Below are 72,089 nucleotides of genomic sequence, written 5' to 3'. Positions count from 1 at the left end.
GCAACTAAATACGATTTTTAAGGGCAAAAATAATACTAAATTCCCAAAATTTAATTATTGAATGTGAGTCAAGATTCGACTCATCATAACTTCCACGCGGTTTGGAAGCGGGCAGCGCCTGGCGATACGTGTCCCCCGCCAGGCGATTTTACTGCAGTAGTATTGGTGTGATTGTGTGATATATATAACTATGTAATATTTATATGTATGTGTAATATGTTAGCTCACCCTATCTGCTTGTGTTTGGCGATGATCGTGTACGTGGTACACGGGAGCAGATGTTATTGCAGATGGATCTGGTGAGGCCTAGAGACGGAGCGGGGCTAGTTTTGGGAGAAGATTTTATGAGAACTTTTATAAAGTTTTTTTTATGCTTTCAAATAAATTGTAATTATAAATATTCTGGACTTTTGGATAATTACAATCTTATTTATACTTATGAATTTTGGTTTATTAAGAAAGTAATAAGAGTTTATTTTAATATTCCCGCGTTTTGGGAATATCAGTTATAATAAATGAAGTTTTATTATTTACTTCTTTATTTTATTTTTTAAATTCATAATATCCGGTCGGGATGTTACAACTTGCACATTATCCATTGAATATTTTGAAGATGATGGCCCAAAGCAGCAATAATTTGTTCAGAAAATCTAATGGATTTTGAATCCTCTGTAATAAGCATTCTCAGGAGAGAGCCACTTATCACCGAAAGAAGACTTTTTTTTCGGCTGTGGTATAAAATCAGTATTAGAATAAAAGTTTATAAATGAGCTTGGGAAGCACCAGAAAAGTAGATTGAAAAAATCTCAACACAAGAAAACTTAAATAAAATGTGTCAACTTACTATCTGATCAATTATTAATTTTTCTATCATATGTAGAACAAGAGAATTGCCACCCATCTGTGTAATGTTTGACAAAAAATTGTTGTCATTGACTTTAAAGTTTGGCAAAGTGGCAAACTCATTTTCCTAAACTCTCCATCACGTTCACCTATCTATCTACTTTCCCTTCAATTTTCTTTCCTTTTTAAAGGATTTATCACACTTTCAGCACTTGCATTTCATCATTTCCTTCATCGTTCAAAGTCATAGATTCAATTTCGCCCACATCACACTCTTCATATTCAATTTCTTTACCTTTATTCATTACACCAACCAAAACCTCCAAAACACACAACACGCACAGAGCAAAGGGGCACCCATATAAAACATACAGCTTGAACCTTCACCATCCACACCCATCACAGAACCACACGAGAATCACAAAGACGTCATCATCTTCATCTTCAAACAAATATATAAGGATCATAAACAAATTCAATTTATCCAAAAACCCATTGACATCAAAACATAACACAACAAACAAATATCGCCTTTCCAAAAAAAAATATTGTCATTTCGCAAAATCAAAACATCTTTGTAACATCAATAAAGTCACTCATAACAATATATGACCAGAAAATAGCACAATTTCTGGAAAGGAAAGAAATCAATAATTCAATAGGGGGAGTTTCTCCATAAAGTCGTTAACTTTGACAATTCCCAAAAGAGACAAGGAAGGAAACATGATTTAATTGAACATAGGAAGAGAAGAACCTAGGAATTTTGTTGTGAGACAATTAGACTTGAAGGAATCAGAGAAAAAAAGGGACTTGACTTTAGCCGGAGAAGAGATATTGAGTGTCATCACATAAACCCAAGATGAGTTAAATTAGTACTGAGACACGGAGAGAGAGAGAGAGAGAGAGAGAAAAGGGACTTGACTTTAGCCGGAGAAGAGATATTGAGTGTCATCACATAAACCCAAGTTGAGTTAAATTAGTACTAAGACACAGAGAGAGAGAGAGAAAATGAGGTACCTGAACATGAAGACAATAAGGGATGTTAGTGTTGTCACTAAAATTGAAGAAGAACCAAGAGGTGCCATGTTCGGGTTCAACGATGAATCGAACCCCAATGCCTAGAGGCAAACCCTCTTCGATTAACGTACATAGCGTCCCCACCTTAGCGACCTCCATTAGGGTTTTCGATACCTCCATTAGAAATGGTTCGTTTTGCTCTCACTCTTCACTTCCACTTGGGCCGTCAACGCTGTCGCCACCGAGCATTTTGCGCCTCCATTCTTCATTCTCAACCAAACAGAGCCACTTCTCTTGGTTGCGCTTGCGGGTGCAAGTTTCACACATGGATAAGCTGCATCGAATTGCCTCATTTGAATTTGAAGCAGCATTTCTTCAAATAGATCGTAGACACTCTCAGACCACATAGATGACAGTGGCGACATCATCACCGTCTGATTCCATGTTCCTTTCCTGTCGAATGCTTCCACACAGTCAAAAGATGCATTCGTGCATCACTACTTTTACCTTAAACCCTAAATTAAATCGAAACTAATTATGTTGAATTAATTTGGTTTGGAATATTTTCTACTTTTCCCTATCTCAAATCGAAAAGGGAACTAGTCATGCTTTTGCACTCTAAAAAAAATAGGGAGGGAAGAGATAGTCTTTTGAGTTTTTTGAATATCACTAGTGCGGGAAGAGCTTTTTTAAAGTTAAATTGTTAAATTACTTTTTTAATTAAATTAATTTAAAAAATGGCAGTTAAAATCGTCACATTTCATATATAAAATATGGCGGTTCAAATTGTCACATTTCATATATAAAATATGGCGGTTCAAAAAGTGACATTTAAAATCGTCATATTTTACAAGTAAAATGTGGCAGTTCAAAAACTATTATATTATTATGTAAAAAGTGACGGTTTCAAATAATCGCCATATTAAAACCGCCACAATTTACAGGATATTTTGTAGTGAAATATGATTTATTATCACAATGTTTTGTGTTTTCGCTTCACATAAAAATAAAGTGTCATTCACATATTGGAACATATTAACTAACACCTACTTATCCCCTACTTTTACCCCTCCCAAGGGTTGTTTACCTCCCCCCAACCTAACCATTCCATCCAACCTTTGTCAACAATTAAAAACAAAAATAGAGCCAAATGATCTTCTTGTCCAAGGTCTTTTGAGGGGTTAAACTATTTTGTTGGACTACTATTAACAAGCATGAAGATTGTCGATGATTGTAGGCATTCCTTCCTCCAATTAATCCATTTTTAACAAAAACCCATCCTTTCCATCATATATAATAAGTACTTCCATTTAATTGAATCATATATTTTCTCATAATCAACCTAAACTATAATACAACTTTTTTTCTTTCTTTTAAATTTCATCTATTGTTTCATTTGCTACCACCACACTATGTAACAACCTCTACCTTATAGAAAAGAAGACTGAGATAAATTTGCAAGCTTATGCAATACCCTTTAGATACTCAAGGATAATATTTTAGATATGATCTTATGGATGCAACCTACTAAGGATATAGGCCTCTACTCATCTAAAGATTAAAGGTTATTAGATTTTGGTACAAGAGTTAGGAATGATGAATCACATCTAGTTGGCCATATACCAGAAGAATAGAAATAATAAATTGCATTTTAAATGTCTCTTTTGATTATATCCCAAAATTTCTTGATGAAGTTAAAATTAAAACCATATGGGCCTAGACTCTTACTACTTTCACATTTCTACACAACCATCTTAGTCTCCTCCTCTGAAAACTCTTTTTATGAATCTTTGATTATCTTCTGAGATTTTACTAAACTCCACATGTCCTAGGATAATATTAAATTGTTATTTCTCCTTTAATTTATCCTTGCAATATGAATTTATCCTTTCTTTCACCAATCTTAGGTCCTCACACCATCCACCACATATTTTCATTCCATTGATATAGTTCTTTGTCTTTCTCCAATTGGTTGTCAAGTGAAAGAACCTTGTATTCATATCCCTTGAAGTCAACCACTTGACTCAATATTTTTGTTTCACCATAGATTCATGTTTAAGATTTATCTTCTTAAGCCTATCAAAAAGTTGGATTCTCTCTTTTATTTGTTCATACTTTATCCCTCATTCCTCATAAGGAATCTTAATTATGCTTATCTTTTCTATCAACCACTTATTTTCCTTATTTATGTCTCCAAAAATATCATTATCTCTTTAGATCATGTTGCAGTCTCTTTAGTTTTTCTTTTAACTAAACTAGACTTGTCACGTACACATTGTAGCTTACCCATTGTTTCTTAACAAACTCTTAAACCCATTGTGATTCTTCAACGCATCCAAAGTCTTAAATGGTATTGGCCCCCAATCAATTTGGATAAATTTTATCATTAAAGCACAATGGTCTTATACCGTTTTATCCATAACATATTATTTACAATCGGGCCATGTTTGCTCCCATACCCTTGACACTAAACACCAGTTTAATATACTTTTAGCTAACCCATTGGTGTTGTACCAAGTATAATGCCTAATATCTTGGTGACATCTATAATTTCCATCCTATCAATGAAATCATTAAAGCCTTATATTTCCCTTATGCTATTACTTCCTTTGTTGTGAATCTATAACAATCATCCTCGTTTATGCATGGAGTTTGCATATAATAAGTGTCTAGTATTAGTAAAATTGTATATCATCTAGACACTTATCTTGCATAATTTCAATGTAAAAGTCACTAAAACAACTCCTTTTACCTTTAATTACAGAAAGAGACGTATAGAAGTAGTAAAAAGTGGAATTTAATGTATTTGTGTTTTTTTGCATGTAAAATTAAGAAAGTTGTGCCTACTGTGCTTGAGCGGTAGAAATGGGGTTGAGCACCACAAAGGCGGTTAAGGAAACTCTCATGAGGAGGAAAGATCTAGAATAGTCCAAGCCCAAAATGTGCAGCTTAAGCCCTAAGAAAGGCAGTTTGGAAATATCTAGAATAATACCTCTACAACTCAAGCACCAAAGCTAGAGCAGAAGTGACACATTATTTTTCTATAAAAACAACACATGTCTTTTTTATTTGTATGTTAGTTTTGGGGACTGATATAGTAGTTTAGTTCTAGGTTCTTAATCACTTATTGTAATATCCTTATAAGAGAACCGTGGGAGGAAGGAAGCAACTCCTTGCGTTTATTGTAAACATCATTACGATCACTTGACTCTTCCTAATTGGGATTAGATGTAACTTCCTTGGTTTGATATATATTATGTTCTTGTCTTACGTGTTGGTTATTTTATTTGCTTTCATTATTTTGATGACTTGATTGCTCATCATACTTCATCAACAATTACAATTATTAAGTAAATATAATTTTGATATAATTTCGTAGAATTAATTATTGTTATATATTATATTTTTTTTTAATTTTGGTTATATTTGTAATGTTATTGGTTTATAAGTTTATTAATTGCTGATAAATTTAAATTTAATGCTTTTAGGATTAAATGTTATATATATTGTCATTAAGTTTTTAATTGTTGATTGAAGCTAACATTATATAATTTAAATACTATGAGAAACATTATTTTTTGGGTACAATTAATATAATTAAATTGAAAATAAAATTTTTATGGGAATATGAAGAGATGGTGGCAAATGAGGAATTATTGTATGTCTTATCGAGATGTGTACATACTGATATTTTGAAGCATGTTGATATATATGGTTAGGACATTTGGATTTGGTGCAGACATTTCATTTAGTTTTCTTAAAGGAAAGTTGGATGATTGTGGCTATAGTTGTTCAGAAATGAAGAAGGAAAGTAGTCATCCTCACTAGAAGGGTTCGACCATCAAATGTCTACTTTGAAGCCTTTTAGCTGTACCAATTTCTACCAGAACTCCGTCATGGTCATGGAATCCTCAGAAGTTGGTTCGTTTGCATGTTTCATTTTCTTTAAGTTTTATGTGTTTCATGTATAGACCTACTTTCTGGACCAAAGTTTTAATTTTTCTGTGATCGTTTGCTTCAACCATCTCCTTTATTTTTTTTCAAAGTTTTTATTTTTATGGATCATTGTGGTTTTCTATATCACATGACTGTTTGGAGTTTGAAGAAGGTTTTTATGAACAATGAGGGAAATCATTACTCATGGGGACAAACTTTTTTAGTGATCCGAAAGGAAACGTGATCAACATAGAGTTTGAAGAAACTCGTCTTGCTCAGAGACAAATTTGTGCAGTTGAGCAAATAATGTGGTTTTATGATCTTAACGATGTTTATTACGTGTGTAGTCTTTATTGCGCAGATCAGTACTTTCGCATAAGGGTGTTCGATTTGTACTAGAATGAGGTTGAGTATCCTGGTAGAAGAAAGAATGCTCTTGCATGTAACTCTCTATCCTTAGTAAGGTTTTTCCAAACATTTAGGGTGCAGTTCATTCCAAGAACGATATGCAACTTTAGTCCATTTTTATTATAATTTGTAGTGTAGATGTATAGTTATTGTTGCTAATATTGGTTTTTTGTTGATTCTTGTGATAATTGTTGTTAACTTTGCCCGATCACTTCCAAATATTTTGTGAGCACAAAGTTTCTTTTAACGATCTGGTCAAATTATATGATCCTTTGTTACAAAAATTTGAAATATATGTGGACACAGATGAGGCTGGGAGGATGGTATTGTTTGGTTTTTGTCAGTATGTTTCATTCTATGGGTTCAATTGTCCTTGTTTTCTGCATTTAAATTATGTAGGAAACAATATCTTTCTTCACATGATCTTCTCGACCCAAGGAATTGAAATAGATTATAAGAGAGATTTAGCCAATGCTTGCAACACCCAAGTTGAAGTTGGTTTTGGTCATTGTGAGAAAATATTAAGTACTTAGGATGTTCAATCATTTTCTTTGATATGGTTTATATTTATAGTTATTAGTTTATAATTTTCGTTTACATTTATGTTGTTTTAACACATTTTGTTTGAATGTAGTATTTGTATGCGAAGTTTGTAAAAGAATGCTTGGTAAAGGGGCAAAAAACCTATGCGTAACAAATAGGCAATCACAACACTGAAACTACAAAATTCGTTGGACAAGAAAAAGTGCATTTGAGTGTTATCTCACATGCGATTGGAAGAAATTCTGTAAGGAAAATGGGTTGACTGCTAGTGGTCGTATAAGATTTATGGTAGAGAATGACAAAAAGAACGTGATCCATATTTTGAAGATTTAGCATATGGAAGTTTTTGTTGATGTTTTGGTGTCTAAAACAAATGTATGAGACCTATGAACAATTTCTTTATCTTTTGTTTTCATGATTTGCACATGTCGAATATTTTGTATGTCAACATTAATGTATTTTGGTATGTTGGCATGTATCTTTATGAAGACCTGATTATTTAGTATTAAATGGAGCACATCTACTAATTATCTTTACTAATTGTCTCTCATGATTGTTAAATTATTTTCTTTCAGTAGTTTATATTTTCATTAAGTAGATTATTTGAATTACCAAAAACTTTGAATAAATTAAAAATATATATTACCAAATTTATATTTTCATCAAGTAGATTATTTCAATAAGCAAAAACTTTGAATAAATTAAAATAATACATTACCAAATTTTGCATTATATCATACCTAGTGCAACTATAATTAAACGTTAATAAACTTATTATTAATAGCATTTCATAAATAAAATTGGTAATTTATATAACTAGATTATGTAGTATAAGTATTACAGTTCAGAAATATTATTTACTAAAAAAAATTCAATTAATTTAATAATGTTAGTTATAAAAATGAACAATTCAATGTGTACGTTTAGATTCACTATAATATTATACTATTATAAAAACCATAATAAGTTCCAAATAATAATATTAATAATAATTATTATAAAAAACTCAATTCAATAAATAATTGGAAAGGTCGTAATTTTATGCAGTTAATATAGGTTTGGATAGTCGAAATTACGATATCTTCTTAATATATGAACATGGATCACCATTTCTAAAGCTTATAACATTAATAATGTCAAAGATGTGGGAGGTGCGCTACAGATTTATGGTGATTTTTTTAGTTAAATATTCAGTATGAATTGGGCTAGTTATAGGTTTGGAAAGTCTTGTTTGACCTCACAACATTAATAACATGACAATTGTGGCAAGTTCACTACATAACTATGGTGGTGTGTTTAGTAAAAATATTTAGTATCAATTGAGCTAAATATAGGTTTAGAAAGTAATAATTTTGATAAGTAATTACTATATGAACCTACATCACGACTTATTTGACCTTATTGTGGCAGGTGTACCAAACAATTAGGTATCAATAATAACTACTAACATCAGTTGGTTAAATCTCTGCATATTATTAAATGTTGTAATGTTGTTGGTGTATGGTAGTTTGAATTTTTAATGCATTATGGCAAATAAGGATTTCTTACAATAATGTAATGGTAAGTTCAAAACATGATAAAGCAACGCATATGATCACAACAGCAAACCATTTACTTGGATCTCCATCTTTTACTACAATGCATTCTTACAAAAACTTAATACATGACACCAAAACAGCATATGAATGCACAATAATTAAGCATTCATATTTTTGTAAGTAGTCTCTTATAGGTATTTTTCCCAAAATACAGGCATAGGTGTGTTAACATACATTGCACTTATACATTGTTAAAAACTTCTTTGAAAACTACATTTGTGGTAGTAGTCAAAGGATTGTCTTGGTTTCCAACATCTTTGATTCTTATTATAAACATACTTAGATACAAATTGTGGATATGCTAAATTCCTTGCATCAGAATATTTTTTTGTTGAACTTCATCCAGGTTGTAAACATTGACTCCTTAAGTGTTGGTTTTGCCATGATTTCATCAATATCATCATCATCATCCTTGAAGTACACTGACTGTTCACCAGGCATATGACAAAATAGTTGTTCAACAACTGGATTTCTTCTGTGAATAGGAAATGAAAATATTCTCCAACATCCTTCACATGGTGAAATATATCTACAATCAATATACTGTTTGATTTCATTTGTTGCAAGTTGAGGTAATTCGTTATCATTGGCATTGGAAATGATTGTTATGCATAGCGATCCCTTGCCATTCTAAAAGATTTGGCATTAACATTGTACTTATCGAGCATCTTAATTAGTGTTTTAACAATTTCAGCATCAATATCATTATGGTTCCTACATCGAGATTGAATTTCAAATCAAAACAATTGCCTCATCATATAATATAATTTGGTACCGTAATTGTAGTTTACCTCAAAGATTGAATTCTACTGTGTATCTCGTTATCAGTATCATATATGTATAGTTGAGCAAACTTTGACTGTTTTCCAATTGGTGGCAGAAGACTACCAATTCTATGACATGATTGACCTTGTACTCTTAAATTTGGTGGTCCACGTCCATTGTTATATTTGTTGTCAATTTTTGCTCCAGGAGATTGGAATGCAAACATCATGTTGTATGTTCTAATATGTTGTTGATAACTTCGACTTTGTTTACAATCAGATTGAAAAAAAAGTTGTTGAAGCTCATCAGTGGGTCTTTTAACATTGGCAATTGAACTTTGCCATTTCCACAATACAATTGAAAGTTGGGATTAATATTTCGATGAGATTTATCAATACGTTCTTGATACCACATATGACCTTTGCAATGCTGACAAATATAAATTAGATCCCCTATATCTTCATACAACTTGCAAATGAATACCTTATTTAGTTTAATTTGTCATAGATGATTGCAAAAAAATATTACAAAAATTGCTTTTAGAAGCCTTATCTTTCTTTGTGGTTGACGGTTTCATAGTTCATATGATACTCTTCATGACTGACTGCACAATAAGTTAATGAAATACAATTCTCCACATACTGAAATAATTATATTATTTCACAAATTATATCAATATTCATTTCCTCATTACAAAATAGTTTTACCTTGTATAGGGGAATTACATGAATTTGACTTATCTGTGTCTAACTCTAGTTCATCAATATCTTCCAACTGCACTGATTGAGTTGACATATTGGAATCATTGGTTGTTGTGACCATATTAACAGTGGCTTCAAACTTCCGAAGGAGATTTTGTTGCTTTCTTCTGCTTTCAGTAATATCTCTTTGCCCTTTCACGAATGTAGGTTGTGGACCTTTCATTGCTAATTCCTTACGAGACCTTTGTTCATTCTGAAAACAACTTGTTACAGTAGCTAATGGTGTACCAATTCTTCTTTTCTTTTCAGGTTGCTTCTCTTGTATGCATGTAGCATTCATCCTCTTCTGTTGGATTATTAGTTTCCTTTTTATTCTTGCATTTGTACTGGACTTGCTATTTTGATTATCCATCCTAATAGATAAAATAGTACATAATAAAAAATTAGCACAGAACTATAACATTTGTAATAATTTGTAAACGTTATATAGAGGTATTGTAAGTATTAGAATGTTCAAAGAATTGTTGTATTATTATATTTCATGAATGTCATCTTTATTGACACAATATATTGAATTATAAATATTCATGTATTACTATAGTTGTAATCAACAACTCTATTTTGGGGCGGTTATTCATTGTTAATATTCTGATTGTATCATTATTTTCTTGCAAAGTAATGAGAATTAATCATAAACATGTGTTATAAAATTTGTTGTAGATTTTAAAGTGCATTAATAATGATCTTTAATAAAGCAAATGTCAATTATAAGGCATAAATGATTCTTGCAGTAGTCATTATATATTTTTTTTCATCTAAAGTACTTTGAATAATTAATATGCAAAACAATAGTGTAAAGATGAGAAGTAATTGTAAAGAACTTAGAACTATTGTTTATTAAAAAAACCTTAATTTAATCATTGAATACTTGATATCAATTACTAAATATTAGTTCAAAACAAATAACACTAATTTCATAATTTAATAATATTATTACTTGTAAAAAGTTGGTTAAATTATTCGGATGGTACCCACTTTAGTAAATGTGTGTCAATCTGGTACCCGTTTTTAAAAAAAGTGTCAATTGCATCCCAACTTTTGAAAAAATGCTTCAATTAGGTCCCTTTCAGACGAGTTGACTAATGCTGTTAACGACTTGCCACATGTCAATCTGTGGTTTTTCTTATTTCTTTTTAATTTTTTAATTTTTTTAATTTTTTGAAAAAAAAATGTCACGTGTTAGGTCCTTGTGTGTAATATCCCGTCAGGATATTACGAATTTTAAATAAAAAATAAAGAAATATCACGTCAACCTCATTTATTAATGCATCATTTCCCAAAACGCGGGAAATTTAAAACTTTTATTACTTCCAATAATAATCCAAAATCCATAGTTTATAAAATTGGAAATAATATAAAAGCATCTCATAAGAGTTTACAAATTATTTCAAAACCATAAAATAATAAAACTCCCAAGCTATACCTGCTTCGTCGCTAAGCTTCACCAAAACCACCTGCAACAACATCATCTGCTCACGTGTATCGCGTACGCGATCATCGCCAATCACAAGCTGATATGGTACATTGTGTGTGACACGTGGCATTGTTAGTGCCACGTGGCATTGCAATGCCACGTGTTAGTTCCCATATATGTCTTTTTTTTTTCAATTTAGTACCTACTTATGTATATCTGATTCAATTGTGTGCCAAATGTTTTAATAATTAAAATATTTTTGTAATCCATTTTTTATAAGATTAACTAATTAAGTATAAATATTTTTACAAAATTAAGTACTAATATTTATATTGTTTCTCTCAATTTTAGACCAAGTTTATTATTTGTATAAATGTTATACTAATATTTTTTATTAAAAACGACTTTTTAACATATTACTTTATTAATTAATTTTTTATTAAGTACTCATGTTTTGTTAATTATTATTTTTTTTCAAAATAGAACAATATTGTCTCTTACTAATTTTATACCAATATTTCTATTTGTATGAATGTTATACTAACTTTTTATTTATTGAAAATGACTTAATAAAATGACTTTTAGCACTAAATTTTAATATAAATATCAAATACTTAATTTTTATAAAAAATTTATACTTAATTACTTTTAATTTTGTAAAAAATGGATTTTAATTATTACAAAAAAATAGGTCAAAATTGAATCAGATACACATAAGTAGGTACTAAATTGAAACAAAAAGACATATATAGGGACTAAATCGAAATCAACACAATGACATATGATAATGACACGTGACATTGCAATGTCACGTGTCACACACATGGACCTGATACGTGGTATTTTTTTTTTCAAAAAATTTTAAAAAAAACCCACAGATTGACACGTTTGAAAGCGTTAGTCAACTCCGCTTGAAAGGAACCTAATTGAAGCACTTTTTCAAAAGGTGGGATGCAATTGACACTTTTTTAAAAGCGGGTACCAGATTGACACACCTATACCAAAGTAGGTACTATCCGAGTAATTAAACCTAAAAAATCCAAAGATCTAAATTATAATAATAACAATCACGTTATATTAACATTCTTCGAAATTGTCTTCTACAATTTTGCACACCCAAAACTATTAATGTTGTTTCAGAACATTCATAGTTATAATTTCTCAAAACAAGACCAAGAATGAAGTACCATAGAAGTCACAACATGGTTCACAGAGATAAAAAGGTTTTCACAAACATTTTAAGCTGAGCTAAAGGAATGTCCTCCAGAAGATCGAACTCCATGATACTTGATGGAATGTCTTGAACATCATCAGTGGTAGCACAAACATCCTTAGTAGGCGTCATACATAAAACTATATCAGGTTCATCATCAGCTGTGGAAGAAAGGCACATATGCAAGATCAACATCAATCATGTTAGAGATTCAAGGCATCAGTTATATTAGTATGCTAACTCAAGTAAAATTATACTTACGAATGAACTATCAATATCATCTGTTAAGTCACATGCAACATTACCAATACATTCAACAAGTTCCATTGCTTGGCCAATATATATAATTAATTTCAAACATTGTATAACATTCTATCTCACAACCAATATGGCCAAAATTTAAATACTTACTAAAGAAGTCCTAGTAGAAGTTGGTAAATCAGAGACACTACCACTCCTACATTTTCCAATAACCATTGCTTGCATAATTTATTTACTATTAAAATTAAAACACATAAACCATTATTGTTCCTATTAGTAAAGAAAAATAAATTGAAGTATACTCATTGAGGAGTTGTCAATATCAGGAACTATGTCAGATGGACCACTAACCATACATTCACCAACTTGGCTTGCCTACAAAGTGTTATGAACAAAATCAATTACTAATAAAACTATGATTCATATTTTAAGTTATGAATACAAAAAATTTCATTACTACCTCCTCTTGTGCAAGTAGAGCTTTAACGTGATCAATAATTTCCACGTTAGTAGAAACTCTCATAACTGAAGCAGGTCAGTTCTTTCCTTGGAGCTTAACCTTAAAAGCCTAAGTACATCCTAAAATAACATTTAGATCCTCTGGAAAACACTTAGGATTGTCTTCACCCTCCTAATACAAAGCAAGTACAACGAAATAAAATATTACTAAGTTGTTTACAATAATGTTTTTCTCTAACATAAGTTAAGTTGTAATTGTTGACCATTTCTACCTTGATCATTTTCTTTCTCAAATCAGCAGCAAATACACCAATTAAATTCATGCAATCTTGGTCCAAAAGCATGAAATTGGCCACATTTCCCCCATCAATAACTTAAATTTCGAGCTTGTATCTACAAAAGTCATTTAAATTAGAATTGACATTGGGACATAGGGTCAAACCTATAAATGTAACATTTACTATAAATGTAACATTTACTAACTTGATTCTTGGATAATCGTTAAAAGCATCACAACTAGGACACTTAAAAGAACTAACTTCATGAGTTCTTTTCGTACATACGTTACACACCAAATAATTTCATCCATCATTTCCTGTTAAATTTAAGTGTACGTGCAACGGTTACACAGGAAATCTCCTATATGAATGAAAGAAGTGTCAATAATACCATGAACAATTACAAATTTTACTTAAAACAAATTTACTAAGATGAGAACTACCTCTAATACAATGATAATCTCTGAAACACTTTTAACAACAATTTTATACATAAACCTATCAACATGACTAAAAAAACAAACAAACTTCTTTTCAACAACAACATCTGTAAACGTGTTCTAAAAAGGTTCAACACAAAATAACTGAAAAAAAAAACAAACTTCTTTTGAAGAACAATATCTATAAACATGTTTTGAAAAATACTATAACACGAGTAAAACATGTCAAACTAAAAAATAATGTATAAAAACAAAACCTTTCATGATCGACAACATACAAAAAGGTAAAAGGTTTAACATAATAATAACAACCTTTGGTGAAGAAGAAAAACCATGTATAAAGAAGAAAGATGCATGAAGAACAATAAATAGGAACTAAATATTTAACTTTCAATGAAAAATAACAAATAAGTATCAAGAACAACGATCAACGGAGAAGAAATTGGTAAGAAGTTACTCAAACGAACTTACGGAGAATAAGCATGAACGGAGAAGAAGGAGAAATGGAGAAGAAGGAGGAACGAAGAAGAAAAGGTTACCTGGAGAAGAAGGATTCAACTAACTTGCCTTGGAGAAGATGGATTTTCAAATCTGTCAGCAAATGTCTATCAAACCATTAAACACCCTTCGCTGCCAAAACACTACAACAACAAATTGATGAAAATACCATTTATTTAAGACACGTGTCAATGAAGTAGAATGTCTAGTTCAATAAAACATTGTCTTAGATATATAGTAGAAAACATCTGGTCTAGTGCTTATATCCAATCAAATTTCCTAATGCTTGGCATATACCAGACATGGATATGCGACTTTAGTTGGTTTAAATAGTATTGTTCTTAATGCAAGGGTTCCTCCACCTAGATAGGGACATGTTGCGTCTGACACCTTTAGGTTCTAATACTCAGACATGAGGTTAGAATTACAAGTAAACGTACTTCCAAGAACACTAAGATAAAGAACATAATTTATAGAGAATCAATGGCAGTGCAAATGAGTGAAAGAAGTTAAGTTCAATCCCAACCCCATAATCAACATCACTTATCTTTATTATTAATAAAACTTATATTTAAAACTATCAACCCTTTGTCAATATGTTATCACAAACTTGAATAGATTATAGATTACTATTTTATCAAACCAAATCCCTACGACCTTGTTGTGCTACAATTGACCTAGTGCACTTACTAGATAAATTTATAGACCCTCAACTGGGTCATAACAAGTTTTTGGCCTTGTTGCCCGAGGATTTGCGCTGATATAATTAGTAATTTGTAATTAGTTAGAGTTTGTTATATATATATATATATATATATATATATATATATATATATATATATATAATATGTGCATATTGTGTAGTTCACTAACATTTCCTTTGTAAATTTGTAGATATCTTTTAAACATTGGGTTTGTATAGTTGTAAAGTTTCATTTTTGCACTCTTGCATAGTCTTAATTTTTATATTTTGTTTTTCCCTCAAATATATATTTTCATTTTCTTTTTCGCTCTCAAACAAGAGGCAAGTTCAAAAGATACATACTCTTATCTTGTTTAGATTGTTTGTGTAATTTTTGATCTTAATTTTTAGTGAAAATTGAGATTAATCTTTTTCGAAACTTTGAACAAATTTTATCTCCCATCTTTTGAAATGTGTGAATTAAGTTTTTTTAATAAAATTTTGTTAAGTTTCTTTGATGTTTCAGATGTGTTTCTCATCTAATATTGAAGTAAAAATGTGTTAAAGTGTATAAACAATTCAAATGTTATCATGAAACACATTTAAAACGTCGAAGAAACTTAACAAAATTTAGTTAAAAGAACTAAATTTACATATTTTTAAAATTAGAAGACTAAATTGGACCAAATTTATAAAAATAAACTAATTTTAATTTTCACTCAAAGTTAACGATAAAAATATATTTAACCGTGTATTTTTATCTTTAAATGTCTTCAACACTATTTTACTTGTATACACATGTATTATGTGATTTTAATTTGATTAATTTAAAAAGATAATTTTTGAAAATAAGAATTAATATAAATATTTGATTAAATTTATCATAATGATTAATATTTTATTTAGAAATAACAATTAAAGATACAAATTAAGAGATTATTTTTATTATACATTTATTATTATATCTATAATAATATATAAGAAGATACCATTTCATATTTTAATATTTTAGTTTTATTTTTAATTATTTTAAAAGTTAATTATTTTATAAATAATTTACTTTTACTTATTATTCAGAAAAAGACTTTTTTATCTTAAATTATTATTTTAAAAATATTTTTACATATATTTTTTTAATTTTATATTAATAATTATTTTAAAAATTAATTATATATTTATTATTGATTTTAACTTAAACTTTAAAAAATATTGTGTTCGCTAATACAGTATAATAGTAATATGCGTATGAAAATATGTTTTCTAACGATGAAAAAAATTCTAAATGTTCATTGCTCATCAAACAGTATCTATCCCGCCATAAACAATCGTCATTTTTTTTGCTGATATTATAAACTTTGAATCTAAAGACAATGACGTCGCAATTGAAAGGCGAAGATCCCTTATTTCACTGATTTTACAATTGCTTCTCGCACTCCTGATTCTGCTACTACCGTATAACGTTCACTCTCGGTTAGGGTTTCTTCTCCCGCCAATTTTCCCATCCATTTCAATTCCCAAATCCTAACTAACCCTAGGGTTCACAGTTTCACAGTTTCACTCTGAACGCAACCATGCCGTCGCTCCTCTCTCCGGGGAGAATCCACTGTCTGGAGGTGGAGAATTTCAAGTCCTACAAGGGCTTCCAAATGATCGGCCCCTTCTACGACTTCACCGCCATCATCGGCCCCAACGGCGCCGGTAAGTCCAACCTCATGGACGCCATCAGCTTCGTCCTCGGCGTCCGCACCGGCCAGCTCCGCGGTGCGCAGCTCAAGGACCTCATCTATGCCTTCGACGACCGCGAGAAAGACCAGAAGGGTCGCCGAGCCTTCGTCCGCCTTGTCTACCACCTCGCCAACTCCACTGAGATTCGATTCACCCGCACCATCACTGGCGCCGGCTCCAGCGAGTACCGCATCGACGACACCCTCGTCAATTGGGACACCTACAACAACAGACTCAAGTCCCTCGGCATCCTCATCAAAGCTCGCAATTTCTTGGTCTTTCAGGTTCTGCTTCAATATTTGTCCTGCTTATGCCATTGGTTTTTATAGAAGAAACCTCTGGGTTAACTTCTCCTAGAAGTGAAGTTGCATATGAGTAAATATAACAAAGTATGGATAAGCAGTGGTTTAAAACCTTAAAACCCCCAAAAGCTAAGGTGCATATAGGATTTATTTTGACTAATTTTTTCATAAAAACTTGATACTTCTAAAAATGGAAAAAATAAGAAGAAAACATGGAATGAGTTTATCTGTAACTAAAATTATTCTGTGCACAAGTTAAACGTTTTCTTTTTGAAAGTTTATATTAGTGAACTTTTCCAATTTAACTAACTTTTAAATTATGGATAAACCCATTTCATTTTTTTTTTCTTATAAAAGCTGCCCCCAGCCCAGTAGGGATGTTCTATCGTATACTACCCAACCTGAAACATTGTTAGGGTTATATGGTTGAGCCCGTAGCCAATCTAATTAAGAACCGAAATAATTGGAGAAAGACTGGGTTAACCTGATTTGTGAACATAATATATGAATATTAATATTATGTATAATTAAATCGTAAAATTAAAGAAGCATATGCTTACATTTATATTTATATATTTTACAATATATTTCAAGATATAAAATACTAATATACTAATATAAATACAGTATCGTGTTTTACAAAATATTATCTAACAAGTGAAAGTATTGTATTACTAATGTATAATTTTTTAAAATATAATACTTTTACAGAAATATAGGACTTGGGACTAGGTTGGAGCGAGTCGAAGCACAACCAAAACCCGTCTCAAAGTTCCTTGTGTCTAATCTCATAACGGGAATCCATCCAAATTAACTTTGGGTTGTGATGGGTCAATGGACAGGGTCAGATCATAAACGCCCCTCGCTATTGGATCTAAAAGTGCAATAGTGGGATAGCGGATCATGGGATAACAGATCATGGGATAACGAATTCTGAAATTTTCTAAATATAGTTAATGTTTATATTATGTATACTATATGCACATAATTTCTAAAAATAATTAAAAAATACAAACAACTAATGGCATTTATAAATAGTCATAATAAGCAATTAAAAATAATTGGTATAGGTATCTTAAACAAAATATGCTACTAAATATCAATAGAATTGAAATCTAAGTTACTTAGATAGGAATCATCAACTGTCATCTCTTTTAAGTCATAAGAATTGTTTTGTTTTTTGAAATTGAAATCCCAAATAGCCCCTTAAAAAATGCCCCAAAGGACTTTTACGAAACAACAAATAGTGTGAGTATCCTATTTGCAGCCGGCATTAGGTCACTACAGACAATACACTAAACTCTATGCTATGGTGGTCCTAGTAGTGGCAGTTCTGCTTCCGCATTATAGCAACGATGATTAACACTTTGTAGAGAAGTTCATCAAGTATGACTTAAATTTGTTACTTATCTCAATTGACAATGCTAAGTTTTGCAGGGTGATGTTGAGTCCATTGCGTCGAAGAATCCCAAAGAGCTCACTGCACTGGTGGAGCAGATATCTGGCTCTGACGAGTGCAAGAGGGACTATGAGCTGTTTGAAGAGGAAAAAGGCGCTGCTGAAGAAAAATCAGCACTTGTTTATCAAAAGAAGAAGACTGTTGTTATGGAAAGAAAGCAGAAGAAAGAACAGAAGGAAGAAGCAGAGAAGCATCTCCGCCTCCAACAAGAACTGGTAGTGGATCTGTTTCAATGTATGTGTGTTTGTGTGTGCGCTATGTATGTGTGTAGGTTGCCTGCGGCTCCAATATGACTGTTTTAGCTTGATGTAGTACAGTCTGTTTAGTTCATTTTAGGCCTTACTATTCTGTTTTATCATACCTTTTCTGCTGCATGACTGATTAAACCAAGGTAGGATGGTACTTCTAGTAACTATAACAAGTAAAAAGTAAGAATTTCACCCTCAGTTTTCCTATTACTGCCCTTATGTCAATGCTTCTATGATGTCACTGCCTTTCTGTGTTTTCCACCTTCGTTGCTCCATCTGATCTACCTGATGGAGATAGTTGATTGAAATTGGAACTTTCTCTTGAAGATCCAAAGGCTATTGTCAATAAATTGAAGGTGCCACTTTGAGTGGCCTCTATGCCCTTTTTCTGTTTCCTCGTCTTTGGATTTGCTTAAGCTAAAGTACGGGTATTCTTTCTAATTTTTTTGGTAATTAGCTTCCTGTAACTGAATTGGTGGAAAACTGTACCACTACAGTATCTTTAATCCAAGTGTTGCTAGATATTATTTACTTTCAACTGAAGAAAAAGTATGATGAAATTCCTGGATTTTGTGCATTTTTTCTCTTGATGTCGACCAGTCTTACTGTGGCAAGCAAAGTTTTCAAGTATTTGTTTTTTTTCTCATGCAGAAATCTATGAAGAGAGAGCATTTCTTGTGGCAGTTGTTTAATATACATAATGATTATGTTAAAACAATTAAGGATCTTGAAGATGAGGAGAGAAGTCGTGAAGGTGTTGTTAAAGAGCTGGAAAATTTTGAAAATGAAGCTAGTAAAAAGAAAAAAGAGCAGGCCAAATATCTCAAAGAGATTACGCTGCGGGAAAAGAGAATTAATGAGAAAAACAGCAGACTCGATAAGAGTGTAAGTATGTTTCCTACATCTGGGGTGTGTGTACTATACTTTAAGGTTATTGTCATCATAATATTATCAATTCCAGCTATTGAAATTTTTACATTGGTTGATTCTATGCTTTACTCATTGAACTTTGTTGCTTGTGATCATATGTGTTCTGTAGAAAACTGGGTTGGATATTGCAATTTTAAGGTTTGGAATGTGGTTTTGTTAATCTGGGATTAGTGGGTGGTAAGGATGACAACTCCTGTAGACACAAAAAAGTGATAAAGAGCTAGGAGTACCTGAATCATCTAACTGTAATCCTATTGTTCGTATTTGTTATGCTCTTAATAGACTGAATATTTTGGTATTATTTATCTATTTTTCTTCTCTCCTAGCAGCAGCCTGAGCTTCTGAAGTTAAAGGAGGAAATGACCCGTATTACTTCAAAAATTAAAAAAGGGAAGAAAGAACTTGATAAAAAAAAGGTTGAACGGACGAAGCATGATGCTGATATTGCATTACTACAGAATGGCATCCAGGATCTTACAGCTAAAATGGCAGACCTTCAGGAAAAGGGACGGGATGTTGATGATGAGCTTGATTTGCAAGGCAATGATTTGGATGAGTATTTTCGAATGTGAGTGTTTTTTTGTTGTAGCTGTTAGCCAATTTTCTCTCTCTCTCTCTCTCTCTATATATATATATATATATATATATAATATATATATATATATATATATATATATATAACTTTGGTTTTTTTTCTAACAAAATACTTGCACTGTAAACTTTAATGCTAATGAGTTTTGACATGCGCTTAAAATCATGTATGCCATATCCATTGTGTACTCATGTTATTTGATTATGCTGGTCAAGAGAGATAATCTGTGTGCTAGACTGTTAGGGATACAAGGTGAAGCTATTTTGTCAATTGTGTATGCTTTTTTCTTCTTTCTGTTGAAGGAAAGTACTTTATTTCATGCGGGTTGAAATTGTGAATCAGTTGGAACATGTATTCATTGTGATTTGACTGATATCAACCAAATGTGTATGGTGTTACTTGCTTATGGTATTTTATCACCTCTCATTAGCAGCTTGGCCATGTCTTATCAATTAGAGCCTCCTGATAGCACATTCGTTCTCATGAGGAATTAAATCTATTTCATTGGACTGAATTTCATCAATTCTATCTTTTGGTAGCACATTTGTTGTCATGGAAAAAAACTTATAATATGTTAGACTTGAAAGGAATAATTTGAAAGAAAGAAGATTCTTATTTTTGTTAATTGATTTTAAACAGTACATCAACTTCTATATATAGAGAACTCAAACCCTAAAGTAATAGTTACAAGAGATCTCTAGAATCTTCTAACAACTTCTAGTAATATGTTTAATATCCTACCAACAACTTTTAATATTTCATTTAATATCCAACTAACAACAGCTTGTATTTAGCAACTATCATGCATATTAATTTTTCATTTTCTATTTTTTTGTGTTCCTGTACCTGCAGTAAAGAGGAGGCTGGGATGAAAACTGCAAAGCTTAGAGAAGAAAAGGAGCTTCTAGATAGGAAACTAAATGCTGATACCGAAGCTCAAAAGAATTTGGAAGAAAATCTTCAACAGTTAAGAAACAGGGAGTCTGAACTGAACTCACAGGAAGAACAGATGCGAGCAAGGCTTGAAAAGATTCTTGATAATTCTGCAAAAAATAAAACTGGCCTTGAGAACTTGAAAAAGGAACTACGTGCGATGCAGGACAAACATCGTGATTCCAAGTACTTTTACTGAATGCTTCTTTTTTGAAAACTGTAAAAGCTTCCTACTACATTTAAGCACATTACTGATGATATTTTTGAAATGGTGTTGCTTCTTTTGATCTGCAGGAAAAAATATGAAAATTTGAGGTTAAAAATCGGTGAAGTAGAAAATCAACTTCGTGAATTGAGGGCTGATAGATATGAAAGTGAGAGAGATGTTAGGTTGTCTCAGGCTGTTGAAACTCTGAAGCGCCTGTTTCAAGGAGTTCATGGTCGCATGACTGATCTTTGTAGGCCAACACAGAAGAAGTATAACCTTGCTGTTACTGTTGCAATGGGTAAATTTATGGATGCAGTTGTAGTTGACAAGGAGTCAACTGGGAAGGAATGCATCAAGGTCCTAATAAGTTTTCTAATATTCTGTTTGTACCATTGTACTTTTTGTTTTCAATTGCATGATTACTTAGTCTTTTTTTTGAACTCACAGACTCTATTTAATATTGATAGGTTTTTGATCTGAATACCCTTTTTTTCTCCAGTAGTGTTGATTACACTACAAACTTGAGCTCTGAAAAAAATATAAAGATAAATTTGAATTTGTTATGTACTTCAAAATTTGCATAACAGTATATGTGCTACATAAACCTTGTTGACCGATGCTTGAGCATTAAACTTGTTAGGTACCTTGAAGCTGCTGGACCTTCATTTTTGTTGCCTTTTCATCCTTGATGACTTTAATAACTTTTTTGACTTGCTGCATCTGTACTGTCATCCTGGTGGATTTTGTTATGTTTGACATGGTTCTTTGGTTGTGGCAACCAAATTGTCTAAAATTGGAAGAAAAATTGCTTCTTATTTCATAAAATTTTGCTATAATTGTTGTAAGCCATAAAATTCTGATGTTAAAATTCCAGTTTTGCCTCTTTGAACATTGAACTTCTATACTTGGTTCCGTTTACTTAGTTATATTTATTGGTATTGATTTCTTAACTTTTCAGTATTTAAAAGATCAGAGGCTTCCTCCCCAGACATTTATTCCTCTGGAATCAGTTCGGGTGAAGCCAATAATGGAAAGATTGCGCACATTAGGGGGTACAGCAAAACTGGTCTTTGATGTGATTCAATATCCTTTTTCTCTAGTGGCTACCGTGAAGAACTGGTTCTGTTTATGTTTTTCAAATTTGTAATTTGAATCTGTTCTAATGAAACTGAGCATTTCTTGAAATTTACCTTTGTTATATAGCCCGTCCTTTGCAACTTTATTGTTTTGACTAATTTGAAAAATTAGTAATTTGTGATGTTAGCCACGTTTCTTGAAAATTTCTGAATGGGAAGGCAAAGAAAGGTGATGAGTTGACGACTCATCAATCACATATCACCTTTTTATGCAGTCAAATATTTTGTCCAGCCATTTTATAATAAAATGCTTCCTGCTTTTAGGTCAACGGCATTGTATAATCCATGTAGTTGACCGTACCTAGTGGGAAAAGGTTGTTATGCTTCATGCTGCATTTGAATTGTACATTCAAAATCCTACTGGAATGTGTAATCTCCTTAGAAAACAAAATCATGCAAATGGCTGTTTCTGTTGATGGGGTAACCTTGGATGTCAGTGTGATGCATAGAGCTGCTACATCTTAACATCATCAAAGTTTGCCAGTCATTTGGTTTCTAGTTTCAAACTGTTTACATTGTCCTCACCCGTCTTGTTGTGTATTGCTCTAAGCTTTTGCTTCTGTTATCCTTTCTGTTTCCTTTAGCTCACTAAAATCAAATCCTGTCTCTAATTGGATATATAGTTTTTTTGTTTGATTTGCAAATTTTGTTCAGTTTCTTCTCATTAAAATACTATTCTATGAACTGTTGCTTTAGAGAATTCCTTTAAGGCCAGATGCCATTGTTGGATTATAAATAGGTCTATCATTCATGTTTTTCTCTTCACCTGCTCGTGAATACTCCATTATCAGGTGTTTTGTTCATACTTTTTTGTTGATCTAGTTAGTTATACCCATATAACAAGCTGAAAAGTGGTTTAAGTGTTTCAACTTAACTAGTGCAAGTTTGATCCCTCCTTGGAGAAGGCAATTCTCTTTGCTGTTGGGAACACTCTTGTTTGTGATGATCTTGAAGAGGCCAAAATTTTAAGCTGGAGTGGAGAGAGGTTTAAAGGTAAGAAGACCTTTTTTCTTTCTATCCTCTACTGGTTCTTTATGTTCTTACTGATACCGCTTTAAAACTTAAGTACATGGATGTTCTTGTTTGATCCCCATGCATTTTTTTTCCACTGGCTTTCGTTATATGTACTTTTTTGGCACAGTTTGTAACTTTTAGTTAAGTCCATGGTCTTTGTACTTTGTGTTTGTCTATTTTGTAATTTCGTTTCTTATCTAACAGACTTCTGGCTTTTTGAGAGTAATCCTTTTGTTTACATATAATGCATGTGATGTAATCCGGGTGCATTTAATACAACCATTGATTATCAGATTGGAAATTAGTGAACATTGTTCTATAATTTACTTAGTTGTAACTGTGGATGGAATTCTGCTCACAAAATCCGGCACAATGACTGGAGGCACTAGTGGTGGAATGGAAGCAAGGTCAAAACAGTGGGATGACAAGAAAATTGAAGGTTTTTATCATTTTTAAAATTTTCAAGTCAAAGCTTGTGCTCCTGCAGTAAACATGTTTTTTTTTTCAGGACTTAATAAAAAGAAAGAGCAGTATGAAGCAGAGTTGGAATCGCTAGGATCAATAAGGGATATGCACCTTAAAGAGTCTGAAGCATCTGGAAAAATTAGTGGACTTGAGAAAAAGATTCAATATGCCGAAATTGAGAAGGTACAATCAAACAAAAAAGCTGATAGTCTTTTGTTGTTGTGGTACAATCAAGCATGCAATTCTTATTTCATTTTACTTTTTGTGGTTTTATTTCTCTTTTTCTTAGTCCTAGAATGTTTGATGTGCTTGCTATATGTGTATTGACTCAGTTGAGAACACAATTTGTATGACACTTTGGATTTGTTTAGAAAAAACTTATATTTTGGCTTATCCACTAAATAACTGCTTGTAAAGCATAGACTTGTTGCAATGAGTTTCCCAGGACAGCTTATGAAATGTATATATGCTGTTTCAAGCTCATTTTCATTAGCTATTGTTAGATGTAATGGACTTAGATCCATCTCTTTATATTTTCTTTTTTATAAATGCACAACCCTGTGTTTAATACACATTGGGGATTCAATCTATGCCTCTCTTTCTCTCTTTTATTTCAACATGGTATCAGAGCTAGGTTTAGTCCTTTCCTCCTTGCTGAACCCACCATTCACAGTGCTAATTCTTTTTTCAGCATTGTTATTAGATATTTTTTTTCTTGTGTTTATTTTTTTGCCACCATCATGCTACCACTACCCAATTTGGTTTCCTTGTTGTGAGGTCGTTGTCACTGTTGCTGTCACCATTGCTGCCGCTGTTGTCACCATTACTTCAGCTGCCGCTGCTGCTTGGACTAGCGACACCATTGTTTTGCTTGTCCCAGCCAAGCGGCCATTGTGCAGCAAAAATCACGGTGATCGAAGCAAAGATGCGCCTTTACCTGCCACTCCAAGCCAAAGTCTCTTTTCTTCTTCTAATCGCTACTTTGTTATAGCTAATGTCACTTTGTTGAGTCTTCCCCATACTTAAGTCCAATCATTCTCCTATTGTGTCACCATCTGATCAAGTCACTATCCTAGTTGTTTGTGACCCTCCTATTGTGTCTAGTGTATTAACACCATTGGTTTGTTCGTCTCGGCCAGGCGGCCACTGTGCAGCAAAATTCGTGGTGATCGAAGCTCCGATGCGCCTTTACGTGCCACCCCAAGCCAATGTTGCTTTCCTTCTCATAACCTCTATTTCGTTATTGCTAATGTCACCTTCATTGAGTCTTCCCCGTACTTTAAGTCCAATCCTTCTCCTTTTGCGTCTCCATCTGATCAAGTCATTATCCCAGTTGTTTGTGACCCTCTTGCTGTGTCTAGTGTGTGTATAGATTCACACCTCCACCACCACTTTCAAGTGTATAGTCATCAACAAATTCTCCATTGTTCTCCGAATCATTCTCTTCTTTTGCTTGTTGATGCTGTTTTATATTTAAGGATTCACTAGTGACATGAAAACTGGCACCCAAATCACGTATCCAGGAAGACTTGCCTTTTTCTGAAGAGGAGGACTGCAAAACCATAGCACTAGGCTAAGAATCGGGAGTTGGCTGAGGATTTGGATTAAGTGTTGGAGGTCTTGTACGTGCCAGCAGAATACAGAATAGTCTGCTAAGTAGCAAGATCAATAAAGAACAAGGACTCAGGAGGATGGTAGGACTCATCAGATCTGAAGTGGCAAGCATTAGCTATATCACCAAACTTAAGACAAATTTGGCATTGAAAGTTGGCAAACTTGCCACAACCTCGAGTTGGACCACTACCACTGTGACCAGAACCACGAGGATTGCCTTTATGTGCACTGCGAGCATAGGAACCATGGATAAAATTGAGAGAAGGTTTTACGAGGTTTTGATTTTCTTGTTCATATCGATGTAATCGTGTGGCATGACCATGCAAAAGAGCTTCAATCTCAGCAATGGAAGGACTTGCTTTCTATAATTGAAAAATATGAGCATAATAAGAGGGAAGACCTTCTAAAATGGCATCAACATGCTCATCATGGTGAACAAGAAAGCCAACACTAGCAAGCTCATCAACGTAATTCTTGATTTTGCGTAGATACTCTTCCATAGTCAGAGACTCAATTTTAACAGCACGCATAATAGTTCTCAATTGACGTGCACAAGACTTTGTTTGAAGATTAAAATAGTCATGAATGCGGTCCCATACTTCATACAAGTGAGTGCATCCAAGAACATGAGATAGAACAGACTTAGAAAGTGTAGACTGAAGCCACACCAACAAAGTTTGATCTTGGACTTCCTAGGCTTCATATGCAGGATTAATAACGTCAATAGGATTCACCACAAATAGCTGAAGTTTATGTGACTTGATCACTGGTTCAACAAATTGCCTCTGGTGAAGATAGTTTGATTCATCTAACTTCTCGGTAACGGTTGTAGGAAAGGAGTTCGTAGCCATAGCATGCCACGAAAAAAGACGACATCACCAAAACGTCGTCATGAACAAGAGCAAACACAATCTCAAGCGAGAACGAGATCTAGATCACAAACGCGAATGGAGTGACGATCGGTGCGAACGAGAATGAGAAGAAAAATCTCTATCGTAGACGAGGACCAGTTGGAGAACACGAATCAAAGAAACAAAGAAACAAAGATCGCGAACCAGAACGAGAGTAGAAACGAGAAGTACCTACGAGCACAAACAGAATTATGGTCGTAATTGCAATGACAGGAGCGACGAACTGCAAAGAGAAGAAAGAAACGAGAGCCAGCAAAAATCAACCGCTCAAATGCACGAAGAAGACGATCGAAGAAGACCATCGGAGAAGATGATCAAAGAAGACGATTGAAGAGCAGCAGTATCAGAATCATCGAAAAAAAACACTCATGATACCATATTAGATAACAGAGAGAAACTGAACCGGAAGTATTTCGATATTATGAAAAAGTGTTTTAGCACTCTGTACAGAGAGGTATTTAGAAATACAGGAGAAAGATGATAGCTGTACTGAACACGTGTTTAGTGCTATGACAGTTGTACAAAATACGTGTTTAGTTCTAACTAATACAATTTCTATTACCATATACTGACACAAACAGTATGGGTAAGAACCTTTTTACATTGATGACATTTATTTCTTTTGTTTCATATGGAATATTTCAAGTAATTTTATTTTTATGCTTTTACCTTTGCCAGCGAAGCATTGAAGATAAACTTTCAAATCTGAGCCACGAAAAGAAGACAATCAAAGAAAGAATTGAATGTATCAGTCCAGAGCTGAAGAAGGTTGTATTCACATTTCTTGAATTTGTTTGTAGCAATATCCTTGTATATCTGACTGGTTACTAGGTGTTTATGCTATGCAGTTAAATGATGCTGTTAACAAGAACAATGCAGAAATACGCAAGCTTGAGAGGAGAATAAATGAAATTACTGATAGGATATACAGAGACTTCAGCAAGTCAGTTGGGGTAGCAAACATCCGTGAATATGAAGAAAACAGACTCAAGGCTGCTCAAAATATAGCGGAGGAGAGGCTGAACTTGAGTAGCCAACTTTCAAAATTAAAATATCAGTGTGTTCCTTTTCTTGTACTTAAATTACATCTCTCGCAGTCTGTTAACTTGAGCTACATAATTTACATGCATGAATGCGGTTATGATCTTACATACAAGTAACATGTACGCAGATTGCGAAAAGTGTTTTAAATACCAACTAGTACAGTATACAACTACAATCAAAAGGAAAAAAAGATTGATGGAAATTAAAAAGAGGAAAGAGGAAAACTGGAACTTTTGATGTTCAACCAAGTCTAGGATGCCGAATTCTACTTTTTTTTCAGTACTAATTACTATATAACTGGGAGATAGAAACACGAGTAATAGAATTATGTATTGAAGATTAGGTCTGCATAATTGATATGATGCTTAAGTCTGTAGGTGGTCAGAAAATGTCTGTCTGGTACCTATTTCATTGTCTGGATCTATTTTACATAAGTAATTTTAGATTCATAGCTCTTGGCGTTTGATCCATTGCTCAAATCATGGATTCTGCAGTATAGAAGCCATGATTAAGTTCTTGCTGCATCTAAAATAGTAATTTAGCTAAAGTTTTTCTTTATGCGATATGAATTATGGTCATTGTAACATGTAGTGTTCCCAATTACTCAAAAGTTTCTTTTACTGCATCTACTTTTATGTTCAGAAGGTTTTCAATTACCTTAGAAAATTAATAAAGAGCAAAAATCAAAAAAAGGATATTTGAAGCTTAACTTTCAGTTTTTTTTTTTTTCCATCTAGCTAGGTGCTGTTAATTTGATCTATGCTTTCATTTGTTGGTATTTTTTAAAATTATTCTATAGGTTGGAGTATGAACAAAATCGGGACATGAGTTCGCGAATTCTAGAACTGGAAGCTTCTATAAGTGCTTTAGAGAAAGATTTAAAACGTGTACAGGACAGAGAGGCTGCAGCGAAGTTAGCAGCTGAGAAGTCTACTGAAGAGGTTAATCAGTTAAAGGAAGAAGTTAAAGGTATAGTTGATAACTGTGTTTGCTGTATCATATATTTGTGGCATACAGGGGGATGTTGTTAAAATGAAAGCTTGGTTATCTGGGTAGCCCTGAGCTATTTCTATCTCAAATTGATGGGAATACAGACCCACTATTACTTTATTTTATGTTTTCTTCTTTTGGGATCTTATTCTTCCTCTGTTCTCTTTCTACTCTCGAAGAGTGGAAATCAAAGTCAGAAGAATGTGAGAAGGAAATCCAAGAGTGGAAGAAGAAAGCTTCTGCAGCCACAACAAACATATCCAAACTTAATCGGCTGATACATTCTAAGGTTAGATGTACTATAATTCTTGTCTCTTGTGTAACTTGCATGCAAAGTGAAGATAGCCAACATCTTTAGTGTATTTACAGGAGGCACAGATCGATCAGTTGAATGTGCAAAAGCAGGAAATATTAGAAAAGTGTGAACTCGAACAGATTAACCTCCCTATCATACCAGATCCCATGGATACTGATAACTCAGTACCAGGTCCACATTTTGATTTTGATCAACTAAGTAGGTCACTGAAAGATAAGAGGCACTCAGACAGGGATAAAATTGAGGTGGACTTTAAGCAAAAAATTGATGCCTTGGTATCTGAGATTGAAAGAACAGCACCAAATTTGAAGGCATTGGACCAATATGAGGCTCTTTTGGAAAAGGAAAGAGCTGTAACTGAGGAGTTTGAAGCTGTCAGGAAAGAGGAGAGGGAAAAAACACAAAGATTTAATGAGGTTAAGCAGAGAAGGTACAAGTTATTTTAGTTCCATTTTTGTCATTACTTGTATTATAATATTAATACGTAGGCAATGGTTTATAGTGTGCATGGTTCTGGTGGATGGACTAAAGGAGTCTTAAAATTACATCAGAAATGATGTCACGAAAATAATTAAATGACTAGTTGTTTGAAGAAGTTATTTTTAACAAGTGATATTATACTGATATAGTTAATTATTACTTGGTTGTACAACTTTATATAGCCACTTTTTGGTTGTACACAGTCTAGGGATTAAGAGTCTTGGGCTGTTCCTTGTTCTGTACTCTTCTCATCTTTTCACATCTATAAAATGACATCAGCTGAGGAATATACTCACTGATTTTACTCATCTTTAAATTCAAGTTGGAGTCAGAGTGGGTAAGGTCCCGCGTTGTCCTCTTTGTTATCAGTCCGTCTGCTACAACTTGCTGCTGGCTGTCACCTTTTTTCGCCACAGATGTTAGGGTTAAGTGCACCTTGAGGAGTGTAACCCACCCTAAGAAGTTGCATGACTGTAATCCCAGTCATGTATTCTCATGCTTTGTTCTTCAGCAACTTATCGTACATTGCCCTCCACCTGCCAAAATCTTGTTGGACCATCCACATTAGACTCGTCGGCAAGGTTATCAAACTTGGGAATTTATGTAAACTCATGGGAGTTTCGTAAATTTGACTCGCAAACTGTTAAGAGTTTAGTTCGTATGAGGTTGTCTTGAAAATAAAATCTTTGTATTTATGGCATTTCATCTGTCTTCTGATGAAGCTTAAGTGTGTATTTGATGCAGGTACCAATTGTTCATGGATGCTTTTAACCATATATCTGGCAATATAGATAAAATTTACAAACAACTTACAAAGAGCAATACACATCCACTGGGGGGAACAGCATATCTAAACTTGGAAAATGACGATGATCCATTTCTTCATGGCATTAAGTACACTGCTATGCCCCCAACGAAGCGTTTCCGTGATATGGAGCAACTATCTGGTGGGGAAAAGACAGTTGCAGCACTAGCATTGTTATTCTCCATCCACAGGTAGGAATTGTTTGTACAACTTGGATTAGAACAAGAATACTTGATTGATAACTACTATTTGAGTTTTAATAATAAAAATTCATCTAAGAAATACACTGACACATCAATAAAACTATTTCTTTGAGATCTGATGTTCATGTTCCATTGACATTGCTCCCTACTTTCTTGTTTCAGTTACAAGCCTTCACCATTTTTTATATTGGACGAAGTTGATGCTGCGTTGGACAACTTGAATGTTGCCAAGGTTGCTGGCTTTATTCGTTCAAAATCATGCGAAGGGGCAAGGACTAACCAGGATGCTGATGGTGGAAGTGGTTTTCAGAGTATTGTGATATCACTGAAAGACACTTTTTATGACAAAGCTGAAGCGCTAGTTGGTGTTTACAGAGATTCTGAAAGAGGGTAAATTTCTCGATATAAATATTGATTGATTTAAATATTGTCATTACGTTGATGGCGGTATGTAATGATTTTGCCATTTGCAGCTGTTCGAGAACCCTCACATTTGATCTGACCAAATACCGGGAGTCCTAATATTCTTCCATACCGGGGTATTTTTATTTGTTGTGTGAAGATGGACAAACTCATTTGTGTATCTGCTTTGGGTTCTTTTTTAAAATTATTGTAAATAGGATTTCATCACTTTCTATGTAGAATACAGTAGCTAGATGTCCTAACAATCCTTGAATTATTTTTTATTCATTAGGCTCTTTTTTGTAACTTGTCTTTAGCTTTCTTATGTATCATGTGTACAGTCCTCGTAAAACTCAAATGACCTTTAGAACTGAAGCATCATCATTAACAAAATGAAAGAAGAGGTCAAGTTTGAGAGGTAATTTTGCGAAGAAACAATTATTGAAAATTTGATTTATACTTTTGGAAGACCCTCTCTTTAAAAGAAAAGAAAACGATGTACTGAGTTTTTAGCCGCGTTGGAAATTTCGCTTTCGTCACTTCTTTAGATCTAGAGTACTATACTTTTAGAAATTTCTATTTTCCAATTTATATATTTCACTTTTTCAAGCATGATTGATTTGAAGACCCCGCACCACATTATTCTGATTAGTGTACATGTTATATATTATTCATCTTTATTGCTTTAGCAAAAAGTAACCGATTCTTTATAAAAGAGCATTCTATAAATGAACTTTTAGTCTTGTTTTAAATATAATTTTAAATTTTTAATGTATTTAGAGCTAAGTAATTTAAGGTAGATTTCAAAGAGGACTTGACTAAACAATCTCTCTTTACACAAAATTTACCTGACGGCTAGATCATGAAATTCTGTTATTCATATAATATTTTTACAATTTTCATTCGAACAACTATAATTTTTTTTTTCATAAAAATATTATACAAATACATTTTTTTATATAAATTGAACAATAAGTGGTTAGTTTGTGATATGTTTTATTTTATCTAAAGAAAGTTTCACTTGACTCATAAAAAGCTAGCCCATGATTACACTAAGGATACCCAATATTTAAAGGGCCCATGATTACACTAGATTTCATATATTTTAACACTTGGTTCGCATACCGTGAAGGTCTGAAAACATAGGAAAGTTAGACACTGGTGAGTGATGTGGCAAAGTTTGTCGCTGTTATTTTGAATTTGTTGATGGAGATTATAAGATTGTAAATACTAGAATAGAAATGGTTGTGATTACAAGGAAGTTGGTGTGGATTGATTCATGTTGCATGAAAAGAGCGTTGCATGCCAAATTGGTTTACATAACCCAAATTAAAACATCTTTGTTTGTGAAGTGATCTAAATTTGGTGGGTGAGGTAACTAACGGTTGAGAATGTTCAATTGAGAGCATGGATCCATCATCTCTCAACATTATTGAGTTGGCAGAAACAGCAGGGCTTCATGCATTTGCATGTATAATGTAAGGCCACCTTTCCTCTTGCCTCTCCACCCCCTCCCCTCCACCAAAGGTGCCAATCAAGGAGGAGGATCGGTACATGCCGGAGAAGAATATCAACGTTTTAGTCGCAGCCATGAACAGCATCGATGAATGTTGCAATGATGAAAATGGGAAAATCACTGTTGGGGTGCCCTTACTTTACCATTTCATGGAGAACAATAAGAACGAGTCATGTCTCAAGGAAGACCTCCAAGAATATCATGATTGCGAAGACGATGAGGATGACGATGACGATGATGATCTCGAAGGCTCAACTTATGGAGATGGGAACCAAAGCCCAGCTGAGCTTAAACTCAAGATAAAGAAATCGTTGCTTGAATTACGTTGCAAGGTTGAAAACGCGATTCTTGGGAACTTTTTGTTAGGGGAACCCAACAAGGACCTTGAACCAGAAGATGTAGCAGTGATGAGGGAACAGCTTAGAGAGATTTCTATCTGGGGTGTCCCTTTGTTGCCCAGCAAGGCTCATGAAGGCACCGATGTTGTTTTGAGGAAATTCTTGAAGGCCAAAGATTACAAGGTGAATGAGGCCTTTGACATGCTACAGAAGACCCTCATATGGCGACGTGAAAACAACATTGATGGGATCACCGACGAAGATTTAGGTCCTGAATCTGCAAATGCAGGATTTTTGTGCAGTAGGGATAGGGAGGGACGTCCTGTGTGTTACCAAGTTTGTGGGGTTTTCAAAGACAGACGCGTCTACAAGAAGACCTTTGGATCACACAACAGATGTGACAGGTATTTGAGGTGGAAAATTCAACTCATCGAAAAGGCCGTCAAGAAGCTAAACTTTAGAGACGGAGGGGTGGACTCCATAATTCAGGTTTTTGATTTGAAGAACACACCCATGCAAGGAACCAAGGAACTCAACTCACTCAGCAAAAAAGCTCTCATTTTGTTTCAGAATTATTATCCTGAGATCATTCACAAACATGTAAGTCCATATATTATGCAGAAGAAGTGGAGTGATTTTTGTTTGGCTCATTTTATTTTTCATTTGATTTGCAGGTCATAATATATGCTCCATTTTGGTTCTACACGTCGCAAGTGCTATTCTCAAGATTCATAAACCAGAGAAATAAAAAGAAGTTCATCTTAGCTAGGCCACAGAAGGTCACGCAGACCCTTCACAAGTGAGTGTGCCTAACAATTTCTCTTAAAATCTTATTCAACCACATTTTTTTAACATAGTGTTGTGAAGGTTCATAGCCCCAGAACATCTTCCATGTGAGTACGGTGGTCTCAGGAGGAACAACGATGAAGATTTCTCGCCTGCTGATAAGGCTACAGAGATCAAAATAAAAGGAAACACTGTTTCAAAAGTTGAATTTCCAGTGGCAGAGGTATGAAACTTTTGACACATTTGTTTGTTTGGATTTGAATGCACATGGACGTAAAAGTGTGATTAATAATGTGTGTGATTGACTGTGATTTTTAGCTTGGAGTGACAATAATGTGGGATGTAACTGTGGTGGGATGGGATGTGTGCTACAAGGAAGAGTTCATTCCAGATGATGAAGGGTCGTACACTGTGTTACTGCAAAACCAAAACGTAGAGGGTAGCAGCACTAGAAACTCCTTTTACATCAGTGAACCTGGGAAGATAGTGATAACAGTTGAAAACGGGACCTACAAGAAGAGAAAAATGTTCTATAGATCTAAAGCCAGAACCACAGTTCCCATGTTCATCTTGTTATAGCAGTAAATCGCCTCACTTGAAATGAAGACGTTGTACATTCACACTGTTGCCAACGTGATATTGCTCGCAGAATAGACCCTTTTACCCATTGCTACAGATTCAAAGCTTCTAGTTCATGGCTACTAGAATTTGATTCTTTACGCATCTACATCTTTCTATTAACACTTCCAACTCAAACCCATTATTTTTAATGGAATAGAAGTTTTTCCAGTTATAGATAGTTGCATTATTAAAGCAATTTTAATCCGGTAAATGAAAAAAAAAATGTTATATGAGCTAAATTAAGTAAATTTAGTAAAATAACACTGGTTTTATTTTTATTTTTAAATTATATTAATTATTTTTAAAATGAATTCAACCATAACCTCTATCAAGGTAAACTTATTTTAACTACGTTATAAGTAGAATGACTAAAAGTTGGTCCACTTTAATTTAGATCATTTTAGAACTATTCATACTACTAGTTGTCGATTTCAATCAAATTAAAAGACTAATTTGTCTATATATATATATATATATATATATATATATATATATATATATATTTATATTTACATTTATATGATTAGCTAATCCAAAATTTACATAATTTAAAATTGATGTATAAAGCATGAAATAGAATGAATGGTAAATTAAAAAGGATTTGTATTGTAATACGATAAAAGGATGAGAATAAAATAATTAAACACTACAATAAAATTTCTTATTAACAGTCCATTTTATTGATCAAAATTGTTAGTCACTATAGTGACCAATTTATATATCAATTTATAAAACAAAAAGTTATTGGTTACTAAAGTAGTCACTATTATGAATAAAAAATTATAATTGGTCTCTAAATTAGGTTTTAAAATTTAGTTATCAAGGTTTTAGCTCCCAAAAGAAATTGGTCACTAAATATTAGTTACCAAAGTTTTTGCTACCAAAGGAATTAGTTTCTAAATCAGTCTCTAATTAATTAGTGAACAATTTAACAATCAATTATAAATTTTTATTCATAACGGTGACTATTTTTGTAAGCAATAATTTTTTATTTTATAAATTTTTATCTAAATTGGTCACTATAATAATTAACAATTTTTTGTCACTAAAATTAGTTGGTAATAAGAAATTTGTGGTGGTGAAAAAAAGTATATTGATTCACCACTTTATTTACAATTAAATTCTTCATTAGTTATCTCATGATTATCATTTACTCAATTTTTAAACAAAATCAAATTAATCAAACAAACATCAATCAATTACTTAAGTTTCTCACATGCCTCTACGTTACACTTGTCATTTGTTTTTTTCTACATCTTGAATTAAGTAAACAAAATATTGTTATAATTGAGCAAGTTAACAAGAATTTCAATTAAAGGACAAGATTAAATTGTCAACAAGAGTTCAAAAATAATCCCAAGATAAAAAATTATAGTTCAAGAAAAACAAACGATATAAGCACACCTTCTTATTGAAAATGAAGGAAAAACTTGAATTACACAGAACCTCATAAATTCACTATGAAATCACAAGGGAATCAATCCAAAAAGGTTTAATCTTTCATGTGGAAGACAAAAAGAAATATAAAAGGGAAAATAAAAAAAAAAACATAATTTGGAGTGTAGAGTGTGATATGTTGTTTAACGATGTGTCTTTGAATGGAAATGACCTCTCTTTATGTAGCCCTTTGAATATAATCTATGTGGCTCTAAATAATTAACATTTGATTCTACACAATTTGCATTATCAAACATATATTCATCTTTTTTTTCATAAGACGTGTTATATGAAAATTTTGATATAATCTTCAAAATGTTCTTGCTTCTTTTATGCTCAAGGAAACAAATCAAACAATATTTGGAACTACGATTATAAACTATATATTGTTGTACAATTATAGACGTAATGTAACCTTACTTTTTTTTAGGGATGGCAAAACGGGGGCAAAATAGGTCAGTCCAACCCGTTTTGGCACGGGTCGCTCGTGGCCCCCAAAAATGGGCCAGGCCGAGCTGGCCTGCCCATGGCCCGCCAAAAATGGTTTGAGCTAGGCTGGCTCGCCATTAGCAAATGGGTTGGATATTGCAACCCGTCCCGCCTCAGGGCGGGCTGGTAGGCCGGTGAGCTAGCTTGCCACTTTTTTTTTTAATTTTTTTAATTTTTTTAATTTTTTTTTAAATTTTTTTTATATATAAATTTATTATATAATATAAAAAATTATTATTTTTTAATTATTTTTAATTTTAAACATAAAAAAATAATAATAAAAGAAACTGGTTGGTGGGCTAGGGCAGGCTAGGCGGGCTGAGCTATAGCAGGTTGGCAGGTTGGAAACTTCAACCCGACCCGCCCTTTTCTTGGTAGGCTGGTGGGCCGGTCCGACAGACCTAACCCACTTTGACATCTCTACTTTTTCTTTAAGTGCATAAGACATATGTTAGAACGTTCATGGAACATGTATGTATTCAAACATATAAGTCAGTTATTATCAAAATTTAAAATATAGAAGATCCATAATACTATCTAGTAAAAATACTAGATTAGACTATTGGTGAAACTCGTCTAACGTTATCAAGACTTAAAAACTAATTTTCACTTTAGTTGAAACTAAGCTAACCTCATTGGACCAATTTCAATTAAAATAAAAGATTTAGTCTTGATTAGAATTAAGAAAGTTAAGATTAAATGTTTAAAAAATGAATAACGTTTGATCATCATAAACTTGTCATCTAGTTAGACTTATATATGAGAATTCTAATAATAAAAATGAAACAAAAAGTTGATGATGTATATAATGACAAAAAGTTAGATGTATATAATGACAAAAATGAACTTAACCACGTTATGTTAAACAAATAAAAATTATTAAATAAGAAAAGAATTATTTGAAGAAAATTTTCTTATTAATATTTAACATATTTTTGTTCATTTTAAAATTAGTAATTTGTATTCTCATGGTTTACAATTTCGATATTTTATGCACTATAAGAAAATCCTCAATTGAAAACCAATTTTTGAAACCAAAAAAGTAATTAGTTATTATAGTGACCAATTTAGATACCAATTTACAAAATTAAAATTTATTGGTTAATAAAATAATCACTATTATAAATAAAAAATTATAATTGGTCATTAATTAATTAAAGACCAATTTAGAAATTAAATAATTTTAGTAGCCAAAACCTAGGTAGCTAATTTTTAGTTAGTAATTTTTTTGGTAGTCAAAATCATGGTAACTAATTTTAAAAATCAATTTAGTAACTAATTATAATATTTTATTTATAATAGTGATTATTTTAATAATCAATAATTTTTAATTTTGTTAATTAATATTTAAATTGATTATTATTTAGAAGTTTTTTTATAAGGGTCGCTGATCATTCTTAGTAACCACCTATAGAATTTTCATTATTTGATTGTCTTGAATAATAGGAGTATATTGATATAAAATAAGAGTTATTAAAGAAAAGTAAGAATAGCTAGACCTTTTTTTTAATGAACATAGTTATATCAAGGATAAAGATAGTTTAACTTATATTTTTTGACTCACTTTTAACAACTCTCTCATTCACATTAGATTATCTATTTTAATTCTTTTAAGAGATGTGATGTGATGATCTAATGGTGATGGTGATTGAAGTGGTGAGTTAAAAGTGAGTAAAAAAAAGTGAGTTAAAGTATCATTGTCCTTATATTAAATATTTTTGTTTTTATTTTTTTTAAGGACAATAAGTTGATATAAAGTAAAAGTTATTAGAGAAAAATAAGAATGTCTAGATCTTTTACTTCATGAATATAGTTATGTTAAATATTAAAATGTGTTTTCTGCGACCACATACAAAAGATTAAAATAATTCAAGTGAGTAACAACTTACGTAAGACGAAAGTTGCAATAAATAATGCACAACCAGAAGGGTTTCCGACGAACCTCTGAACAACACAACCGCTTAACCGTGGCACACAAGGAAGCCTTCTACGACGACGACTGCTTCGGAAACCACGAAGGACGAACCCAAAACTTCTTCTGTGAATCGCTTCCTGCGAACTGCTACCGTTTCGTGCAAACCGCTTCGCTTCACAAATTTGATTTTTGTCAAAATTTCTTTCAGTGGAAACCGCTACGCTACTGCTGGTGTTGTCTTCTTTTCACAGGCGCACGCGTCCCTTGATTCTGTACACTCCAACACTCGATCATAGTGTCACATCGGACACATTATAATAATTTAAAAATAAAAAATAAAAAGCCACATCACAATGACACGTAGGCAAGTTAAAAAGAGGATAAAATTGATGGTTAAACTATCATTTTCTATATCATTAAGCCTTTTGTGTTCAATATTTATTACATGTGAAAAGTGATTGAAATAGAAACAACCATTTAAATTAATCATTGGTACACGTGTGTAATTTTATTTACTATTTTTTAACTTTTTAATAATTTATATTGAAAATATTGGATTAGTGTTGAGACTGTTGTTGTGACGTTATTTTATTTATTTTTTTTATAATTCTGTGTTTATAGAAAGTTATATAGACACAGCATCCTGTTCTACAATTATAAAAAAATTTGTAAGCAATAATAACCTATACGGGAACAACAATGTCTCAGCAGGAGCGGATAGACTTGAGAAGTGAAGACAAAGGAAGCATACAAATTCAATTTGATTCTGTGTGCCAAGCTGGAAGCTAGGTGAGCCCACAATCTTATGAGGTGTTACAAATTTGGAAGCCATAGCCATGCAAGGTGAAGAATGTCACCAACTCAGTAACTCACCTTCACTTACGTGTCTCTCTCTCACTCTCTTCTCTGCACTATAAATCACAACCCCTGTGTTCTACATTTCACCAACCCCTTCAACACTTCCTTTACTTCAACATGGCTAAGCCCTTCACGCTTTCTGTTCTTTGTCTTTGCGTGCTGCTCTCGGCGAGTGCATGCTTTGGTAGTAGCTCCAGCACCAACAGGTTCAACAGGTGCCAACTCAACAGCCTCAACGCGCTGAAACCCGACCACCGCGTTGAGACCGACGGTGGTTTGATCGAGACCTGGAGCTCTAAACACCCTGAGCTGCAATGTGCTGGCGTCACTGTTACCAGACGCATCTTGTACCGCAATGGCCTCCAGATGCCATCTTACTCACCTTATTCCCAGATGATCATCGCTATCCAAGGTAATTAATTCACATTCATCGCTTCTGATTGTTCTTATCTATGCTTATCTCATTGCACATTATAGCTAAAGTCGTTAACTTGTTTGTGTGGGGGTTACAGGAAAGGGAGCACTTGGGCTTGCATTATCGGGATGTGCTGAGACGTATGAGGAGCCGGCGAAGGAATCTAGTTCGAGTTCGCAGAAGCCATCGGACAGCCACCAGAAGATTCGTCAGTTCAGTCAAGGTCACGTACTCTTGATTCCCCGGGGTGTTCCTTACTGGATCTTCAACACTGGCGATGAAGCTCTTGCTACTGTCACTCTTCTTGACACCTCCAGTGAAGACAACCAGCTTGATCAAAGTCCCAGAGTATGCGATCTTTAACTTCATTTTTCTTTCTTTCTTTCTTTCACAAATTGCATGAGTAAAATATGTTCCTGTATATATGTAGGAGTTTTACCTTGCCGGTAACCCGGATATAGAGCACCCAGAGGCAATGAAAGAACATCAGCAGCAGCAGATGGAGGAAGAAGGTGGCAACGTGCTCAATGGCTTCGGCAAACGCTTTTTAGCACGAGCCCTCAACATCGACGAAGACATAGCAAAGAAGCTTATCTCTCCAGACGATGAAATGAAGCAGATAGTGAAACTAGAGGAAGGCCTCAGCGTGATCAGCCCCAAGTGGCAAGGACAAGATGATGATGAAGATGAAGATGACGACGATGAAGATCAAGATGAAGATGAAGATGAGTCTCGCCCTTCACGGCGACCAAGCCATGGAAAGCGTGTACATAAAAAGGAGGAAAAAGAGGTTGAACCTTATCCTCACGGAAAACATGTCCACAAAGAGGAGGAAAAGGAGGTTGAACCTCTCCCTCCCCGGAGGCATGTACGCAAAGAAGAGGAAAAGGAAGTTGAACCACTCCCTCCACGACGATCAAGACATCACCAGCATCACCATGATGAGGACGAAGATGAAGAAGACAAGCCTCGCGCTCGCCGCACACGAGGACCAACCCCAAGCCCCAGAGGAGAAGGACACAGAGGCGTGGAAGAGGACGATGAATCAGATGAGTCAGTGCGACACAAGACCCGCCACGAGAAGAGTTGGAAAGAACACAGACCAGCAGAAGAAGATGTAGAAAGAGGAGAAGCACACGAAGAATGGGAGACAAGAGAGCGCCATGGATCAAATGGGCTTGAGGAAACAATCTGCTCCTCCAAGCTTCAACACAACATTGCTCGCCCTACAGGCGCTGACTTCTATAACCCTAAAGCCGGTCGCATCAAAAACCTCAACAGCCAAAGTTTCCCAGCTCTCAAAAAATTCGGACTTAGTGCCCAGTATGTTGTCCTCTACAAGGTACGTATATAACTGTTTGATTAAAACATATGAGTAATGTGTTGTTGGTTAGTAATGAAATTTCTCTCGTTACGCATTATATCGATGCAGAATGGAATCTACTCTCCGCATTGGAATATGGATGCAAACAGTGTGGTATACGTGATCCGAGGGCAAGGGCATGTTAGAGTGGTGAACAACGAAGGGATTGTGGTGTTCGACGATGAACTAAGGGCGGGACAGTTGCTTGTGGTGCCACAGAACTTTATGGTGGCGGAAGAAGCTGGAGATGAAGGATTTGAGTACGTTGTGTTCAAGACAAACGACAACGCCGTCACCAGCTACCTGAAGGAGACGTTCAGGGCATTCCCTGCTGAGCTTCTTTCCAATATTTACAAGCTAAAACAGAGTCAAGTCCATGACCTCAAGTTCAATGGAAACTGGGGTCCTTTGGTCAACCCTGATCCGTCTCAGGATCAATCATCTTGAGCAACAAGCATATGCATGATGGTATATGGCATCTATGGCCATTTTATGAAGTAATAATAAATTTTGCACGTCAAATTAGTAATAATAGTAATAAATAAATAAATAAAATAATGGCCTATGTACCATCCGAGCAAGGCTTTGTTAATATCTGAGTGGTTCTGTACACTGCTGAGACATTATGTATCTCTGAATCGTCTTTATTAATTTCAAGAGTTTTGTCTTTATTCTCTCGTGTTCTTTTTCTCTTTCTGGACAAGTTTCGATTGTGTTTATGTAGGAGTTTACAATCGCTAATTTAATACTCTAATCGAAAGAAATGGAGATATTTGTGTCTATGGAAAGGCTTGGGTTGAGTATAAATGGAATATAATTAAAACCTTTGCCAATGTTTTAAACATTCTGGTGTTTTATCATATATTTGAATAAAATTCATCTGCTAATTAAGGCAATAAGGCCAGCATAATTAACCAAATTATCTTTCAGTTTAATATAAACATATATAAATGTTTTAATTTTGAATGTTTTTTAATTTAATTTAGTAAATTCATGGAATGCGTGGAAGACCAACTAATTTACAACATAAGACGGTTTTTCCTTCTAATTTTCTTTTATTGTTATGGGTGGTTAAAAAAGAAAATTCATGATCATAACTTATAATAATAAAAGATTCAATTTTATTAATAAAATATATCGAGACTAACATTTATAAATAAGTAATAAATATCTATCGTTAAAATGTCTATTTATTTATTTTACCTATATAATTATTCATATTTAAAAATTAAGAAATTACAAAAAAGTAATTAATACGATAAAGTCAACTCATTCAAAATAAAATCATGGAACAAATATTTAAGATAAAATCAATTTAATAAGAAAACAATTTAAAATATTAATAATTGTAAAAATTTAGTAATTCTATAATATCTCTAATTAAATGATACATAATTAAAATTAAATCTATTATAAAATTTGATAAAAATACTTGGTAAGAGTTTGACAGCACAACCTTGTCACACCTTCCTGTGCCTTTGAAGCGTCTTCCTTCCCCAAATTGCGATCCATTCCTATGCATTTCTAATTCTCCCAATCCGCCAATATAACCAGTAATTTCCGAATCTCCCAAATCTCCAACGATTCCATATCCCTAATTTCGTTGTTGACTGTGATATCCCACCAAAGCATTGCTGTCAGTGTTTTCTTTTTGTCTCTTGAAATTAATGGGTTAAAGATGGGGTGATTTTGTGTTTCCCACATTTGGCTTTGACCTTATAGTTGGTGGTGCAGAAGCAGAGCAAACCTTAAAAAGATCCATTAGTGTTATCGTTCTAAGAATGAATTAGATACTTATCTGCTTATGGTTTAGTCTCATCCTAATAGACGCTTAGACTACTTGGAATTATTGTTTGTCGATGATCAATGGGATATGAATTGATTTTATTTAAACTACTCTTGAAATATTTTGGGTAATTTCTGGTATTAGGAGATTATAGTTGTTTTATTCAAACCGTTGTTATTTGTGTTATTTGAGTGTTAACAGAAAAATACTTCATCCTTTGTTCTTATATCGTTGATCCAGTTTCATATAGGAGTGGCAAAATGGGTCAGTTCGACCCGTTTTGCCCGTTGAAAACGGATCGGGATGAGCCAGCTCGTTAGGAGAAAAAAGGCCAGCCCGTATACCTGTGATTTGAAAAAAAAATGGCAATACATGTGATTCAAAATAGAACAGAAATGCATGCATTGAAGAGTAGTTTCACAAATAAAGCTCCTAACAAAGTAATCTGAACTAACTAATTTGACTGTCCAAGGAAATTACAAATTTTCCCTTAAAAGAAACAAAATAAAATCTAAAACAATGCTGAAATAGTGTTGCATGTATTATGTTCTGCTGCAACTCTTTTGGAACAATTGCAATCAACCTTCTCATTCAAAATTCACATTCCAGTAATCTGATTCCAACCCAACAAATCTGAACTCAATCCAACTTCTGTTAAAAAAAGGCAATTCAATAAGTGAGGATGCTTTATAATGAAAAGAAAATTCAATAAATTAGAAACAAATACCAATTGTCATTCTGTATCACTTCCAGGATCATTAGAGGCAGCACTGGAACAAGTCTCCTCTATTTTTTCTATCTTTGTCATTGTCTTCATAATCTTTAAACAAAATAAAGTAAACAAAAAATTACGATATAAAAAATTGTGTATAAGAAATAAAAAGGAACTGAAGACATCTATAATAAACAATTTACTATCACAAAAACCATGCTTCCAACTGGAAGTACAAATAATTGCCTCCACACTTGTTGACAACAAACAATTTCTATACTTATTAAGAATCCTAGAACCAATGATAAATGCTGATTCAGATGCGACAATAGTAATCAGGATGCTTAGCAAGTCCCTAGCCATCAAAGCAAGGTCTGGAAAACGTTCATTGTTACTCTTCCACCATTCAAGAACATCTATAGCTACTGAAAAATGAATATCCAATGTTGGCTCATCTAAATATGTATCAAGTTGATTCTTTCCCGTTTTAGCCACTAGTTGAAGTTTACGTTGTTGTAATTCCTAACACGATAAACAAAATAAAAGAATATTAATATGAACAATAATTATTATAAAATTAGAAGAAAGTAAATAACTTACATCAAATAGGTTTGGCTTCGTAGAAGATGAGAATAACGCATCACTCAGGGAACACTTTTGAGCATTTGAAGTTGAAGTCTTTGAAGAATATTGAGAGAATAAAATGTACAATTTGTCCTTTATCTTCTCCACCTTTTGTTCCCAACAAAGAGGGTCAACCTTTTCAAAGCCGAAACCCAATGTAACTAATTTCATCCTTGGGTCTAAAATTGCCCCAAATGCAAGAACAATACTGTATTCATCCCAATATTTGTCAAATTTCACCATCATCTTTTCAGCCATATTTCTTATAACTTCGTCTCCATCTTGCACACTCTCCATTAAAAGGCATTGAATTTTCCAAACTTGAAAAAAATACAAGTTGGATGTAGGATAACTCGAGCTAGACATCAAATTTGTAATTTCATAAAATGGGGACAAGAAAACAGTGATCTTTTATGCTCTTTTCCATGCCTCCTCAGATGGATAATACTTGTAATTCTCATCAACTAAGCGTAAATTTTCAAAAACCCGTTGGTATTTAACAGCACTTTGAAGCATAAAAAAGGTTGAGTTCCACCTTGTAGGAACATCTAGACACAATCCATTTGATGAATCAATGTTCCCTATTTGTTGAAGGCATTCTTTAAATTAATCATTCTCGCTTCAGAACCTCTAACATACTTTATGCTCTGTCTCATTTGATCAAGAGCATCACCAAGTACCTTCAACCCTTCTTGTACAATCAAATTTAAAATATGAGCAGAACAACGCACATGAAAGAACTCTCCACTACAAACCAATGAATTATTTAAAACCAACTGATTTTTAAAATTTTTCACCAATACATCATTGCCAGAAGCATTATCCAAGGTGATAGAAAATATTCGCTTTTCAATTTCCCAATTTCCCAATCATGCAAACATGCATTTATCTTCTTAGACAACTCAAATCCAGTGTGAGGTGGAGGGAAATGGAAAAAGTTAAGAATTTTGGTCCTCAACTTCCAATTTGAATCAACATAATGTGCTGTTAAACTTATATAACCTTCAGTAGTGCAAGATGTCCATAGATCAGAGGTTAAACAAATCCTACTTGTAATGTTATGCAACTCACCCTTTAACTTGATCTTTTCTCTGTCAAATATTCTCAATATGTCCTTCTTAATAGTATTCCTAGAAACAAGAGTTGCTTCAGGATTCAAATAACTTATCCAAGTCCTAAGTTCAGGGTACTCAACAAATTTGAATGGTAAACCATGCCGAATAATTAAATTAGCACACAATTCACGAGACACCATTTGGTCTATTTTTTTGGCTTTCAATTTTCCTTGCATGTCCACCATCATTTGACCCACATCATCAAATCTACATTTGGTACACTTTTCAATATGACGCTTTAAATGGGAAGTCCCATATCTTGCACCCCCAATTATATATTTTTGGTTACACCCATTACACTTTGCCCTTTCTTTTCCATCCTCACAAACCCCAATCTTAGTAAAGAATTTCCAAACATCAGAGGATGATAACTTCTTCTTTTTCTTATTAGTTTCACCAGTTTTGTTATCCTCAGTCACACTATTGGTTACAGTATTTGGTTTTTCATGGATATAGGTTTGCTAACTGAATCATCCATTATTTTTATGAGGTTCCTATCACACAAAACCCAAACTGAAAAACTGAAGATGACATATACAATATAACACAACACAACACAACAATAGTAAGCATTACAATACGCACTGCCATAATCGAAAATTGTCCAAACCAAACTGATACAGTAATGCACTAAACAAATACCAATAGCAGAAATAAAGACCAATACGCAATGCCACCAACTCTCAATATTTTCCCATCTGAGCCTAAGCACGCAGGGCCGCCACCACCCAATTCCAAGGTACCAAACATATAACAATGGCAGAATTGAGAAATCGAAAAATATATAGCAGAAACAGAGACCAATCAGATTCAGCACAAACAATAATTCAATGTAATTGGCAGTAGCAGAAGAACACAACAATTAGGGCAGGAAGGGGAGTAGAAAATTCAAAATCACCATGGCAGTAGCAGAACCAGAAATTAGGGCACAAAGTGGAATCAAAAATTGAAAATCGGGAACGAACTTGCGTCGCCGTCAATCGTGATGATCGTTGCTCGCGTTGGTCGTTGTTCCACCGTCGGAGATTAGATGCGAAGTGGGAGAGATTGTTGTTCGCGTTGATCGTTGCTCGCGTCGGAGATTAGATGCGAAGTGGGTCACTGTATACTGTCGCCGTCTTCCTCCATGGCTCACGCCGTCGTCGTCGCCAGACTCCTGTGCGTAGTGGTCCAGTGGTGCGAGGTGGACCGGTGGTGCGTGCGTGGTGGTGTGCGTCTGGCTGAAGGAGAAAATGATTTGGGGCAAAAGAAAAGAAACTCTACGAAAGAAAATAAAACTTTTATCTCAAGGGCCAACCTTTCATCACACACGGGTCAGCCTTTCATCACACACAAGCCAGCCTTTCATTAATTTTTTTTCATACACGCGTTACGGGCCAGCCTGCGGCTAGCCCGTCATGCAGCCTGACCTATTGACGGGCCAAATTGGCCAGGTTAGAACGGGCCACGAGTTAAAAATTCTGACCCAACCCGTTCCTTTAATAACGGGCTGACGGGCTGGCCCGTTGGGCTCAGCCCGTATTGCCACCCCTAGTTTCATATAGATGCTTGGGAAGTTAGCATTATTTGTTGATAAGCCAACTTTTAATGGTTGCTTCCTTTTTCCCAATTTTTGGTTTGTATGGTGGAAGCTGCAAAATGCTTCAAAACTGTCTTGGTGGTATCTTTTCAGATTTCAACAAATCATAATGTCATATTAGAAGAATTTTGTTGTGGAATAGCTCACAAATTCACAATTCACAAAGAATAGTCTACCACACATATAACTTAAATAGAGCACAAACCAAGTGCTGGAAACAAAAGAAGAAGGTACACAAGAGAAAACAAGAAGAACAAGTACAAACAAGATTGATTTGGTTCAATCGAAGTGTCTATGGATTTTAATCCATGTCCATGGAAAAAAAAATACTATCATAAAGATTAAAACTTAAGAAGTTCCTCTCCATAATAAACTCTTGCACAAGACAAGAAAGATAACCTAATACAAAGGTTATGAGGTCCTATTTATAGTGCAATTTTGTTATAAATTGGCCAAACATGAGACACACCTACACTCTGATCTTAAGACACGTGAATAATTCTCTTAATACTGAACTGGTTAATCGCTAGACGATACCCAATAGGACGAAACACACAAATCATACATGCTTCAATAAACTATACAAGACTAGTCTTCTCATCTTCATGTAATATATGTCATGTCAGAACTAGAGAAGCAATAAGATTTCAAAGTTTATTCTTTATTGGATTTGCTTGAGTGGATTGTAGATTGCATTCTTAAGTGTACTAGATCTAGAGTTGCTCAAATGTGTACCTGTTTGAGGAACAAAACCAAAAGTGACGATTCAAACCTTTAGTAAAAATAGTATGATACACGATTCGCATTGCACGATACGATACAATTCACAACCCCACGATTTGAAAGACAATATCTCAAAGATGATCATCCTGCATCAAGTCAAGTTGTCCAACATCTCTAACACCTCTGAGTGATTCCATCTAATTGGGTATATATAAAGGTGGACTGACGCTCTCTTTTGCAGTCCTGTATTTGTTTTCTAAATGCTGCTCTAATTGCTTTACTATTGGTTCAACTTCATGCAACTTTCAAGTCAGTTTTATGTCTTTCCATACACCTTTATGCTAATGTCATTAACTTGACCATCTAAAGTGTGTACCTGCATTATGATGGTTTCTTTATTCTAGGTTCAACACCAACAACTTTGAGGTACTCATCCTTTGTTAACCTGATTCCTTATTCTTCTTATAAGAATCTTTGATTAGGATTGAGATGGTTATGATGGAATGGAATCCCTTTGTGCCTTCTTCCGCTACTGCCAATACTATTCTGTTCCCTTTGTGATATGAATCGCATCATAACCCAAATGGAGAAGACTAATATACCAATTTGCTGCAGTTTCTTTTATTTAAATAAGGGTCCAATGCTTTGCAAAATTGACTGACCAAATTGTGTTTTGGCTTAACAAATTAATGGATTTTAGTTTTGCTTTATTTTCAAGTTGTAATAAAGGCCCATTTGACAACTGAAGAACCAGTCTTTGGAAGACCAAGAAGACCTTTGCTGAATGCTTGTGGGTAACTTTTGTTTGCCTTAATTTCAGTTACCATCAATATCTAATGGATCATTATTAGTTTGAGTGGATCATTAATAGCTTTAAGTGGACTGTAACTGTAATTTATATGTCTTTTGTAATTTTAGTGGTTAAAGCTTCTATATAAACTGAACCATTTTATCAATGAAAACAAGTTAAGTTTTGTTCAGAAATTCTATTTTCTATCTAATAGTGAGAATGATTCTCCTAGTTCTTGAGTGTTTCAAGAACCCTTGGCTGTATCAAAGGATTTTTTCATTCTTTCTGTGTTGCCTCCTTTGGAAAGAGTGATTCTTTCCTTCTACTTTTAAATTCACCTCTTATTTCTTTCTTCTTCACCCAATTTTCAAAATGAATACCTAATTCTGCCAAAAAAAAAATCTCATGGTCATAACTGGTTCTAACCCTAAAGATCCTAAGTAAACCCTTGTGCAATGAGATTCGCATCATTTGGTATTAAGAGCCTGACTCTAGGTTTGGAATAATAATGGAAGTTTACTATACAAGGTGTTTAATCAAAGGCTGTCCATATTTAGTTGCATACGATTATGGAAGCGACAACAATGTTGTGAGCCAAAGATTGGTGGAAAAACTCTAGTTACCGACAAACGTTCATCCAAATCAAGCATGGATCAAATTCGATACAGGGAAATGTGTGAAAGAAGTATTATGTGGTATCGCTCACATGGATTCTTGTCATCTTCTTTTGGGATGGTCATGATTTCGTTTTAAAACACTCAATCTTGATGAACGTTAGCTTGATTTGAGGCATGAGGGACATAAAATTAAGTTGAAGTTTATGACATCAAGACAGGTCAGTAAGGATCAACACCGGCTGAAGGAGAAAATAGAAAATGAAAGAATAGAAAAAAAAGCAATAGAGAGTGAAGAAAGAAGGGAAAATGAAGAAAAAGAAAAGGAAGTAGAGAAAAAAGGACGAAAAATTTATTTGTCAATGATTGTTCTTCTACAGTTTGTGATGTCATTTTACAGGAACAAAATGATAGGAATGTTAATGCAATACATCAACTTCCATGTTTGAAAATGAAGCTTGTTCATAGTTCTTTATTATGCATCTAGTTCGCTGATGAAAAACAAAGTCTTCAATCACAATGCATGGAGTTATTTGTTGTTACATATAAAGCTGGGGTAGTGTTGGCAAAAGAGGTGGTCCACGGATTGCAACCATTGGAAAGGAACAAATATGAATTTATTCAATTTATATTTCACCCTAGAGGAAGAGAATTAGTTTCAAGTTGTGGAAAAATAAAGTCCTTTACAAGGACATAATAAACTTATATTAAAACTAGAAGAAAAATAAAGTCTTAAGATTCGAGACAAATCTTCTCGAAGAAGGAGGGTATGATATAAATCGTGTCATGACCCAAATGGAGAAAGATCAATATACTAATTTCTTGCAGTTTCTTTTATTTAAATAAGGGCCCAATGCTTTGCAAAATTTACTAACCAAATTGTGTCTTGGCTTAACAAATCAATGGGCTTCAGTTTTTCTTTATTTTCAAGTTGTAATAAAGACTCATTTGACAACAAAAGAACGAGCCTTTGGAAGACCAAGAGGACCCTTGCTGAATACTTGTGGGTGACTTTTGGTTGCCTTAATTTTAGTTACAATTAGTATTTAAGTAGTGGATCATTATTAACTTGAATGAATCATTAATAGCTTTAAGTGGGTTGTAATTGAAATTTATGTGTCTTTTGTAATTTCAGTGGTTAAAACTTCTATATAAGCTGAACCATTTTATCAATGAAAACAAGTTGAGTTTTATTTAGAAAATATTAGAGTTTTATCTCTTCTATCTTAGTGAGAGTGATTCTCCTAAGTTCTTGAGTGATTCAAGAATCCCTGAGTTTTATCAAAGGTCTTTTATCCCTTTGTGTGTTTAAACTCTAAGGCTTATCTTCCATTCTTGGAAGTGTGACGTCTATTAATTTCCGCTCCATCTTCTTATCTATTTCCATTTTCTCGTTTTAAATAATTTATCAGTTTTCTTGCTTATTAGCATTCCAATATAGATAGATTCATAAAACGATCTACCCTTCTGGATTCACATCACTTTGTGACGTGCATATTCCAGAACACTATTTGTTTGAGATACAAAAAAGTTAAAGAATGAATGGAACATAATAACACATGCAAATGGAACATAATAACACATGCAATTAAAAGGTGAAATAGTATTCGTATCCATTAAGATATAAAGTTTGCTAGAAATGAAAAGTTTAATAAACAAAGGTGTGCAAATGCATCATTTGTAACGAACCAATTATAGATACTACATAATAAAATCAAGCACACAGTTCACAATAGATACATAATTATATCATGTACAGTCCCCATATGAAAGATTTTCCAAAAGAGTATTTCAAAAGAAATTAAAGATAAAACTTACATAATATATATATATATATATATATATATATATATATTATTCTTTCACATTTTACACATTATACTCAAACATCACAATCTAAAGTGCATATCACAAACAAAGGCCTCATGGCTTACTTATACGCACTAAACATCTGACTTTACTTCCGTAAGAGAAGTGTATTAAGTAGAATTTGAGATCACGCACCTGCCATCACTTACCCCTACCTCTCAAGAGCTAGGCTATATCATTGTCAGGCCACATCGCTAACAAAGAGTATGACAGAGTAAATTCTATATTTGTGAGATTCAATCTCTTGTTGAATCGACGTATAAGAATATCTTTGACTCTTACAACTAAATATTTTTTCTATGTCATTCTAATACTAGTAGAGTCACTAGCAGAGTCAATATAATCTCATTTGAACTTTATTGTTAATACACTTTGCACATCACCACACATTGTACTATTCCTACACTAGGAATCACTACATTCTCATTCCACATAATTCATACCCATACACATCATACAACATATAAATTAAACACACGATTTATACATTCATAAATAATATGATCGTTTCGACAATGAATATCTCAATTGGTGAGTATCAACTAAAGTGATACTCAACCCAACGACTACATTACTTGCCTAGCGAAAATATGCCATTGATGCTCTCTATTTTTACATAAAACTCCCTCACTCAGTGAAGTGCAGGCTCGCTCAGCTAGAGAATACTAGGACTAAATTCTTTAAAATTCGCCCGGTGAAAATCCTTTCAACCAGCGAATCAAGCACACACCTTGCTCTCAGATTTTTGATATTTTAATTTTCGCTCAACCACTCTTATTCGCTCAACCGATGAAAATCCTTTCACCCAGCAAGTCAAGCACACACCTTGCTCTCGGGTTTTGATATTTTAATTTTCGCTGAACCACTCTTATTCACTTAGCAAACATACCTCTTGACACCGCTCTTAACAAGCTCGTCCAACGAGTGGTAGTTCGCCCAACAAGTGGTAGTTCGCCCAACGAGTAAAAATGTTAGAGCTCTCTAGAATCCTGATTATGCATTCTCGCTTAGTGAGCCACATGCTCACACAATGAGTCTGCACAATTTTGCAGAACCAGTTCTGATAGTTGTGCTCCTAACCAATCTATCTAGGCATTTCATTCATATTTTAGATGAAAACACACATTATAATAATCAATACCTCAAACAAATCTAGGAAGGTCATATAACCAATAAGAATCACCATTAATCCAAAAAGAGTTCTGAACACATACTAAACATCATTACATATTCAATCTTATAGAAACATCATTTTAAACCAGATTTGAACACAATATAGCATCATATTCCACTATCCCATAAATCTTGTTGGAAGTTCCATACCGACTAGAGATAAATCCAATTTAGAGTATATAAGTGGGTGCAAACCTCACCCTATAAGTCAGTTTTGTGGAGTTGAGTTTGGCTTAAAGTTCACTGCTTAACATGGTATCAAAGTTATGGTTTAGTTCCTATGCTAGTGAAATTTGATGTTTGTTGGGTCTATTGCTCCACCTGCTATCAGACCATTATCGGACCACCCATTAATATCTAGTTCCTCGCTCGAGATGTATATAGCTCTATCTGATGGGGGTGTTGGAAGTCCCATATCGACTATAGATAAAATAAAGACAATTTAGAGTATATAAGTTGGAGCAAACCTTATTTTACAAGCCAATTTTATGTGGTTGAGTTAGGCTTAAATTCCACTTCTTAACAAATCTCAACACCTAGCAATAGTATTTAAATCTAAACTAGCTTCCCTTACCTGGTGTAAAAAACACCATAGAGCTTTAAACTCAGAGGATACTTTAGCTACCTACACAAACATCAGATCAAAGAACAAAGCATATTGCCACGATCACAACTAAGCAAATATTCACTTTGAGCAAATTTGAGGTGCATGCATGGTCCATATAGCCATTTGCACCTTAAAATGCTTCTAAAAGTAAAGAAAAAGTGAACTTTTTATGTTTTCAATTCTGATCAGACATATATGTAGGGTTCTCTAATGTGACACCATTGGTGGTTCTTGATTGTTGAACAAATGATCGGTTGAGTCAGAAACATAGAGAGAAGGTAGAGGAAATTTTAAAGGTAGTTTTAGAGAGATACAAAGTTTTTATACTATTATTATAATACTATTTATAGTTCAACCTTTTAATAATAAAATAATCGAGTATCATCTTTTAAAGCTATATCCATTACTTTTTATCCCCTTTTCTAGATCCTTAAATCATCATTGTAGCATTGTGCAACAAAGAGAGACATATAATATTTTGGTGGGATCGATCAAAATCTTATCCCTCTCTATTCCTGCTTACTCAACTCTTTGAGAAGGACCAGGAGATAATATGAGAAAGTCAAAAAGACTAAAAATAGACTCCAACTTAAAGAATTTCTTATCATTTAAGTAACAAAAATTGAAAATTTCAAGAACTAGTAGAATCCTGAATTGAACACTAGTTATTATTAAGAAGAAAGATGCAAAAGACAATATAAACCTTTTTTTGAAGATAAATGCCCTACCTTCACTCTTTCATATGAATTAACCTTTAGTCTTTCTCATGTCATCAAGTATACCATTTATATGTGTTTAGGGTTTTAGCTCTTGTGATCTACATTTGTATATTAAAAGGACAAGCTAAATTGGAGAAAGCCTTTGGAATTTTGTTGAAGAAATTGGTATCATTGTTGATGATTGAAGTTGATAAGCTACAGAGGCAGATAATCTCAATAGTTCTTTTTGTGCTTTCTAATTTCTATTTAAGGTTTGTGTTTTACGTTTCACACATTATTTGTTGAGTATAAATAACGTCCCATTTTGTGTTGTGTTTTCATGATTTAATATTTGGAAATTTACCCTTCAAGGAAAACTAAGAACACATTCAACTTTCAACATTGTAGGGGTAATTACTGAGCTGAGATAATGAGTTATCAACTTAGCATATAAACTAGGGGTGATCATGGATTGGATTTTTAATAATCCAATCCACATCCATTTTGGATCCAAATAATTGGATTAGATTTTTGATCCAAATCCATTTTTTCAGAAAAAGTAGATTAGATGTTTTTAAAATCCAGATCCAAATATTTGGATCAAGTTTAAAATTCAGATCCAAATATTTGGATCAAGTTCAAAATCCAAAATCCATTTTTCATAAAATAAATTTAAATTAAATTTTCTAAAACTTGTGTCCATAGGGTCGACACCATAGAATTTGACAGATTTTTTGTCGGGGCCAACGAGGCCAAATTTCAGCATGGAATGGATTTGGCTGACTTTCGGTCAAGGCTGACTAAATTTTGGTCGAGCTCAACTTGGTCGAATTCTACCAAATTTTGGCTGGGTCGACTCGGCCGAATTTTGGCTAGGGTCGACTTGGCCAAATTCGAACGAATTTCGGTCGGGGACGACATGAGAAAATTTTGGCCAAGGTCGACTCGACAAAATTTCAGTTGAGATCGACTTGACTGGATTCGACCGAATTTCGGCCAAGGCCGATTTTGCCTAATACGACCAAATTTTGGCCAGAGCAGACTTGGCCAAATATTGCCACATTTGGGCTAGGGCCTGATCAGTCAAATTTCGGTCAAGGTTGACTCCACTAAATTTGTCAACTGGAACCGACTCGACTGAATATGGCAAATTTTTGATCACGACCGACTTAGTTGAATACAGTCAAATTTCGTTTGGGACTTACTCGACCGAATACAGCTAAATTTGGGCTAGGACCGACTCGACCAAATTTTGGTCATGACCAACTCGACGGAATTCGACTAAATTTAGATAAGGACCGACTCGCCTGAATATGTCCAAATTTCTGTCGCGATCGACTCTGCCGAATATGACCAAATTCAGGCTAGGACTAACTTGGTTAAAATTTGGTCGAGGCTAACACAACCGAATTTTGACTGGAGCCGACTCGACTGAATTCGGCCGAATTTTGGTCATGGCCGACTCGGTTGAATACAACCAAATTTTGATCATGACCGACTCATTTGAATACCGTCAAATTTTATCCAAGGCTGTCTCAACCGAATACGACCAAATTTGGTCCAGGGCCGACTCGGCCAAATCTCAATTGGGGCCAACTCGATTGAATTCGATTGAATATTGACTAGAGTCAACTAGGCTGAATACAACCAAATTTTGGTGGCGATTGTCTCGGTCGAATACGGTCAAATTTTGTCTAGGTCGGCTCAGCCCAATGCAATCAAATTTGGGTCGGGGTGAACTCAACCAAATACTTCTAAATTTTGTCCAGGACCAGTTGGGCCAAATTTCGACCGGTACCAACTTGACTGAATTTGGCCGAATTCGGCCAAATTTCGTATAGGGTCATACTAACTCAATCAAATACGACTAAATTTGGGCTAGTCTGTCTCAAGCTTTAGCCTAACCTAACCAAAAATATAAATTGAAAATTTGGATTGGATATTTTGGATAATCCATTTTGAAAATTTAGATTTAGAGAATGGATATTCAATCCATAAAATATATAAAATATAGATCATATTGATATCCAGATCTAATAAAATAGATTTTAAATGGATTAGATTTTAATAAATTGGATATTAAATGGATTGGATCAGAGAAAAAATGGATTGGATCATGAAAATTGAATTTTTTGTCCACCCTTGATATAAACCTCCACCACATCCCTTAGAACAAGCGTGGAGACCAGCATAACAAGGGAGTTTGGAATCTGGACACCGACAAATCTGTCATAGGTAATATGAAAGGGTAAGATGAACAAAAGTCATTAGAGAGAAATCTAAAACCACATTGTTAAATAAAATTAGTCAGTTTAAGGAGTAAAGGAGTATAACTTATATGCATATGTAAGGTTAGGCTAAGGTCATAAAGTGGTTGGATGATGCCAACTAGAAGCGTAGAAATGCTAAGAGCTAGTGGTAGTAGAGGTAACCCTCAACTTTTCGGCATTAGGAACATTGGAAATATGGTGAGGCTAGCTGCTGTAAATTTAATTTACTAAATTGAAAAACAAGAGCACAATTGTGTAGGCAGCGATCAAAATTTGTTGCACATTAACACTTGGCTAATGAAGGATTAAGAGGAGATTAAATTTTTATCTGCAAGATAGCAGGACTCCATATGTGTAGATTTAGGATAATTATGTTGACAGATGTAGTCTATGACAATTGCAAACTGAAAAAGTTTCATTATGGTAGTTCTGTATGTCTCTTCATTACAATTGGGTTGTTAATGCCCCCTTTTTTATTATGCTGCTTTTGTATAAGGAGGACTATATTGTTGATGCTTGAATGCGAAACTATATTTTGAAGCATGTGGATTAACCCTTAGAGTAGAAGTTGTCAAATTCAATTTTTCTTTTTACAATTATATATATTACTGCACATAAATGACTAAATTTACTACAAAGGACATTTAGTTGTCTTTCCATGCTTCTATCTTTGCATACTTTACTCTGATCGGAAAACTCGAGTCAACCACGTGAACTTCAATAATAAATTGTATCAAATGTAAAATATTGTTTAATAAACTTGGGCTAGTTTGGATTAACTTCTCCGTAGCTGAAATGCAAGCTAAAATCAACTTGTCACCTCAACTTTTGGACTAGTTAAGCGGGAAAACTTGTATAAATGTTAAATTGCATAGAGAAACTCAATTCATTTTACATTTTTACCATTTTATTTTCTTCAATAGTTTTGCATGACCATGTTTATTTGAACAACACTTTAATCAATGAAGTGACTAGAACTTTTAGCAAACTGACTAAGCAACTAATTGCCTTTTTCTTAGGCTTTTATCTCAACCATGATTCTCTCACTCTTTTCTTTTCTAATTAGATCAGGCTTCCTAACACAAGGAATCAAATAGAATACTTAGATTTCTAGTATATAATATGTATCATTGACTTGCTTTCTTGGATTGGGTTCTCTTGCTAGATCTGACCATAGTTGTTAAGGGAGACACATTTCAAGTTTCAAACAATTTAAATGTCTTCGATAACTTGCCAGTTCTCTTGGATGCTTTCTAGTTCTTCACCGGTATTGATAGCTAATGATAAAAGTACTAGTGTGTGACATGCTAATTTTTCTCAAATCCCTTCCCAGATCTCTTTGAAAAGCATTTGTTCTTCATTGAGGACCAATCCAAACAAATAGGTCCAAGTTGAAAACTTGCATTTGATTTCTTTGACGAAACAAGGGAAGCTTGGAGTAGAGAAGTGCATGAATTCATTGAGAGAATGGATAGAGAGGGTATTTCCATTAATCCCCAATCTTATGAATATCTCTTTAAAATGTTTGGAATGCTTAGAGCATTGTTTGATGGAAAATTATTTCATAATAGAATGCAAAGATTCTCCAACAACAATAGATTAATTGACAATTGCATCCTCCAAATACACTACAGATTTAAGTGAACCTTAGGCTACACAAACATATAGGAATGTCTGTTGCTTCCATCTGTCAAGATGACATGTGCTCAAGATTAATCTAGATCAAGATCTTGAGTTATGAGCTAAAGTTGCTTTCTTCAATAACTCCCTAATACGAGCATTGTCAATTCTGAAAAAAAATATTATCTATTCGTACAGTCGTGCATTTAGACAAATTCAAATAAAGATATACCGCTTAAAAAAACCATAGTTTCAACTAGTTACCTAGATGTTATGTAAAGAAGAAAATAGTATTTATTGATGTATTTAATGCATGATTAATAATCAAACTCATCATACCTAAGAATGATATTCGAAAGAGTTCAAGTTGATCAACAACTAAAAAAGGATCGTAACTCTTTCAAGTATATATAAAGTCATTTAAGAAGAAGAAGAAAGAAAGAGACCACGTTGTATATTGCGAAAACACCGCTAAAATTTCTTTGTCATTATCCAAGAGTCGTTGTTTGACAAATAATACTTAGTTATTAGGTAGGAGTGACTATTATGCAAAGAATACACAACTAAGCCAGAAGTGACTTATTGAAAAAAAATGCTTGATTCTATAAAAGTGATGTGTTAAAAGGATACTTAAACAATGTCAACCAGAAGCTATTGCAATCCAAAAAGAAATAAAATTCAAGGGGTTAGTTTAGAGTGATTACAAGTTCAAATAGTATTCAAGGGATTAGTCAGTAATGGTTAGAGCTTAAACAATAATCAATGGGTTAGCCAAGAGTGACTACAAATCCAAAAAATACTCGATGGGTAAGCTAGGAATGACTATGAGCCGAAAAAGAGTGGGGGCTTCTTCCTGCACCTCCAATGCCTTCTTCAATACCCCCAAAGCTGAGCAAAAATGACAATTAAGTCCATACCTACCAAAGTAGCTAAGGACTTTAAAAAAAATATATTGAAGCATGCTTTTTAACGGATATCTACACCTCTAAAATTTCTCACATTTTCAACTCTGCTCCCCAACCTCGTTTGTACGAACATTGTTATTTTCTGATACATTTTTCTATTCATTAGCATTGTGGTCCCTGCACTGTGGTCCGTGAAAAACTCAATCGTGGTCCCCTTTCCCACTTACCAGTGTAGGACTCCTTTGTGTTGGTATCAAGATGGAGAGGCAGTGTTGGTTGGACCTGAGTTGTTGGAGCAGACTAATGAGAAAGTGAGAATGGTGAGAGATAGGATGCAAGCCTCTTCGAGTAGGCAGAAGGCCTATGCAGACCACAGGAGGAGACCCTTGGAATTCGCGGTTGGAGATCATGTATTCTTGAGGGTGACTCGGACCACTGGTGTGGGAAGGGCTTTCGCTTGAGAAAGCTTTCTCCTAAGTTCCTTGGCCCTTATCAGATCTCGAGGAGGATTGGGCCGGTGGCTTACGAGATTGCTTTGCCTCCTCAGTTGGCAAATCTCCATATCTGGTATTCCACGTGTCATAGTTGAGGAAATACGTGTTTGATCCGTCTCATGTGTTGGAAGCAGAGGATGTACAAATCAGGGAGGATCTTGCTGTGGAGGTACCACTAGTTTCTTTGGAGCATAGTCGAGTGGAGGAACGTCGAGGAAAAATAGTCAGCCTAGTCAAAGTCATTTGGGATCGGAGGACAGGTGACTCCACTTGGGAGTTGGAGGAGGATATGAGAAAGTCTCATCCACATCTGTTTACCTAGTAAGTTTTCATTTTCGAGGTCGAAAATTTTTGTTGTTGGGGAGAATGTAAGGCCCTTTTATTTCAGCCCCAATATTTAAGGGTTGCCCCAAAATCTAATGGGCCTAAGGGCTGGGCTATAGGGTGTCCAAGGCCCTAAGGCAGCCAAACCCTTCTCACTTCTGTCATTCTTGCAAAAATAGTACACTCACACTCTTCTTTTCTCTCCTTAGAGCTCTGCTAGGGTTTAACCCTAATCTCGATCTAGTGAGCTCAGTCCCGTTTTCTTGCTTAGTGTAAGTATTCTATAGCTCATACCTCCCTTTTCCATTCGTATGTTCGTATTTCCAGTTAGGGTTTCGTAGTAAGCTTGTTTTAAAACTCGCTCCGCTATTCTTTTTCCAGCTCGTTAATATGTTCCTGGAGTTTTTGTGTTTCGTTGTTGGTGTCAAACTCTTCTGCTAGCTCTTTCCAGGTAAGGGAAGCTACGGTTCACATTTGAATGTGTTTCTGCTGTGTTTTTAGTTCTGTTTTGTGCTCTTGGGTGATTTTATGGCCTTTAAGTTTCTATAAATATATACTATGCCTTGCTCTGGTTGATTTTTATGCTGGCTTGCACGAACAGTGGCAGAGATCTGATAATCTTGCCCAAGCGAGTGGATCTCGCCTAAGCGAGAGTATTAGAAAACCCACCCAGGTGTTGCGCGAGCTGTCGATTAGGCGGCGAGCTCCTGTCTTGAGCGAGAGCCCATCTCGCTCAGACGAGGAGGTCTCGCCTAAGCGAGAGGACACGGAATCCATTGTTCCCCTCTTCTCGAGCCCTCGCCTAGGAGAAAGGAGCTCGCTTGAGCAAGAGACCCTTTCGCCTGAGCGAGACCTTCTTGCCTAAGCGAGGAGCCGGGCAAGGGTGCATTCTTATTTTGTGGTTTCTCTGTTCTTGGATGTTTGGCACATGATTGATTGGATTATTATGTTAGAAGCATGAGATGAATAAATATGCACGAGTGAAATGGCTTATGGGTTGTGAATGATAAGTTTAATATGATCTTGGCATGTGACTTGTATGGGATGATTGGTTATCAAAGTGGCATGATTTTGGCATGATAAATGATTCTATATTGATTGTTGGAAGCATGATGATGGTTTGGTTAGGGCGTAATTCCAAATAGTTTCGTGGTGGTGCCTCATTGGTTAGGGCGTAATTCCATGAGCCTCTAGGTGAGACCTCATGGTGGTGTCTCAGTTGGTCGGGACGTAATTCCATGACCCCTATTAGTGGGAGTTCATGGTGATGCCCCATCTATATAATTTAGTAAGGATTCAAAGTAAGGATTACATCTTGATACTCTAAAGAGTCAGTTAGTCTCACATAGAGCGTATTGAGTCGAGTGGTGAGAGTATCAGGAGGCCTGAAAAACTTTAAGGGCTAACCTTGTGTGTGGGAGAAGGAAACACTATAACAATTAGCTCGGTAGAGCAGTAAAGACCACCACAAGTGCAAGCATCCGCTGAATCCGACTGATTATATGTATCCGGATGAGTCGTGTATGAGTCTTAGTGTATTGTGTACAAGTCATAACATGATTGGTTGACATATGCATCTTGAACTGTGAAATTGTATGTTACTTGTATGATAAACAATTTTCTACTCTAGCTTACCCTTTTGTTTGTTGTATATTCTGTTTGTGTGGTTTTCTCTCTTTGCGATGATCATCAATTTATTGATGTGAGCAGATGCGAAGAATCCTCGTGGTCAACAGGAAGATGGTGATTCTACTGCATAGCCTGTCTTCGCTGGATTCCGTTTAATTGGACTTTCTCTTATGGCTATGACCCATGTATTGACTTTTCTTTTAATCTCAATTTGATCACTGTTGAACTTCGTACTCTGTCTTGTTTGACATCGTGGTATGCCTTGGATATTATAAGAAATAATATTTATACTTCAGGACCACCAATTGTAAACGTGGGGGAACTGGGAAAGAAGAGAGGCAGGGAGAAACGTTGCGGATGTGAGGAGGCAGCGAGGTCAAAAATTGGGAGTGGAATTGCACATTAAATAGAGTGAAAAATAGGAAAGAGAAATTTAATTATACTTTAACGTAATTAATAGAGGATAATTTGGTAATTTTGTATTTATTGGAATTATTAAAGAAGGCATGGGAGGGTGCAAGGAGAAGCCGCAAAAGAGTTAGTCATGAGTGATTATAAACCCAACTAATACTTGTTTGTACTAATGTTTGCTGAGTAAAACTCTATTTTTGATGAGAATTGGATGTATCATGCGTTGTTAGACAATATGACAATATCTTATATATTTTTTTTCTTATTTCTTTGCATTACATGTATTATCTGCACTAATTTGGAGATGAGAGTTATTGTGAGAACGTTTTTAAAAAGCTCTAAACAGGTAAATTGGTTCAATTATAAGTTAATCCGGTTACAATCAATCAAATGTAATATAGGATACAAAGTAATTAAGTGACTGATTGTGATACAAATTGTTTGAATATTCATTATTAAACAATATTGACAACTTTTTAAAATAATTAAAATACAATTCAACACCCTTATTTACAATTAACTGTGTTTTCTCCCGTTTTTGCCGATCCTTAATAAAATTGATTGTTATAAATACTAAAATGAATCTATTGATTTAATACTCAATAACATCGTCAGATAAAGTAAGGACTGGACTAATAATCAAATTTTATTAATCAAGTACGTACATTCAATAAGACTTCAAAAATTTATAAGACAATTCAACCAAACGAAAAATATACATTAAATTCTTTTTACTCAATATTGATAAAATACATTCATATTACAACCTAAAGTAATAATATTTTAATTATATTTATATTATTTTTTAATTTAAAATTTTAATATATATTATTGTATTATTGAAAGAAGATTGTCAAATATATTTATTTTTAACAAGGGTGTCAAATTACTATTTCTCATTATGATTTTTCAAACTCTATTGATTTGAGATATTTTATTCAAATTTATTTTTAAACTTCTCAAATTTCTAAGTCCAAAAGTAGAAATGACAATGTGGACTCATCTGTCTGGTTTTGATTCGTTCTGCATTTGGCACGTACAAAATGGATTGAGATGGTCTGCTTCACATAAGAAATGTGGATAAATTTCTTTGGTCCGTCCATCATAATGTTTAGTCCATGGGCAACCGTGACCTGCATGAAAAAAATATTTATTTTGTATTTTATTCAACAAGTAAAATTTTAATAACCTTATTTTTATTTAATTAAATTAGTAAAAGTAAAAGAAAAATTATGTAAGTCTATTTATAAAAAAATAAATAATATTCAAATTTTATAATTCCTAATTTTTAAGTATAAGTAGGTTGAAAATAAAAATAACTTTGATATAAATTAAAACAAAAGAAGAAATTAGAACAATAAATATATTTTTGAATGGACTAGAGAAAAAAAAAATCTAATTAACAACTTGCTTATAAAAGACTCAATGTATTGTGTCACCATATTTTAGAATATTAAGCCAATACGGATGGGTCCATCGTTAGCCCATAGTTGACCGCGAGAGTTAAACAGAAAGAGTCTAAATGGACCAACGGGCTAAAATACCAAGTACACAAAAAATCAAGGCTAGCCGCACACTTTTTCTTATTTGGCCCAAACCACCATCCCTGTCCACAGGACCAGAAATTCATTGAAGTTCACATGCTCAAAAACTCATCCTCAAGTCCAAAAGTTCAAAAGGCAACAAAACATATACCTATTACTAATTAGCTAATAAACAAATTTGCGTCTAACTAACTAACTATCATGTTCAGTTGAAATATCTCTAACATCACCATATTTAGCCAGCATCAGAAGTCTCGTAGTTCTTGTTCTCCCATGTACACATCGTACCAAAAGTTGACATTATCGTAAGCACTTGACGCATGCACCCCATTGGAAGTGAACAACGGAGAGAGTGAAGATTGGAAGTCCCGGTGAGCGGCGTTACCAGGTGAGAGAACTTGAGACCAGAAATCATCATCGAGCGATTCAGTCTTCACGGGCAACCGAAGTTGATGATCAATAGCAGTAGCGCAGTTGTGGTCTCTGCTGTCACTGGTGGTAGAAGTGGTGAGGGTTGACACGTCAGTGCTTGCACACTGTGGAGATGACAGTGCCTTTTTTTCCTCTGTCACGGGTTGTTGTTGTTCTTGTTTGGGAATTTGTGTGCTGACCAAGGACAGCTTTTGTTTCGTGTCTTTGTCTTGTTGGGACACCCTCTTCTTCAAGTGGGTGTTCCACACGTTCTTTATTTCGTTGTCTGTTCTACCTGGTAACTTTCCTGCTATGGCTGACCATCTGCACTTTACGTTTTCATATATCAATGTTCATTACTGCATCACAAACACTTTTTTTTTTTTTTGCTCTCACACCTCTGTCACTTAATTTTATTTTTTACGGTTTCATCAGCATGCATACATCATGTTAATTTCGTGCAAGAGAACAACAAACAGAATAATTCAATAAAATTTAGATCTTTAAAATAATGTTTAAATCTTAAAAGATTAAATTGATTTCTGTTCTTCTTACTCGTGCAGTGCACAGTTTTTCGAGTCAGACCATCGTTCTTATCACCTCTAACCATGGTAAAATAAGATTACTTTAGTTCAGACAATTAAAATAAACTTTAAATCCAATAAACCCCAGTTTTGATATTTTAGGAATTTTTTTAATCTAAATGAAATCAATCAAATTGAAGTGAACAAAACTCAACCAACTCAACCTGTTTTCCATAAAAAAAAAATCACACCCATCTAAATTTTTATGGATGAGTCTTTAGAAAGAGAACACCCAAAAAATAAAAATAAAACTCGATATCAATTTCAATGAAATATTTCAGGTTTCAACCCAAAATCAGTAATAATATACTCTTTAAGATAAAAAAATAAAAGAAAAATAACCTGTTTCCCAGCTTTTCATGCAACTGGATTATCTTGTCTTCTTCTTCTCTTGTAAAATTGCCTCGTTTAATATCTGGCCTAAGATAATTTATCCACCTGAGTCTGCAACTCTTTCCACATCTCGAAAGCCCTATTGATTAAATTGAGGGATAAGAAAACAACGACAACAACATTAAACCAAACTGAGATTTGATTGAATAAGAAAGCAGTACCAGCTTGTCTGGGTAGAGCATGCCAATTTTTGTGACCATATGTGTTGATATGATTGATGAGAATGCGATCTTCCTCAGGACTCCAAAACCCTTTGTTCAATCCCAATCTCTCACAGCAAGGAATTCTTCCCATTTTTTCTGTCCCTGTTTCTCCACACACCAAATCAACAATCACTCTTCTCTCTTTCCTTTAAACTTCAACTCAGAACCAGCCAGCCAAAACAACAAAATTAAATTAACGTTGAATGTTGAGCCTAACCTCAGACACATGTTATATACTTCTGTACACTGCAATGCATTATTAATGTTTTTAATGTTATAAAACTATGGGTAATTAATAATTTCAATAAAAAATTATTAAAATTAAACACAAGTTGTATTGAACAGTCTGATGCTAATTTTTTTTAGGGAAAGAGGAATTTGCATTTATGGCAATAATAGCTTATTCACTGGCTGAATGATGCTTTTCCCTTCCAGAAGAATCACTCCCATCAAAAATTTATTTCCATAAAAGAGTTCACTCAATAATTTACATAAAAAAATTATTATTAAGAAACGGTAATTATTATAAGATTTAATGTCTGGACATATATAGCCGGATGATAAATAAATTTGTTATGTGGTTATTGTTTTCATTTTTTTTTTTAACTAAGAATCCTTATATTGATTGAATATGATTATGGGTATGAGAAATACTAAACTTTTTTAATTGAATACACAAATGAATATACACATCTCTCTCGTTCTCGTTCTCATACCCGCCAACCATAGTACCCATCTCTATCATATCTCCATCTTCATTTAAATTATTACAATACTTGTGATCTATTAAATAACCTTATAATATATATATATATATATATATATATATATATATATATATATATATATATATATATATATATATATATACACACACACACACTAGACCGTAACATCCCGACTGGATATTACTAATTTAAATAAAATAAAGTAAAATAATATCAAATATGTCATTATTATTCAAAGTTCTTTCCCAAAACGCGGGAAAATTAAAACCTTACTAAAATGCATCAAAATTTAAAACCATAAAGTAAACTCCATGTTTACATAGTTCAAAAATGATCAACTAAATGTTTACAAAATAGTCAAATGTAGTCTATAAAACTTCCCAAGCTAACCCCTCTCCGGCTTTAAGTGTCACCAGCTCCACCTGAAACAATGTCTGCTCCCGTATAACGAATTACACGATCATCGCCAAACACACACAGAAAGGGTGAGCTCATGTAACAATATAAACATATAATTTAATACATAGAATTTCACCCCCAAATTAATTTATTTCAACCAATGCTTAACCAAGAAACCTTATTGCCCTACACAACACCGCTGCCAAAGCGCCCTATGTTTTGGTTATTGCTTAGCACTCAACATGATCATGCATATTATTATTAAAAATTAATAATAAATAAAACAACACATAATTGGCATACATAGGACTTGAACCCAAGCCTTCTCACACAATCAAAGTACTCTCAACCATTTGAGCTAATACTTTTCCACATCACATCAATCAATATTTAATGCCATAAAGGCTCCTATTGCCCGTATTTATTAATTAATTATTTATTTAGTTATTTAAATTTCTCGGGTCTTACACTAGACACTTTCTATTTTTTATTTCTTCTAATTGTTTGGCTTCTCCTAAAATTCATTCATATTTTTAATATATTTTTCCTCTTTATCACAACCTTTAAATGTAAGAAAATATCCAATTAATGACCAATTTTAGGGATATAAAATAATTGGTCACTATAGTAGCCAATTTATAAATTAAAAATGATTGGTAACTAAAACAATTTCTAAATTGGTAATTATAGTGAATTAATATCTAAATTGGTCACTAACATTAGAAATAAATTAGTCACTAAATTGGTCCCATTAGTAACCAATTTAGATACAAGCTTAAAGACCAATTTTTTTGTAGCTAAAACCTTGGTAACTAATCTTAGTGACAAATTAGAGACCAATTTATTATAGTGACCAATTCAGAAACTCTTCTAGTTACCAATAAGTTTTAGTTTATAAATTAGTATCTAAATTGATCACTATAGTGATTAATTAGTTTTTGTCATTAAAATTGATCATTAATTAAACATTTTCTTGGTCTATGTGTACAATTATGTTCAAAAGATTTATGCAAATTAAATATTTTTTATTTCTCACATTTGAATATTTTTACTCTTTTTTATATATTTCCTTTCTTCATTAGAATGTTTAACACTCTCAATTTAAGTGTTCAATAGCATGAACATTTTATTAATTATGTAACATAAAAAAATTATATTCTTTATTTTATTATTATTAATTTTTGATTCATTTGAAGATCTATTTTATTATCTCTCAATCGTTCGACTAAGTTTACATTTGAAAAGTTTTCTTAAATTTTGAACGTATTTTTCATCTTATCTTACCCTTAACTAGCTACTAGCTCTTAGCTCCTAGCTACTACCTCCTACCTACTAGCTACTACCTCTAGCTATAAGCTACTAGTAACTGGCTACTAGCTACTAGCAACTAGCTCTAGCTACTAGCTACTAGCCACTAGCTATATATCTAGCTACTAGCTACTAGCTACTAGCCACTAACTCTAGCTACTAGCTACAAGCTACTAGCAACAATCTACCAGCTATAACTACTAGCTACTAGCTCTAACTCTTAGGTATTAGATACTAGTTCTAATTACTAGCTACCAACTACTAAGTACTAGGTACTAACTACTAGCTACTAGCTTTTAGCTACTACCTATTAGCTATTGGCTATTGGCTACTAACTACTAGCTACTGCTACTGGCTATTGACTGCTGGTTACTAGCTACTAGCTACTTGTTACTTACTACTGGCTCTAACTACTAGTTACTAGGTACTTGGTACTAATTACTAGCTCTAGCTATCAGCTACTAGCTTTAGCTAATAGCTACTAGCTCGAGCTACTAACTACTAGCTCGAGCTAGAAGCTATAGCTACTAGTTCTAGCTACTAGCTACTAGCTTTAGCTACTAACTACTAGCTAATAGCAATTAGGTACTAGCTACTAGCTAGAAGTAACTCTATCTACTAGTTACTAGTTACTAGCTTTAACTACTAGATACGAACCCGAGCTACTAGCAACAATCTATCATCTATAACTACTAGCTACTAACTCTAACTCCTAGGTACTAGCTACTTGCTCTAGTTACTAGCTACTAGGTACTAGCTACTAGGTACTAACTACTAGCTACTAGCTACTGGCTACTAGCTATTAGCTATTAGCTACTAGCTACTGGCTACTAGCTACTGGCTACTAGCTACTAGCTACTGGCAACTAGCTACTAGCTACAAGCTACTTGCTACTAACTACTAGCTACTAGCTACTGGCTACTGGCTACTAGCTACTAGCTACTGGCTACTGGCTACTAGCTACTAGCTACTTGCTACTTGCTACTAACTATTAACTCTAACTACTCGCTATTAGCTCTAGATACTAGCTCTAGCTGCTAGCTAATAACTACTAGCTCCAGCTACTAACTACTAGCTCGAGCTAGAAGCTACAACTACTAGTTCTAGCTACTAGCAACTAGCTTTAGCTACTAACTACTAGCTAACAACAATTAGATACTAGCTACTAGCTAGAAGTAACTCTACCTACTGGCTACTAGTTACTAGCTCTAGCTATTAGATACTAACCTGAGCTACAAGCTCTAGCTACTAGATACTAGCTATAACTTAATAACTCTAACTGCTATCTCTAGATACTAGCTCTAGCAACTAGTGAGTAGCTACCAGAAAATAGCTACTAGTTACTAGCTCTAGCTACTAGTTACTAGCTCTAGCTACTAGGTACTTGTTACTAGTTACTAACTACTAGCTACTAGCTATTAGCTCTTGCTACTAACTACTAGCAACTAGTTACTAGCTACTAGCTTTTAACTACGAGCCACTAGATTCTCGCTACTAAGTTCTAGCTACTAGCTACTTGCTACTAGCTTCTAGCTACTTGCTACTAACTACTAGCTCTAGTTACTAGCTACTAATTACTAGTTACTAGCTACTAGCTACTAGCTACTAGCTACTTGCTACTTGCTACTAACTACTAGTTCTAGCTACTAGCTTCTAACTCTAGCTACTAGCTCGAGCTACAAACTATAACTACTAGTTCTAGCTAATAGAAAGTAGCTACTACCTTCTAGCTACTAGCAATTAGCTACTAACTACTAGCTACTAGCTCTAGCTACTAGCTACTAACTCGAACTATAAGCTTAGCTACTCGCTACTAGCTCTAGATACTAGCAAGTAGCTATTAGCAAATAGCTACTTACTCGATACTAGTTACTAGTTACTAACTACTAGCTACTAGCTCTTGTACTAGTTATTGGCTACTAGTTACTAGTTCCTAGCTCGAGCTACAAGCTATTAGCTCGCGTTAGAACTACTAGCTACTAACTTTAGGTACTAACTACTAGCTCTAGCTACTGGCCATTAACAACTAGTATTAGCTACTAGCTAACAGCTACTAGCTATTAGTTACTAGCTACTAGGTACTTGCTCTAGTTACTACCTACTAGGCACTAGCTCTAGCTTCTAGCTATTAGCTACCAGCTACAAGCTACTAGCACGAAGCTCTAGCTACTAGCTACTAATACAAACTACTAGCTACAGGCTTTAGCTACTAAATACTAGCTACTAGCTACTACTTACTAACGACTAGTTATTAGCTCTAGCAACTAGTTATTAGCTCTAGCTACTAACTACTTGCTAGTAGCTCTAGTTACTAGCTAGTAGCTCTAGGTACTAGCTATTAGCTTTAGTTACTAACTATTACCTATACTTACTAGCTACTAGCTACTAAGCTAGTAGCTACTAACTTCTAACTGCTAGCTACTAGTTACTAGCTCTAGCTATTAGCTATTAGTCAATAGCTCTACCTACTAGCTACTAGCTACGAGCCACTAGCTCTTGCTACTAACAACTAGCAACTAGTTACTAACTACTAGCTACTAGCTTTTAACTACGAGCCACTAGATTATAGCTACTAGCTACTAGTTACTAGCTTCTAACTACTTACTACTAACTACTAGCTCTAGTTACTAGCTACTAGCTACTAGATACAAGCTACTAGCTACTAACTACTAGCTACTAGTTACTAGCTCTAATTATTAGCTACTAGTCACTAGCTCTACCTACTAGCTACTAGCTACGAGCCACTAGCAACTAGCTATCAGTTATAGTTACTAACTACTAGCTCTAGCTCCTAGGTATTAGCTACTAGCTCTAACTACTAGCTACCAACTATTAGGTACTAACTACTAGCTGCTAGCTACTAGTTACTAGCTATTAGCTCTATCGACTAACTACTAGCTACTAGCTCTTGCCGCTAGCTACTAGCTCTTACCACTAGCTACTAGCTACTAGTTACAACCTACTAGTTTGAGCTACTAGTTACTAGCTACTAACTCGAGCTGCAAGCTACTAGTTACTAGCTCTAACTACTAGCTACTAGCTCTAGCATCTAGTTTTAACTACTAGCCACTAGTTTTAGCTACTAGCCACTAGCTATAACTACTAGCTATTAACTCGACCTACTAGCCACTAACTACTTGCTATTAACTACTATGTACTAGTTACTACTAGCTACTAGCTACCAACTACTAGCTATTAGTTATAGTTACTAACTACTAGCTCTAGCTCCTAAGTATTAGTTACAAGTTCTAACTACTAGCTACCAGCTATTAGTACTAACTACTAGCTACTAGCTACTAGTTACTAGCTATTAGCTCTAACGACTAGCTACTAGCTACTAACTACTAGCTACTATCTCTTGCCACTACTTGCTAGCTACTAGTTACAACCTACTAGTTTGAGCTACTAGTTACTAGCTACTAACTCGAGATACAAGCTACTAGTTACTAGCTCTAACTACTAGGTACCAGCTTTAGCCACTAGTTTTAGCTACTAGCCACTAGCTCTAGCTACTAGCTATTAACTCGACCTACTAGCCACTAACTACTTGCTATTAACTACTATGTACTAGTTACTGGCTACTAGCTACTAGCTACCAACTACTAGCTATCAGTTATAGTTACTAACTATTAGCTCTAGCTCCTAGGTATTAGCTACTAGCTCTAACTACTAGCTACCAACTATTAGTACTAGCTACTAGCTACTAGTTACTAACTATTAGCTCTAACGACTAGCTACTAGCTACTAGCTCTTGCCACTAGCTGCTAGCTACTAGTTACAACCTACTAGTTTGAGCTACTAGTTACTAGCTATAACTCGAGCTACAAGCTACTAGTTACTAACTCTAACTACTAGCTACCAGCTCTAGCCACTAATTTTAGTTACTAGCCACTAGCTCTAGCTACTAGCTATTAAATCTACCTACTAGCCACTAACTACTTGCTATTAACTACTATGTACTAGTTACTGGCTACTAGCTACTAGCTACCAACTACTAGCTACTAGCTACTAGCTCCCAACTACAAGTTATCAACTACTAGATACCAGCTCTAGCTATTAGCTACTTGCTCTAGCTCCTAGTTATTAGCTCTAGCTACTAGTTACTAGTTAGTAGCTACTAACTATTACCTCTAGCTATTACTATCAACTACTAGCTACTAGTTACTAGCTCTAGCTACTTATTGTTAGCTCTAGGTACTAGCTACTAGTTACTAGTTACTACCTACTAGCTACTACCTCTAGCTAGTACTATCAGCTACTTGTTATTAGTTATTAGCTCTAGCTACTACTACTTGTTGTTAGCTCTAGGTACTAGCTACTAGCTAGTAGTTACTAACTCTAGCTACTAGGTATTAGCCACTAGCTCTAGCTTCTAGCTACTAGCTACCAGTTAATAGCTATTAGCACGCAACTCCAACTACTAGCTACTAGCTTCTAGCTACAAACTACTAGCTCTAACTATTGGCTATTACCTACTCGCTACTCGCTACTAGCTATTAACTCTAGTTAATAGCTATTACCTCTAGCTACTAGCTACTAGCTCTTATTACTAGTAGCTACTAGCTACTAGTTACTAGCTACTAGTTTGAGTTACAAGCTACTAGCTACTAACTCTAGCTACTAGCTAGTAGCTCTACCTACTAGCGCTGGCTATTACCTACTAACTAGCTACAAGCTATTAGCTATTAGCTACTATCTACTTACTACTAGCTACTAGCCACTAGCTCTAGCTACCAACTACTAGCTACTAGCTCTAGCTACCAGCTACTAGCTACTAGCTACCAGCTACCAGCTACCAGTTACCAGCTACAAGTTAGCAACTATTAACTACCAGCTCTAGTTACTAGCTATTAGCTCTAGCTTTTAGCTACTAGCTCTAATTACTAGCTACTAGCTATTGGCTACTAGCTGCTATCTACTAACTACTAGTTAATAGCTCTAGTGATGAATATCACCCTAAAGGGCTCCTCAGCTTGGGCCAATGACCTAGGCCATTTATTTTATTTATTTTTAATTAAATAAATTTTGTTCTAATTGGGCTTGTTTTTTAAAATGCAGCCCAATTTTCCAATGCATGTTCCACGTGTGGGCGTTCTATTGTTGCGGACGAAACTGCAATATCCTTTATGCATATCACTTTCACTCATAGAGGACTCCCTTTTCAATATTGGGCCTCCATTGACATCACGAAGCCAACATGATAACGCTGTTGTCAAGCGATCAAATTAATACTACTTATCTATAAAAATATCAAATAAAATATCTAAAGATATATTTTTCCAAATTATCTTTTATCATAAAGATAAAGAGAACTGCAAGGTCCAATTTTTTTGTTCCTCTCTTCTTGGTTTAGCCAAACTTCACTTTTTCAAGCTTTTCTTGTCATCTTCATGCAATACTTGGCTTGGATTTTTATGCTTTTGATAATTTCTTATTCTTGGATTTATCTTTAAGGTGTCATGAAGCTTTAATCAATTTATTTCCACACCTCCATGAGCTCAACTTAGCTGTAGCTGCACTAACACACCTCAAAATATCCAAAGAACATTTATGCAACTAAAAAGCTATTTTTAACACATTTTTGTATCTCATGCTCAATAAACCCAATTATAGGAAATCCCAATTAAATCAATCTTTAAGCACACAAATTCAATTAAATACCCAGAATTAAACATAAAATGAGGGCAAAAATACGCACTCATCATAACCACACACTTATCCTTTTGCACTCCTGGGCAAAATTGAGCAATTTCAAAACTTTATTCTGAGGTATTTTACTTCATATCAACACTAGATTAAAGGAATGAGCCTTACTTGAGACAAATCAATATTCTAGAAATTAAGTTACCATGCATAAACAAACGGAAAGATTCTATTTTTCACACATGAGTTAATCTTTTGAATTCAAAAGACAATCAATTATGAAAGAAAGCACTCAAGTTAAA

At 34.1% G+C, this 72,089-nt stretch overlaps 4 protein-coding genes across 5 annotated transcripts; 3 read left to right on the top strand and 1 right to left on the bottom strand.

Moving 5' to 3' along the window:
- The first annotated feature begins 16,431 nt into the window (after positions 1-16,431).
- TTN8 (Structural maintenance of chromosomes (SMC) family protein) lies at positions 16,432-31,199 on the top strand. Of its 2 annotated transcripts, XM_085675502.1 has the most exons (19): positions 16,432-16,586; positions 16,661-17,125; positions 18,581-18,817; positions 19,502-19,735; positions 20,110-20,348; positions 21,225-21,491; positions 21,600-21,870; positions 22,472-22,596; positions 23,533-23,642; positions 23,995-24,102; positions 24,172-24,311; positions 27,332-27,421; positions 27,502-27,710; positions 28,497-28,666; positions 28,867-28,976; positions 29,057-29,433; positions 30,228-30,479; positions 30,654-30,881; positions 30,965-31,199. In XM_085675502.1, the coding sequence occupies exons 2-19, from the start codon at positions 16,688-16,690 to the stop codon at positions 31,011-31,013; spliced, it is 3,654 nt and encodes a 1,217-aa protein (XP_085531628.1). In that variant the 5' UTR covers positions 16,432-16,586; positions 16,661-16,687; the 3' UTR covers positions 31,014-31,199. The 2 variants fall into 2 exon arrangements, with proteins under 2 accessions (XP_085531628.1, XP_027934790.2); XM_028078989.2 differs by having other exon boundaries at positions 16,436-17,125.
- A 1,048-nt stretch (positions 31,200-32,247) lies between these two features.
- Positions 32,248-34,326, top strand: LOC114190943 (patellin-4-like). Its single transcript, XM_028080033.2, has 4 exons — positions 32,248-33,347; positions 33,422-33,546; positions 33,615-33,756; positions 33,852-34,326. The coding sequence occupies exons 1-4, from the start codon at positions 32,448-32,450 to the stop codon at positions 34,110-34,112; spliced, it is 1,428 nt and encodes a 475-aa protein (XP_027935834.1). The 5' UTR covers positions 32,248-32,447; the 3' UTR covers positions 34,113-34,326.
- A 4,604-nt stretch (positions 34,327-38,930) lies between these two features.
- On the top strand, positions 38,931-41,302 carry LOC114191854 (glycinin G4-like). The gene is made up of 4 exons (XM_028081287.2): positions 38,931-39,265; positions 39,366-39,616; positions 39,699-40,610; positions 40,701-41,302. Exons 1-4 carry the CDS (start codon positions 38,971-38,973, stop codon positions 41,076-41,078), a joined length of 1,836 nt encoding a protein of 611 aa, XP_027937088.1. The 5' UTR covers positions 38,931-38,970; the 3' UTR covers positions 41,079-41,302.
- A 20,648-nt stretch (positions 41,303-61,950) lies between these two features.
- LOC114192402 (transcription factor MYB14-like) lies at positions 61,951-63,918 on the bottom strand. The gene is made up of 3 exons (XM_028082114.2): positions 63,668-63,918; positions 63,456-63,585; positions 61,951-62,853 (listed from the first exon to the last, which is right to left on the bottom strand). The coding sequence occupies exons 1-3, from the start codon at positions 63,798-63,800 to the stop codon at positions 62,364-62,366; spliced, it is 753 nt and encodes a 250-aa protein (XP_027937915.2). The 5' UTR covers positions 63,801-63,918; the 3' UTR covers positions 61,951-62,363.
- Between the last annotated feature and the right edge of the window lie 8,171 nt (positions 63,919-72,089).

This window comes from Vigna unguiculata, chromosome 7, assembly GCF_037176805.1.
Source record: "Vigna unguiculata cultivar grain cowpea cultivar isolate G323 ecotype 2 chromosome 7, ASM3717680v1, whole genome shotgun sequence".
Lineage (NCBI taxonomy): Eukaryota > Viridiplantae > Streptophyta > Magnoliopsida > Fabales > Fabaceae > Vigna > Vigna unguiculata.
The sequence above is the reverse complement of the archived record's forward strand: the minus strand, read 5'-3'. Positions and strand labels throughout refer to the sequence as shown.

Excerpts from the sequence above, each read along its gene's own strand:
- LOC114190943 (XM_028080033.2), top strand. The coding sequence starts at position 32,448 with ATGCCGGAGAAGAATATCAACGTTTTAGTCGCAGCCATGAACAGCATC. Across the intron at positions 33,348-33,421 it reads CTGAGATCATTCACAAACAT|GTCATAATATATGCTCCATT; the intron begins GTAAGTCCATAT and ends TTTGATTTGCAG. Across the intron at positions 33,757-33,851 it reads TTGAATTTCCAGTGGCAGAG|CTTGGAGTGACAATAATGTG; the intron begins GTATGAAACTTT and ends TGTGATTTTTAG.
- LOC114192402 (XM_028082114.2), bottom strand. The coding sequence starts at position 63,800 with ATGGGAAGAATTCCTTGCTGTGAGAGATTGGGATTGAACAAAGGGTTT. Across the intron at positions 63,586-63,667 it reads TGCTCTACCCAGACAAGCTG|GGCTTTCGAGATGTGGAAAG; the intron begins GTACTGCTTTCT and ends TTTAATCAATAG. Across the intron at positions 62,854-63,455 it reads CATGAAAAGCTGGGAAACAG|ATGGTCAGCCATAGCAGGAA; the intron begins GTTATTTTTCTT and ends CGTAAAGTGCAG.
- LOC114191854 (XM_028081287.2), top strand. The coding sequence starts at position 38,971 with ATGGCTAAGCCCTTCACGCTTTCTGTTCTTTGTCTTTGCGTGCTGCTC. Across the intron at positions 39,266-39,365 it reads GATGATCATCGCTATCCAAG|GAAAGGGAGCACTTGGGCTT; the intron begins GTAATTAATTCA and ends TGGGGGTTACAG. Across the intron at positions 39,617-39,698 it reads AGCTTGATCAAAGTCCCAGA|GAGTTTTACCTTGCCGGTAA; the intron begins GTATGCGATCTT and ends GTATATATGTAG.
- TTN8 (XM_085675502.1), top strand. The coding sequence starts at position 16,688 with ATGCCGTCGCTCCTCTCTCCGGGGAGAATCCACTGTCTGGAGGTGGAG. Across the intron at positions 23,643-23,994 it reads GAGTGGAGAGAGGTTTAAAG|TTGTAACTGTGGATGGAATT; the intron begins GTAAGAAGACCT and ends TAATTTACTTAG. Across the intron at positions 28,667-28,866 it reads GTTAAAGGAAGAAGTTAAAG|AGTGGAAATCAAAGTCAGAA; the intron begins GTATAGTTGATA and ends CTACTCTCGAAG.